This window comes from Vicia villosa, linkage group LG5, assembly GCF_029867415.1.
Source record: "Vicia villosa cultivar HV-30 ecotype Madison, WI linkage group LG5, Vvil1.0, whole genome shotgun sequence".
NCBI classification, from domain to species: Eukaryota; Viridiplantae; Streptophyta; class Magnoliopsida; order Fabales; family Fabaceae; genus Vicia; species Vicia villosa.
In genome coordinates this window covers 129361752-129433840 of record NC_081184.1, presented here as the reverse complement: position 1 = coordinate 129433840, position 72089 = coordinate 129361752, and the positions used below count along the sequence as shown (strand labels likewise).

General features: G+C 33.4%; 8 protein-coding genes across 10 annotated transcripts; 3 read left to right on the top strand and 5 right to left on the bottom strand.

The window, feature by feature from the left end:
* Nucleotides 1-13196: 13196 nt before the first annotated feature.
* On the bottom strand, nucleotides 13197-14304 carry LOC131607318 (uncharacterized). Its single transcript, XM_058879333.1, has one exon. It carries the CDS (start codon nucleotides 14176-14178, stop codon nucleotides 13333-13335), a length of 846 nt encoding a protein of 281 aa, XP_058735316.1. The 5' UTR covers nucleotides 14179-14304; the 3' UTR covers nucleotides 13197-13332.
* A 2402-nt stretch (nucleotides 14305-16706) lies between these two features.
* On the bottom strand, nucleotides 16707-22787 carry LOC131605421 (uncharacterized). The gene is made up of 2 exons (XM_058877778.1): nucleotides 22250-22787; nucleotides 16707-17024 (listed from the first exon to the last, which is right to left on the bottom strand). Exons 1-2 carry the CDS (start codon nucleotides 22784-22786, stop codon nucleotides 16707-16709), a joined length of 855 nt encoding a protein of 284 aa, XP_058733761.1. The 5' UTR covers nucleotide 22787.
* Nucleotides 22788-29564: 6777 nt separating this feature from the next.
* Nucleotides 29565-30804, bottom strand: LOC131607317 (uncharacterized). The gene has a single exon (XM_058879332.1). It carries the CDS (start codon nucleotides 30644-30646, stop codon nucleotides 29786-29788), a length of 861 nt encoding a protein of 286 aa, XP_058735315.1. The 5' UTR covers nucleotides 30647-30804; the 3' UTR covers nucleotides 29565-29785.
* Nucleotides 30805-38717: 7913 nt separating this feature from the next.
* Nucleotides 38718-40521, top strand: LOC131602465 (uncharacterized). The gene has a single exon (XM_058874586.1). The coding sequence runs from the start codon at nucleotides 39092-39094 to the stop codon at nucleotides 40169-40171; it is 1080 nt and encodes a 359-aa protein (XP_058730569.1). The 5' UTR covers nucleotides 38718-39091; the 3' UTR covers nucleotides 40172-40521.
* A 733-nt stretch (nucleotides 40522-41254) lies between these two features.
* On the bottom strand, nucleotides 41255-42226 carry LOC131605420 (ethylene-responsive transcription factor ERN1-like). Its single transcript, XM_058877777.1, has one exon. The coding sequence runs from the start codon at nucleotides 42224-42226 to the stop codon at nucleotides 41255-41257; it is 972 nt and encodes a 323-aa protein (XP_058733760.1).
* An 8030-nt stretch (nucleotides 42227-50256) lies between these two features.
* Nucleotides 50257-52486, top strand: LOC131602464 (polyubiquitin-like). The gene is made up of 2 exons (XM_058874585.1): nucleotides 50257-50404; nucleotides 50948-52486. The coding sequence occupies exon 2, from the start codon at nucleotides 50948-50950 to the stop codon at nucleotides 52319-52321; it is 1374 nt and encodes a 457-aa protein (XP_058730568.1). The 5' UTR covers nucleotides 50257-50404; the 3' UTR covers nucleotides 52322-52486.
* A 6960-nt stretch (nucleotides 52487-59446) lies between these two features.
* Nucleotides 59447-63324, bottom strand: LOC131602462 (CSC1-like protein At1g69450). Its single transcript, XM_058874584.1, has 10 exons — nucleotides 62827-63324; nucleotides 62586-62741; nucleotides 62411-62474; nucleotides 61917-62126; nucleotides 61607-61801; nucleotides 61178-61476; nucleotides 60803-61079; nucleotides 60422-60694; nucleotides 60072-60305; nucleotides 59447-59974 (listed from the first exon to the last, which is right to left on the bottom strand). The coding sequence occupies exons 1-10, from the start codon at nucleotides 63102-63104 to the stop codon at nucleotides 59825-59827; spliced, it is 2136 nt and encodes a 711-aa protein (XP_058730567.1). The 5' UTR covers nucleotides 63105-63324; the 3' UTR covers nucleotides 59447-59824.
* Nucleotides 63325-66143: 2819 nt separating this feature from the next.
* On the top strand, nucleotides 66144-70498 carry LOC131602461 (uncharacterized). 3 transcript variants are annotated; one of them, XM_058874582.1, is made up of 3 exons: nucleotides 66144-66639; nucleotides 67630-67700; nucleotides 67887-70207. In XM_058874582.1, the coding sequence occupies exons 1-3, from the start codon at nucleotides 66235-66237 to the stop codon at nucleotides 67909-67911; spliced, it is 501 nt and encodes a 166-aa protein (XP_058730565.1). In that variant the 5' UTR covers nucleotides 66144-66234; the 3' UTR covers nucleotides 67912-70207. The 3 variants fall into 3 exon arrangements, with proteins under 3 accessions (XP_058730565.1, XP_058730564.1, XP_058730566.1); XM_058874581.1 differs by lacking the exon at nucleotides 67630-67700; XM_058874583.1 differs by lacking the exons at nucleotides 67630-67700; nucleotides 67887-70207 and adding an exon at nucleotides 70214-70498 and having other exon boundaries at nucleotides 66151-66639.
* Nucleotides 70499-72089: the final 1591 nt, after the last annotated feature.

Below are 72089 nucleotides of genomic sequence, written 5' to 3'. Positions count from 1 at the left end.
GTCCCTATTAACTGAACTTCATATACCATTTCATACTCCAACCTTGCTATGCGACAATCTCAGTGCTGTTTTACTTTCTCACAATCCTGTTCTTCATGCCCGCACTAAGCATATTGAATTAGATATTCACTTTGTTCGTGAAAGAGTGGTTGCCCGTCAAATGCTAATCAAGCATGTTCCTGCTGCTTCTCAAATCGCGGACACTCTTACAAAGCCATTGGGCACAGCTGCATTTCAGGATTTGCGCACCAAACTTAAGGTTGTTACCTGCCCTTCAGTTTGAGGGGGGGTATTGGAGTATATTTTCCACATAGGCTTATCTATCTGTATCAGCATTTTACTTTGCTATTTCTGGTTGGTAGTTATAGTTTGTTATCCACGTGTCCTTTGCTTAATGGCTCTTTCAAGGCTATGGATAACATGTATATAAACTCTTGTATTGCTCTGTGGATAATTAATGAAAACTTTACTCTTACCTTCTTCTTCATTTTTCTGGTGTGAGATGAGATCAGAGATCTATCTCTAACATGTCTATACAACCTTTTGTAACTTTATGTTCCCGTTAATAATCAATATTTTGATCAGTAACTTCATGTTTCCGTCGTTAATTTTAAAATATTTAGATAATTAACTTCATGTTCCCGTTAATATTCAGTATTTTGATCAATAACTACATGTTCATGTTAACATTAAATATTTTAATCAATAACTTCATGTTCCCGTTAATATTCAATATTTTACTCAACAACTATAGGTTCCTGTTAATATTCAATATTGTGATTAGTAACTCTATTTTGATCAATAATTTCAAGTTCCCGTTAATAGTCAATATTTTAATCAGTAACTTCAGGTTCCCGTCAATATTCAATATTGTGATCAGTAACTTTATGTTCCCGTTAATATTCACTATTTTGATCACTAACTTCATGTTCACATTAATATTCAATATTTTAATTAATCAGTACCTCGAGGTTCCCGTTAATATTCAATATTGTGATCAGTAACTTCATGTTCTTGTTAATATTTACTATTTGAATCAGTAAATTCAGGTTTCCGTTAATTTTCAATACTGTGATCAGTAACTTCATATTTCCATAATATTCAATATTGTGATCAGTAACTTCATGTTCCCGTTAATATTCACTATTTTAAATAGTAATTTCAAGTTCCCATTAATATTCAATATTGTGATCAGTAACTTTATGTTCCCGTTAATATTCAATATTTTAATAGTTGATTAATCTTCATATTTAAATAATTGAATTAATAGTTTCATTGTTCTATTTTATATAATTTTCATATTAGATGAAAATAAATATATTAATATTTTGTTTCATTTATTTTTCTTTTGCCAAATAATAATTATCATCCATAAAATTATTAGCAAAATGATTGCATTCAATAGAATTTGACTATAAATAATAGTAGTATATTACAATTGAATAAGTAATACACTTTATATATATATTTATATATATATATATATATATATATATATATATATATATATATATATATATATATATATATATATATATATATATATATATATATATATATATATATATATATATATATATATATATATATATATATATATATATATATATATATATATATATATATATATATATATATATATATATATATATATAGGGCATATCATATGAGAATGCTTTTTTTATATGAGAATGTGAGAATGAATCTGAACCATCAGATTTTAAAATAAATGGTGGAGATTATGTGTGGATCTTTTTTTATCTCTCTTCAATCTCTTATATTAATGATGGAGGAGAGAGAAAAAAATATTCACACATAATCTCCACCATTTATTTTAAAATCCAATGGTTCAGATTCATTCTCACATTCTCATATAAAAAAGGCATTCTCATATGATATGCCCTATATATATATATATATATATATATATATATATATATATATATATATATATATATATATATATATATATATATATATATATATATATATATATATATATATATATATATATATATATATATATATATCATATGAGAATTTGAAAATGAATCTGAACCATTGAATTTTAAAATAAATGGTGGAGATTATGGGTGAATCTTTTTTCTCTCTCCTACATCATTTATTTCAAAATTTGTCCACTAGCTTCTGCTTGGTTTATTCCCGAACCACATCGTACTATGAGAGGTTTACTCTGATACCATTTGTAATGCCTTAGACTGTTATCTGGGCATTACACGATTCACATGTAATTTCAATCATACTATATAAAATACAGCATACAAGCTTTACTTCCACTTTACTATAAGGTATAATTGTGAAGTATCCTCCTGCCACAATTTTTCGTGCCAAAATCAGATTTCTGAGACTTAATCATGGTGGTTTCAAACATGTAATAGGTTACTAAAATGGTGTAACTGACTACAAGAAGCCACAATTTCATTTTACCTTTACTTATTCACCAAGCAACATACATATAGATTTTAATCATTTAAGTCCCTATCATATGCTAGAAAACTAAATTTCAAAAATCATCGATCCTTCATAAATGGAATCATAAGCAATTCAATTTGAGAAATTTACAAGGTGTGTAACTAGTTACCTAATGGGTGTAACCAATTACATGCCAGTTCTCATTCCTATAAGGGAAATTTCCCAGGGTGGTATTACACAAAATACGTAACAGGTTACATTTTAGATCAAAATTGCAATTTCCCATTTTTACGAGTGGTAACCATTTACTAGCAGACTGTAACCAGTTACACCCCTCAAAACAGCCAAAAACAGCTAAAAGTTTGAACACGTAACCGGTTACTGACAGACTAGAACCGATTACCACTTATTCAGATCCACTTTTCACATGTTTTCCCATCTTTTCTGGTCCATAATTAGCACAGACACATTGTAATACTTACAAGACCATAAAAACATATTAAACATGACATACAAGCAAGCATATACTCATATCCACAATCACACAGGCAATTTGCCATATAATATAAGCAAACAAGTATCAAAACATGAACTAAGCATGAAAGATCATTAAACCCCCAACATACAATGATTTAATAGGTTATCCCAATTCAAATCATATAGAATCCCACCTCTAATAGAACCTGAATTCGAAGGTGGAAGAGAAATGATGAGGATTGCTATTGATGATGATCCACCCAACTTAACATTGATTCTTCCTCTAGGAATCCAAGACTTCTTTAAGAGTTTATAAGATTAAGACTTGCACACACGATTTTTTTCTTCAAGGATGAATTAAAATTCTTCTTCTTCAAGATATGCAAAAGCATACATGCAAAGAGAGGCCTTCAAGATTTGACAAGAAACTCACTCTTCTCCTTCTCTTTCATACCAGACGCCATCTCCCTCTTCTCTCTCTCTCTCTCTCTCTCTCCCTCTCTCTCCCTCTATTTCTCTCTTTCTCTCTCTAGCCTTCATTCAAATCAGTTAGCACTGTGAATGAATATATTTTGTTCATGTGGATTGAGTAGAGGTATTTTCGTTCACAAGATTTTTTCTTCTTCAAGGATGAATTAAACTTATTCTTCTTCAAGATATTCAAAAGCTTACATGCAAAGAGAGGTCTTCAAGATTGGACAAGAATCTCCCTCTTCTCCTTCTCTTCCATACCACACGCCATCTCTCTAGCCTTCATTCAAATCAGTTAGCATTGTGAGTGAAGATATTTTGTTCACATGGACTGAGTAGAGGTATTTTCATTTGTGCACGATTTGTGATCACTCTCTGAATTCGACTTCAAAGGTTCATCGCTACAAAAGGTAATTATTTATGGGAGCTTCTATGGTGAAGTTGTAAAAATGAATGTTTTGAAAAAGTCATTCGGGGACCGATCCAGTGTAACATGAGGATGTGCAATTTTTATTTTTTGGATTAAAAATCACCAAAGCAACAGATTAAATCACAATTATATACCGTTGAAATCGTAATTTCACCATGATTTCAAATATGCATTCAAAATCACAAAACAAGCCATGAATTTGACAAATCGAAGCAAAAAAGTGATGTGAAACTCAAACACAACTCGAGTCGGCTTGGTTAAGAAGTTTTATAAAAAAAATAATTATAGAATCGTGCTCCTGGTAAAATTCCTCTTCTAATGATGTATTCATTTGCTTGAAACAGATAAGAATCATGATTCCGTCATTTTTGCGTTCTCAAGTTCCAGTGAGCTCTTAACAAAAAAAATTCTAAAACCACTAAATCAACGAATTAATTCACAAATTATAGACCGCTGGAACCGGAATTTCACCACAATTTCAAATATGTATTTTAAATTGCAAAATTAGTCGTGAATTTGACAAATTGAAGCAAATAAGTGGTGTGAAACTCTAACACAAACACGCTCGATCCTGCTTGGTAAATGTCGTTGCTAGAGATTGAACCCTGGACCAACAACTTCCTGACTAAGTCAATATTGGAGAATTCTAATTCAACACTGATTTCTGGTTGATCAAATTTATAACTTCACCGGAAAAAGTTAATTTTGTGACATCACCTTAGATTTTCCATTATTTATTACTAATTATACCATTCATAAGAATTCATTAAAAATATATTTTTTTTATTCGTTATGTATTGATAATGATCTTCCTTTAATTTTCATGCCTAAAATGACTTGATCGTTTATAACATAATTTTTAGATCTAATCAATATCCAGAGGTGCTTTTAAATTTTGCTTAGATAATCGCTATTAAAAGTTAGAGTTTGGAGATAGATCTCTATTTGATATTTAAAATAATGTTGAAGCTATAATATTGTTTATTATGCATAAAGATCATCAAATAAATACTATATGATTGATATCACAATGTTATTTGTGATATGAATAACGATGTTGAACAATAGGTAATAATATATATTACGATTATGTTGTACATTAATTCCAAGGAGAAAATAATTTAGAAGGGAAAATGACAGAGCTAGCTTGTCCCTAATTCCATAGTAGAAATGGTTGATTAATTCCTAGTCTATAATATTTTGTTTTTCTATAATCAATAAATGAGTTACATATCTACCTAATTTTAATATGCAAGAGCAAGATGATTCCTGTTAAGAGAAAAAAAAAAGCCATCTAAATACAAAATAATGACTTTTTCATACAAGTCAAACTAGTGAATGACTTTTTCATACCTAGTCCTATTTTATAAGAAAGATTTTATTTTTTAATACATTGAATGATTAATGTATTTTAAACATTATATTATACAGATACACTAATTATTTAATATATTAAAAAGTGATAATTGATAACCATAAACAAAAAAAATAAAAACCATCTAAATATCTACTACCTTGTTAATCCAATCAAATCCAATGGGTAGTGCCAACTTGTAAAGCTTATAAAATTCGTGACAAACGTGCTTAAATTGACCGGCTACTAGCTCAACTTGAGAAAATTGAGTTTTGGTCTTTGAGGTGCAGATTCAGATTCCTTGGCGTGTGGGGTACTGCAATTTTAGGCTTATTTCATAGTAATTGCTTAGTAATTGTATAGAATGAGAATCACGTTGTATTTCTCCACCACAACAAGTTAACTTTGATTGTCATCAACGATCCACTTTGTGTCATTGACATCGTCTAATGAAACATTTTCAACACTTTCAACCTCAAGCTCAAATCTATCATTATGAAATAGTCATGACTAAAAGTATTAGGATTTCTAAGAACAAAGATCAGAAGCGTGATTTTTGTCCTCCCCTATTTCAGTACAAGAGACATTAGATTGATCCTTTCACCGACTTAACCTTTATAGAGTGAAGGTAAAACTCTATTACAATTTATTGTCGCAAATAACAATAACAATAACTTCCTAAAAACTCCCCTCCCTTAGTCTAGAATTAATTAGAGACTATTCAAAAACAAATTTCTTTTTTAATTTATTAAAATATAAAATTATTAGTCATTTTATATTTATTAACCTAATGAACTATTTTCTTAAAACAATTAATAAAAAATATTTTTTTATTGATTTTAACAAACAAATTCAAAACACTAAATATTCATTTTAAGTACTTTAAACAAAAAAAAATCAATAATATTGTTAAGGACAACTTGATAACTTGCAGGAGACTTAGACCTTACGAAGACGGTGTTTCATTCGATGGTGTTTCATTCGAATGCCTTTGTTATAGTGGATTGCGTTAATGGTATTAGGACAGATGTGGATATTGTTCTACTTGTTGATTGTCGGAACCTATTTAGTTGTTTTATTGTTTTCTCTGTTGTTTTTATTGGTAGAGTCAAGAACTTCGAAGCTCACTCCCTTATAGAGATAGGTAAATATGTTGGCTCTAGATCTTGGTTGGGTTTAATCCCACGTGACTTTGTACCCCTTCCCGTGTTGTGTGATTAATGGAATAGGATTGGTTATATACATAAAAAAAAAACAACAAAAATTAAAAGGGTTATCATTCAAATCCCCTATCCCCATTCTCTCTTCTCGTGACATTTACTTCTACTATAATTTTAATTCTAAGGTTAGAGTATTTAACAGGGTACTCAAGGTCGGTCCTGAGTTTATAGAGGCTCGGGACAAATAATAAAATGGGCCATAATAAAAGAATGAACAATTAATCAAAATCTGAATCATCTCGTACAATTATTTTTCATAATTTTTTGTGTAAAATTATTTATTTATCGAGTTTTTATCATATATGTGTAACCCAAAGATTTTGACTTCCTATTTTTGAGCATGCCATTAAAATAGGGGAAAAGGAGGCTTGAAGTTTTTAGTCGAAGGTGTTCGACCCAGTATCATGGGTCATCGATTGGAAGAGCTTTCGAAATACTTAGTGAAATAAAATATTTAAGTTATTTCAGAAAGAAAACTGGGTTCGAAGTCGAAAGTCCTTTAGGTTCAAATTAGACGGTTTTGGGCTGCTTCTCGTTAGAAACACGTGGAGTTGTTCCGAAGAAAGGGCTGCATGGATGGGACACATGTCGACTTGTGATTAGTCGACTGTTAGGACAGTTTATTTTTAGAATTCCTATATAAGCAAGTTAATGTTAGTAGTTCAGGGGTCCGCATTTCTACATTACAAAAGACAAAACTCAATCTCTGCACACAAAATGAGAAACGAGGGTAATTTTCTGGGTATGTACGTATGCATACCAGATTAATTATTATGCAATTATTTTAACATTCTAGTTTGTCTTTTACATACATTTATTGCTCTCTTTTAGTGCCTTTATTTTCATTCAAGCTTTAAAATTATGTATTATTTCCCTCGTTTACTTTCAAGTTTTCTGCATTTAATACGAGTCAAAGTTACACGAAAACAAGAACATAGCAATAAGTCCTGGAATTTACTAGTTGATTCCGCAAAGCAACCTTTAAAAAGAAACTAGCGTTTGTTTACCAAATTTCTGGGTAAACAAATTGGCACGCCCAGTGGGACACGTTGGTTGCTAATTGTTTCTTGCTTTTTAATCATTGTCGAAAGTATGAATGAGATTAAGGAGTGGTAGACAATTAAATGAAATGTCTAATAATAATAAAAACACTTCTGATCCTTCTAGAAATTATGTAGATGTCGTTCCAACTAGAACACTATCACAGAGTACGACAATTTTGTCTTCAGTTGGGGCATCAAGTGCTGGGTCGACGGCAGCCATAGTGTCGTCGCCTGTAAATCCACCACGGTCGCCTATGAATCTGGCAAGACTGTTATTTCAAGGAGGAATAGTCCCTCCGCTTGGATTCCCTCAATATGGAATGCCCACATCGATGATGGTGAGTTTACATACAAATCCATCTATGTATTCCGACAGCATGATGGCTACAGGTACATCTTTGAATCCAAGAAGTCGACCAACAGGGGTAGGATAAATGCCTCAAGCGTCACCATCATTAAATACTACGTCTATGTTGTCTATTAGACAACAAATAGACGAAAGTAACCATGATATGGTAAATGCCCTGACACAACAAATTGGGACTATTTTTACTTCCATGATAAATAACACTAACCATAGTTATGAGATGTTGGAAGGTTAAATGGATAAAATAGCAGACTTTTTTGGGACACCACCTATTCCACTTCGACCCACTCCCCAAGTGTCGAATGTAAGAGTAGTTGAAACACCAGGAAATGGAGTTAGAATAGAAACTCAACGATAGGTCCTAGAATGAGACGAAGAGGAACACATTGATCAAAATATCCCAAGAGCAGTACAACAGAATCAAGATGCAGATCAAGTGTTAAGACATGTCTAGCAAAATGCTCATATTGGTCACAATAATATTTCAAATGTAGTGGAACAAATCTTAATTCAAAATGGGATAAATGTAGGACCTCATAGGCCTAATTTTGTGTCTCCTTTGTCAGAATATGTTAGGCAAATTGAGTTACCTAGGGGGTGGAAGGTCCCAAAATTTACTAAATTCTCTGGCGAAACTGGTGAGTCGACAGTTGAACATGTTGCCAGATTTCAGACTGAAGCTGGTGATCTTGCCAATAATAAGAACTTAAAAATGAAGTATTTCCCAAGTTCTTTGACAAAAAATTCTTTCACTTGGTTCACAACCTTACCTCCACAGTCCGTCTATTCTTGGAACCAATTAGAAAGATTGTTCCATGAACAATTTTATATGGGAAAGTCGAAAATTAGTTTGAAAGAGTTAGCAGGAGTAAGGCGAAAGGTGGCTGAGTCGATAGATGATTATTCAAATCGCTTTAGGTTATTAAAAGCTAGATGTTTCACCCGGGTCCCGGAACATGAGTTAGTCGATATGGCTGTTGGGGTTTAGATTACTCTATCAGGAAAAAGCTAGATACCCAGTATTTGAGAGATATGGCACAGTTGGCTGAAAGAGTTCGTCAGGGTAAATGTGGTTTCGAATCCGATGTCGATAGTAGTTGCGACGAAAGTGAGGTAAATGTGGTCGAATTAAAGTCAGGACCTCCATAAGTTTGCAAATTGCTTAAGCCTTCAAATGGGAAAAATCCCATTGAAAATAATAAGAATGAAAATTTTGCCAATAAAACTTATATGTTCGATATAACGAAATATGACAAGATATTTGATTTGTTACTTACTGATGGGCAAATCATTGTGCCTCCATGACTTAAAAATCGTCCTCTAGAACAAAAAAAGAAAAGAGGATTTTGTAAGTTTCATAATTTTTTGGGGCATAAAACATCTCAATGTGTACTTTTTAGGGATCTGGTGCAAAAGGCTTTGAAGGAAGGCAGGCAGAAATTTGGAGAGAAACCAAAATCGTTGATGCAGGTTGATGTTGATCCTTTGCTGGTCGGAGAAGCTAATTACACAGAGCTTTTTGATGTCATGATGGTCGAAACTACTGAAGGTTTTGACGAAAAGAAATTTTTTGCTGCTGATGGCAAGGTTTTGAGTTTGGTTTATCCCAAACCAAACGAGAGTCTTCTGAAGTTTCTTGAAAGATGTCATAGGAATAATTCTCAGGTAGGTCTTTGTCCAAGGTGTGATGTTGTGTTTGATGCAGATGATGCTAAGAAAGTGAGATTTGACCCTCGTCGAAATCAGAATCGAAAATTTGTCTTCGAAGGAGAAAGCAGTATTCGTAGGAATAAGAGTTATAGGAAGAGGTTTGAGAAACCCAGGACTTTCCATCCTCCTTCTGATGTGCCTCAAGGAAAATGGGTGAAGCCTATTAATTTTCAAGGGGGAAGGCGTCCAAAATGGAAGATTTAAGATTCTAGAGCAAGTGTTGAAGATTCCAAGCATGCTGATGGGTCGAAGAAAAGGGATTACGTGTCTCCAAATTACAAAGGGAAAAATCTCATGACAAGGACCCAATGGAGGCGTTACCAAAGAAACCAAAGGAGTAAGAGAGAGGGTTCGACCCCAGTTCAAATAAGCTTCGACAGGTATCAACCAAAACCTTTTTACAGGAAGTTGAATGAGGAGCAAAATAGGGTGGCGAATGAGCGTTTATCCTCAGGAGTGATCTTGGGAAAAAAGGCCATTCATAATACTGCAAGCAATAGTGCTGAGAAGGAACCTGAATATTCTCCACTTCCGGATAAAGAATTAGTTGATGATAATATCGAAGCTGAGTCAGATGAATTGTTGATCGACTGTGGAATTGTTTTAGTACTTCTTGCAGAGTACAATAGAATTTCAGAAGTATCAAAAACTGGAGACGATTTCGTCCAGAATGAGAACGTTGATTAAGTGCCAGTATGTTACTATGTAATGGAGATTTAAATTTGAATTAAATCAAATCTTTTTGGTGGTTGTTAAGAAATAAATTAAAATAAAATCTCCTATATTTCTAGACGAGATCGAATCTGCTTATGCCCATTGGAAAAAGCTCAGAAGAAGCATTTCTATTTAAGGAGACTCAAACCTAACGTTTGAGGTGTGAAAGTACTGAAGATTCCTTGTGTTAGAGTTTATCTTTTGAGTATCTGTTTGTGTTATCTATTACACCATGCTAGAGCCTACATTCATATCATAAGGCATAATAGTTGGTTTGTTTAGTTGAGTGGTAATTCAACATTCATCATTACGTTTATTGATGTTTATCACTAGGATTAGTGATTCAGAGAGAGTGAGAGGAGATTCTCATATTTTGAGGGAGTCCTAAATAAAAATACTCTAGGTTATAATTAAGAAGATGATCATTGAACAAGGGGCTTGTTCATCTAAGACATTTTGTACTAATTCTATTGGAGAGTGGATTTCCTTTCTTGAGGTGGATACCCCCCTGATGTAGGTGTGCTTTGCACTGAACTTGGTTAGCAATTTTGTGTGTTATTTTATTGCTTTATGATTTTATCATTTTGGTTTTCAATTATCTTTTAATTCTCATTTAAGATGTTGAACACAATGGCTTAGACATCTGGTCAAACATCTATTCCAATTTTGATTTAATTCTTATTTCTTATTTGCCTTGCAAACTGTTTGTTTTCTCGTATACGTTGTCTTAGACATTAGGTCTGAAAACTGTCCTTGTCTGAGCAGAATTTCATAAATTTTAGACATAAAGTTTGGGACAACGTGTACCAGAAAAACATAAACTATATATAAAATCATTAAGTAATAAAGAACACACAAGAATTGGCAACCTAGTTCGGTGCAACCTGACCTACGTCTGGGGGCTTCCAACCCAAGAAAGGAAATTCACTTTTTAATAGTATTAGTACAATTATTCCTATATGAACAACCCTAGTTCAATGTATCTTCCTAATAATACATGTCTTTCTATTTGGGACTAACCCTAAATATGAGAACCCCTCTCACTTTCTCTCAATCACTAACCCTAGTGATCAATACGTTAATTAGAATATTGAATATTTAATCAAAAATCAACTAGCAAACCAAACTTAATGTCTTAAGATATGAATGCAGGTGCTAGAGTAGTGCACAAACAATAACACAAACGAAAGACTCAAAATAGAAAACATAACATAAAGATTTTACAATACTTGCACATCTCAAACATTAGGTTTGAGTCTCCCAAAAAATTAATGCAACTTCTGAGCTTTTCTCCAATGGGCATAAGATTTGATCACATCTAGATTTGTAGAGGATTTTGTTTTGATTCGTTTTTCAAAAGCCTCCAACAAAAGGATTTGTTTTGTTTTGATTCAAATTTAAATTTCCAAATAATTATATTTGATCTTATTCAATTTTCCAAACAAATATAATTAACACATTTCTGAAAGAAAGCAACAAATCTGATTGACACACAACTAGAATTTTCGATCAGAACAACAACCACCATGGCCTACTGTTAAAGGTCAGATGTTGCACACATGCTAGAACATCGTGTCTCACATGTGTCCTTACTTCACAAAAATATATTGTACCATGCAATTTGTTTTGCATATCTAAATCTTTGAATAAACTAAATGTGAAACAAATCTTCCTTCAAAGCATATCCAATTAAATCTTTTTTGTCAATGCAAATCCAATTAAACCAAATCTCCTTACTTAAACCAAATCCAAATAATTTTATTATACAATATCTAATTAAATCTTCTTCAAACTTATGGATTAATAAAAATATTTTCCAAATCAATTTGGATTAACAAACTTTTTCCAAAAGTAATCTTCTGATCGTACCAGAATCAAAGTATAATCATATGACGTAGTCTATGCAGTACACGCACTCAGATGTCACATAACATGTTCCAGACATCTTGCACAACAAGTTTCTTACCACCAAATATTTATGTCAAGCAGCTTTAGCATTCTTGAATCAAACACAATCACACTCATATATACTCATTGAAACGGTATTCCATAATGAGTACAAATGTTGCACACATTCTGGAACATCTTGTTTCACATGTTGCATCTTCATAAAAACATCTTGTTGGATGTGTTGTTTTACCTAAAGCAGCCAACAAAAGTAACAACAGAAAACTTCTTTCTTTTTTGTTGGATTTGTAAATCCTAACCACAACCACGCGCACAGTTGCAAACCCCTGAAATCCTCAAAAATCTTCAAAGAAAATGTTAATTACAATAATGACCCTCCTCACAAATCTCAAACTCTAAGATGATAGTTAGATCCACACGATAGTGGATGATGCATGATGTTGAATATGAAGAGGTTTCACTTGAAAAACTCAAAACAATATTCTAAACTCTTTTGAAAATTGAAAGAACAAGCGTGTTGTGAATTCTAAATTAAAAGTGGATGTGTATGTTTTTCAATATTGTGTATGGGATTTTGAGAAAAAGGTTTATATATGTGTTGGAGATCTAGCACAAAAATGAGAGTAAATGCTATTTGATTCGAGTCATAAGCAAAAAGTACGAATCGAGTCAAGAAATTAAATAATTTAAATCATGATCCAAAAACTAATAAAAAATGATTCCATAATTCGAATCAAGCTTTCTGTGATGCTATTCATCTGATTCGAGTCAAAGAAATTTGTGATTCGGATCAGATCCACAGAAGAAGAAGAAGAAAAAACCCCAAAACTGTTATTTGTGTTTGATTCGAGCCAAGCACCACGTGATTCAAATCAAACCTCTCCTATTCGATCATGGAATCTTGTGATTCAAGTCACATAAACATAAGCAAATAATGGTTTTCAGAAATGTGTTTGGTTCGAATCCGGATATATGTGATTCGAATCATGACTTCGCAAAAGCAATTCCTAAATATTCTTTATCTTTGATTCAAATCATGTAATCTTTTGACTAAATCGAAATTGCTTTATCGTGATTTAATTGTATTAGTTTGAACAAGTATACAATCATTTTGTATATTACATCATGTAAATAACTGTAATCATTTATTGATCATACAATAAAAAACAGACAACTTTAGACAAAGAATTAATCAACCATTTCTATTATGCAATTAGTGGCAAGCTAGCTCCGTCCTTTTCCTTTCCAAATTCTTCATCTGCAAGCTCCCCATATTTCTCTTTGCAGTATATATACACCACCGTAATAACCGCAATATTGTAAAGCGAAAGCATAATAAGTATTGGAGAAGTCACTAATTTCAGTACCCAGCTATGACCAGTTATCCACGTCAACATCCATTCCAAGGACCCAAACAAGCAAAAGATTGAGAAGATCAACATCTTCATTCCTTTCACCAATCTCCAACTTCTTCTCAATGGCTCGAAACCCCAAACTGATTCCACCACCACAATATTTTTCACCAAGCTCAAGTTAATTGTCAAATACATCACAGGAGGAAGAACAACAAGCATTATTGAAGCCAGAACCAAGAAAGAGTGAGCTTGGAGGTCAACACCTCCTAGAATAGCAAGGAGAGACGAGATAACTATAACGACAAATGCAATTAGAAAAAGGCCGATGAAGAAGATGGTGAAGACGATGATGTCGGTGGCGAGTAACGGGAAGAAGGAAGTGTAGATGGATTTGATGGCTTCTTTGAGCTTGATGGGTTGATTAAAATAGGAATGATAGACGCTGTAAGTGATGGAGATAAAGGCACAGTTTGTGAAGATGGAAGAAATAAGGAGGGAGAAGGTAGACAAAAAGATGATGATGGTAGGGCTTGTGGGGGGTTGTTGTTGTTGAAGGTGTTCGAGAATGAGTTGGAAGACGAGGGAGAATAAAGAGAGAGGTAGGAGGAAGATGAGGGATAAAGTCATGTAGAGACGAGGTTGGATATATATTATGCGTTTAGATTCACATAGAACCTCCCAGATTTTTGGAGCCATAGTGATGGTAGTAAAAGCACGGTGGAGAAGAGATTATTGACGCAAAAGAAGTGGGATTTATGTGGATTTATATATAATCACTTTTCTTGACTTTTTCTCGTTTTATCTAGTTATTTTCATTTTCATACGGTAGTAATAAGAAAAATGTTATTATGACACTTAAAAGGAGTACAAGTCTTGCATGCCTCACTTTTCCAAGAGAAATGTGAAGACAAGTCTTGCATGCCTCACTTTTCCAAGGACTTGTATCTCTTCTTCCATCATTCTGGATCCTTATGTGTAGTCAACAAATCTCGCAAACACGCGTATATGTAAATTACATGTAAATTACTTGATTACATGCAAATGATGATTGCAGCAAATCAAATTTCCATCACTTCATCTCCTTACTAAAATAAGCTAAGGGAAGCAAAAAATAAATAAATAAATAAAAGAGAAAAATCGTGAGAGGGATGTAGATAGATTAGTGAAGACAAGAGATAGTTGTAATCTGATAATATTCTCATCCAATTAATTAAATATGGGTTAAATAAGATTTGGAAAATGCTTATTGTTAAGAAAATGTAAAAACAAGAAAGACAAGAACGATCTCAACCATATTCATTATCACCACCATCCCATGATTCCAATTAAATAGAAAATTAAATTTAAAATTATACTCTAAAATAATGACATGTGTACATTCTTGTTTTTCTTCTTCAATTTCTTTCGTATTAAATAGCACTACTCATAAGTTTTTAGTCCTTATAAATATTGCAGTTTTCATTTTTAGTCTCTCTGTCTTTAGGCAACGGTTTTTACAAAAAAAATCGTTGCCAAAACCAGCTAAAACTGTTGTCAAAATTCAGGAGGGACTAAAAATGAAACTGCAATATTTATAGGGACCAAAAAATTATTTAACCCATTAAATATTGTTAAAATATAAACTTTAAGTTTTTTTCTTCTTCAACTGAATATACTGTTAAGTATGGATGTGTGAATGATGAACTAAGACTAAGAAATGCATAAATTATAATAAAATATGTAAGATAAAATAATTTGAATGATTGATTCAATAATGTCTTGCAAAGACCGATGAGTTCCATAAATGATAGAGTGAATCGAGATTTGAAGGTGAACTTCAGTAGTGTATATGCACTATGATGCTCTGATTTGGTGGTGAGGTGCTTACATGCACTATGACGTCCAATTCAGTGATCAACGAAAATGAGAGGTATTTAGAGTTAAAGATGTGCGTACTTGAATTTGGGGCTTTCTATTGATCAATGCCTACAATAATAGATATGTAGTTGTGTCAACAAAAATCACAATATAGCGAGTAAAATTATTGTATCCACGTAGAATGGTGTGATAGTATGTCTAATATTTAATAATTACTCTAAGTAGAAAAGAATTTGGTTTTGTTCTAGTCCGGCCACATGCTCAAGAATCCGGCCCTACCTTTAAAGACTCGACTACCGCAAGAAAAGAACATTTCAAATTGATTTGATCCAAGAAGGTCCCATATCCAATCCGGACATATTCTTTGTATCTTGAGCTAACCTAGTACTCATTTAGATTGAATCTATTTCAATTTTTTTAGCGTGATCAAGTTGGTAAAAGTCAAAAATATGCGAGCCTCGTACCACAAGTTACAAAATGTAAAACAAAGGGTTTTTGAAGTTTGATTTGAGTCAACTCTTTAGGTGATTCGAATCAATTATTCAATTTGAAATATGGAATTTGACATTGTAGTAGTGATTTAAATCAAGGGTGTATATGATTCGAACCAAAGACCACCATGATGGGAATTACAACATGGGATGATGCAAATCATGATTAAACAACCTTTTGAAAATAAACTATGGTTGGAATAACATGTATCAAATCATTGTCGGAATTAAATAAGTCATTTCCAAATTTTATCAACTTGATTTAAATCATAAATGTATAATCTGATTTGAACCTATTGTTGATTTTCTCATTCATCCTGTGTCTCACCACTAGCACTTATATAAATCATTTTTTCATCCTCTAAAAAAAACTCTTTTTGAGTTCTCATGATGATTATTCATTCAGAATATAAAAAACAAATCTAAAAAAAAACCTTGAGTATTCTTTCTTTCATACCTTTTCTCCTAAGTCAAATCTATAGAAAGACTTTATAAGTCAAATTTATAGAAAAACTTCATAATGTGTTGATTGACGTAATCATGTTTAGGAGTTGTGTAAATTTCTTCAAGATAGCAAATTATCTCCAACTTTGAACCAATAAACCTCATTATTGTGGTACTTACAATCTAAAGATTTAGTGAGTGATAGATACAAAGTACATTATTAAGTATCTAATGTTTTTGTGATTTTTTTTATCAGATAAAATATTTGATATTGTAATTTTGGTTATGGAATAGTATAATTATCTATACATATTGGTATTATCTTATATTTAATTATTTATTAAATAGTATAATTATTTTTTGTTTTTAAAACATTTTACATAAAAGAAAACTTTAACTAGGAATTAGTCAACCATATCTGTTAGTATGAAATTAGAGACAAGCTAAGCTAGCTCCGTCCTTTCCCTTTCCAAATTCTCCATCTCCAAGCTCCCCGCGTTTCTCTTTGCAGTATATATACAACACCGTAAAAACTACGATATCGTAAAGCGAAAGCATAGCACGTATTGGAGAAATCGCTAAAATCAGTACCCAGCTATAACCAGTTATCGACACCAACATCCATTGCAAGAACTCAAACAAGCAAAAGATTGAGAAGATCAACATCTTCATTCCTTTCACCAATTTCCAACTTCTTCTCAATGGTTCTAAACCCCAAACTGATTCCACCACCACTACAACACGGAAGGGCTTTAAAAGCGCTTTTTATGGGCTTTAAAAGCGCTTAAAAGCGCTGTGAAAGGCAGCGCTGGCGTAGGTAACAAAAGCGCTTCAAAAAGCGCTCTGGTAGGCCCCCCTATAAGAGCGCTTTTCTGGAAAAAACGCTCTGGTAGGCCCCCCTATAAGAGCGCTTTCCTGGAAAAAGCGCTCTCGTAGCCCCCCCTTTAAGAGCGCTTTTTCCAGAAAAGCGCTCTAATAGCCCCCCCTGTGAGAGTAAAAAAAAAAAAACGCAACATACGAAAGCGCTTTTGGAAAAGCGCTCTTATAGGGTGGGCTTTAAGAGCGCTTTTTCTGGAAAAAGCGCTCTGATAGCCACCCCTATAAGAGCGATTTTCCAAAAGCGCTTTCGTATGTTGCGTTTTTTTTATTTTTTATGCTTTTTTATTAATCTTTGGCAGCGCTTTTACTAAGAAGCGCTTTAGTAGGTGGACCTTTAAGAGCGCTTTTTAAAAGCGCTGTCGTTGCTAAATGAGGTATTTTAATGTGCAGCATGTAATTTAATCCTCCCAGTCGACCTGTAATATTTTCGACCTGTAATATGTTAACCTGTAATATTTTCGACCTGTAATTTATTTTCGACGATATTATTTCAGCCATCAGTAAGACAATATATATACTAATATAATACCATTATAATATCCAAAATTATATATATACATCATTACAACATCAATAATATTATAGTTCAAATCGACACAAATCCTACATGAAAAAATGCTTAATATAAAATTGACACAAATCCTCTTTTATTTCTTCCAACTTAAGTCTCGGGTACCCAGCAGCACGGAATTCGTCAAGGTACTACAAAACAAAAACATAATATGAATGATATATTTAGTTAAATGTAATAAATTATATGAAATTATCTTAAGTTATAAATTCATACCGTGAGCGGAATCTCTAATTGATTTGCCTGAAGGATTTCTTTCATAAACCTCAATACAAAGTATCCGCAATCGTAACTGTTTCACTGTTGCGGACACTACATAGAAAAACAAATAAGATTCTATAGTTGTCTTGTTTTATCAAGTAGCATAAATATATTATAAGCAAAATTGTGAAAAATAATGTACCTGCACTTGGATCCAAGTAATGTTGTTAGATTTAGTTCGGGATACCTGTGCGTCCCGTTGACTTCGGAACACTTGTATTGATCTAATTAACAAATATATAAAAGCATATGTTTAGATCAATCCCACAAATAAGTAAATATATAAATATACACGAATATATATTTAGAACGATCCCACTTACAAATCAACGATGTCCTTCATAGCCGGATAATTGGTCCATTCACCATTTACCGAATTCAGATAATACACGACTTCCCTTATAGGGTTGATAGCAAGCAGCAACCAGTGTGCTCTATAAATTAAAACAATAGGTTATATGAAAATTTTTCTATACACAAAAGAAACAGAGATTAGATGAACAAAGAATGAGAAACTAACCCTACTGGTCGGGTATTATACGCCCAAAGATGCAGACTTTCTGTATTGCCGGTGGACATGAATCTATCGACTAAGCGCTGTCTAACTGATTCCGGTTCCGAAGCAATTGCCATTCCGCTGCAATGGGCGGAAGACACGAAACGGAATCTGTTAGACAATGGATTCCCGCGCAACACTCTGTCATACAACAACCTTAAATAAAAACATAATAAACATTAGATTATTTTCATTGAAATGTGTAAATAAATTATATTGTGGGACTAATTAAATAATATATCGGATGAGTGAATATTACCGGATGTATGAGTGCATGTTAGTGACGCCTAGTTGCTCATGCCTAAAAATCTCCTCCAAGTCATCAATTGTAATAAGTGACTTGAATTCAATACCGAAGACACTTTCATCCATATCGATTTCACATAAAGCACCATCTTTCAAATCGGACATATCAACCATTGTTGCGAGCGTCGACCGGTATCGAGGCACAAAAGCACCGCCTTTTTTTGCCGCTTGCTTCGGAGGAGCAGTGGGTGGTACGGTACGTACTTGCTGCGTCACTTGTTGTGACTCCCGAGCGGATGCCTAAAAATCATATAAGTTAGGTAAAATATAAAATCATGCAGATTTAGATTCAGATTAATTATTAACACTTTAAATGTACCTCTTTTAGTGATGCAACAGACTCCTCCTCCTGTAAAATCCCTTTACCCTTAATTGCGGGTTTTATAGGAGCAGTCTAAAATTAAAATGTAAAAAATAATTAATAAACGGTTTAGAATTGACATTCGAAAACTAAATGATTCATAATCGTTTTCAATATACCTCATCACTAATGGTAATGAGCTCCGAGGGCCATGCAACAAATGATCCTATTGCATCTCGCAGCAATGTCGTCTCTGAGACCATGTCAGGTACCGGTAGCATCGCATCATGATCTACTACAACATCCACCGATACTTTCAGGTGTCCATCCGGGAGCGGTCTATGGTGAAGTAAATCTCGGAATTATAGGAAAATACCATAAAACTTTAGCAGGAGACAACTTTTTCTTATATCGAGGGGCACCACATTTAGGACACTCATTCAACGCTGCATACTCGTTTCGAAACAAAACGCAATCGTTTGGACATGCATGTATCTTATCATAGCTCATGCCAATAGAGGACAACATCTTTTTGGCTTCATACGTTCGATTGGGAAGAACATTATCCTCTGGTAGCATATCTTTCATAAGGGCTAATAACTCTGTGAAACTTTTATCCGACCATCCATTATCCGCCTTTAAGTTGTACAACTTTAACACCGCAGACAATCTTGTGAATTTTGAACAACCATCATACAACGGTTTCTCTGCATCGCTTACCAACCTCTCAAACATTTTGGGACAATCCTCAAGATCTTCTTCAAGCGCTTATGCAATCTCTTCGACTCGATCGCAATCGTATGTGTCTGTGCAATCGTCGTTTGAAGCATACTTCCTATTACACCTCGACTCAGCATTCCCGTTACTTTTCTCACCATGCATTGTCCAACATGTATAACTTCTATCAATTCCAAACCGTAGTAAATGGGATCCCAACTGTTTCCCGTCAACCTTACCCCCATAACAGCAACCCAAGCAAGGACACGGCATTCGAAGCGGGTCTTCGGAGTGCGCAACCGCAAACTCAACGAATTCCCATACCCCTTTCTCGTACTGTTTCGACAATCGGTTTGAATTCATCCATGTCTTATCCATGTCTTATCCATGTCTTAATTAAGCTAAACAAAAACGGTCAAACTTTCACTCTTCACAAGTAACCCCTATGGCGAATTCAATTCACAAAGTTAATAAGTACATCACTTAACGATTAACGAAATTGACATCATGAATATTCCACATGTCGGAATAATGAGTATTACTTAATATAATCTAAAAGTTACAAAGTTAGTAAGTTCATCACTTCAAAATCAGAGAATATTCCACATGTCGGAATAATGAGTATTACACTCATGTCTTAATTAATTAAGCTAAACAAAAACAACTAATTATTAAGGAACAGAACGGTATAATGCGTTTCTGTCAATAAAACGCAATGAATCAGAAGCAATAAAACGCAACATATTACGGAATGAATCAGAAGCAATAAAACGCAACATATTACTTTGGCGAGAGAGAACAATATATTACCTGTATAGTAGTAAGCAACTTGTAGACCCACACAATGTAAGATTCTTGAATGAGATCAAACTTTCACTCTTCACAAGTAACCCCTATCTAGCAAAGATATTCCTAAAAAATATAAAATAAAAAACTTAATTGAAGAGTATAAAAATGAGGTCATAATCCATAGCTTAAAAAAATCAGCATTGTATCATTATGTCAAATGCATTCAAAATCAAATAACATCAATACAAAATATGACTTAATTCCACTTCAAAACATGAGATTAATTCCAACCACCTTTGAATCAATTAACTTAGAAACCGGGAAGCCACTACACCAAAAAGAACCACCAATAGTTATACTCAAACCCGACATATAATACTTGCAACGGAACCACAATAATACTTGCAATGGAAAATAAGTTGCACAAAATCTAATCTGATTGTTTTTATTAAACTAGGACAGCTAGTCACCAATGATGAAATTCAACAACTAACCTTCTTGAAAAATTAAGTCACGATTACAAAATAACCTTAGGAAATTAAAGTAATTCAAGCCAATATCATATCTAAATAATTATGTCCTACATTGCTTTGAAAATAGATTAGTTTATGATGAAAGGTAATATGATTGTGTTTCTAAATAATCTCTATCAACAATTGTTTGTCTCTCTCAGAAGTCATTAATAGTATTCTCCATCAATATTTTGTAATATATCACATTATAAGTACAAATTAAATTGTCAGGTTGTTCTTACTTATATTGGCTAATAAACCAAACATGAAACTATATTAATCAGAATGAAGAGTCTGTTCAGGCACAATAACACATGGCTCATTAATGTAAACCAGAAGTTTCAACTAATTTCAAATAGGAACTTATCATTAACAATAACCAGAAGTTTGTACAATGAACATGAACAATAACCAAACCAGAAGTTTCATTTGCAATTCTTATCATTAATGTAAAAAAACACATGGTTTACAAGTTCTACTAAATAGTGGGAAGATTTTACCTGAACAGAAGTGTTGATTTTGACCAAGAAAACCCTAAAATCCCACAGAACGGCGGCGGCGGCGGCGGCGGCGGCGGCGGTGGCGTGAGAGTGAGACGACGACGGAGGGACGGGGAGTGGTTGAGAACGGCGGAGGGAGTGAGAGGAGGAGTGGTTGAGAACTTGCGAGGAAGAAGAAGACTGTTTCTGAAAAAATAGCGTGTTTCTGGAAAAAATTAGCGTGTCTCTGTTTTATGAAAAATTTAATCAGGGCTACAAGAGCGCTTTTCAGAAGCGCTTTCATATCCACCCCCTATAAGACTCCTATAAGAGCGCTTTTGGAAAGCGCTGTCATACCCCACCCTATAAGAGCGCTTTTTGAAAGCGCTTTCATACCCACCCCCTATAAGAGCGCTTTTAGAAAGCGCTTTCATACCCACCCCCTATAAGAGCGCTTTTAAAAAGCGCTTTCATTACCCCCCCCTATAAGAGCGCTTTTCTAGCGTGATTTTTTATTTTGTTTTTGGACAAACCTACCAAAGCTCTTTTGGGCATAAGCGCTGTCGTAGGTGTGCTGTTAAAAGCCAATTTTGGCGTAGTGCACCACTATAACTTTCACCAAACTCAAGTTAATCATCAAATACGTCACATGAGGGAGAAAAACAAGCATTGATAAAACCACAGCCAAGTAAGGGTGAGCTTGGAGGTCATTATCTCCTAGATAAGCAAGGAGAAACGAAATAACTATAACAACAAGTGTACTTAGAGAAACGCTGATGAAGAATATGATGAAGATGACTATGTCGGTGGCGAGTAACGGGAAGAAGGAAGTGGAGATGGATTTGATGACTTCTTTGAGTTTGATGGGCTGATTAAAATAGTAGATGTAGACGCTTGAAGTGATGGAGATAAAGGCACTGTTTGTGAATATGGAAGAGATAAGGGTAGACAAGGAGATGATGTTGGTATGGCTTGTCAGGGGGTTGTTGCTGTAGAAAATGTTTGGTAATGAGTTGGAAAAATAGGGAGAAGAAAGAGAGAGACGTAGGAGGAAGATAAGGGAGAGAATGAGGTAGTGACGAGGTTGAGTATATATTATGCATTTAGATTCCCAGAGAAGATCCCAGATTTTTGGAGCCATGGTGATGGTCGTAAAAGGTAGGTGAAGAAGAGATTCCTAATGCAGATGAAGTTGGATTTTATGTGGACCTATATATAATGACTTTTGTAGACTTTTTCACCGTCTTATCTAGTTATTTTCATATGGTAATAAATATGTTGATAAGTCTTGCATGCCCAAGTTTTCCAACGACTTCCATTATTCTGGATGCTAATTTGTAGTAGTCAACTAATCTTGCAATCACGCGTATGTAACTGCTAGATTAATATCAAACAATTTTGATTTATGTTTTGTAGTTTTAAAATTATTTATCTAAAACTAAAGTTATTTTTTCTTATATATTTAGTCAAATTGGGACAGCTAAAAATATCTTAACTTTGTAATTGCATGGAAATGGTGATTGCAGCAAATCAAGTTTCCATCACTCCATCTACTTGCTAAAACAACCTAAGAGAAGCCAAAAATATAAATAAAGGAAATTAATGAGAGAAATTGTGAGAGAGAGAGAGATAGATTAGTGAAGAGATAGTTGGAATGACATAGTTTTCCCTTCCAAGTAATAAAACACTCAATTGCTTCCTACAATGAAGTGTAATAACTTAGAGTGATTTGCAAAATTATCTTCTGTGAATGAGCATGAGCAAAAATAATAATAATTGATTGTTGTCACAAGTTCATATTTTAAGTAAACAATGATAGAGTTAAGTTTGGTTTAAATAAGTGAATCAGTAATGAAGAATGTGTTGGCGTGTCACTGTCCGGGTTGTGTTTCTGGTGTTTGTGCTTCGTAGTCTAGATATAACTTGTTTCCGGTGTTTGTGATTGTTTGCAGACTGTAATTATAAACAAATTATTATGTCATAAACTTTGCTTGACCATTTCTTAAGAATAAATGTTCAGCTTAATTTTGGTGTTTTTGTGCATGAATCATTTTGTACTTGACAATTAAGTAAAACTCATACAAGAAGGTTTCTTTTGGAGTTAGTTTACAAAAAATTTCATTCTGAATAATACAACAGGGAGCTTGTACAAATTTTAATCCCCACAAATTTTCTTGCAGGAACTGAAACACAATAATATTTTGAAAGAACACAAGAATGTTCAGGTAGTTGAACTTGTTAATTGTGTTTTAACTTATTTTATGACCTCATTTCATGAGGATACAGTTTTTTGCAACTTTTAGGAACAATTTTTATGGTTTTGAACATGGTTTTAAATTGCGGTTGCGGCTGCGGTTGCGGCTGCGGATGCGGTTGCGATTGCGGATGTTGCGATTGCGGTCATTGCGCTTGTTGCGATGCGCATTGCGGCCGTTGCGACGTGAATTTTTAAAAAGAAGTGTTTGAAATATTATATTAAAAACTACTTAATGTTATGTTTTTTCATTATATAAGAAGTAAATTGAGTTTTAGAATTCTAATATATTGATTTTTAATGAAAATACTTAAAAAAAACATGATTAAAATTGTCCAATGGAGTTCCTAATGCATCCGGAAGTGAAACTTTAAAATCACACAGTAATTGCGGTCCGATGCGGTTGCGGAGGCAACCGCATCCGCAATATTGCGGGTGCAATTGCGGTTGCGGACCGCAATTTAAAACCATAGTTTTGAATATGAAATAAACGAAAGATATCCTAAATATTTGATGTAAGAGTTTGTATCCAGAGCTACTTTATGATAATTAATTTTTCTTATGATGATTTACCAATTTGCTGAAGTGGCATTGTCTATATACTAGATTTGTCCTAGTACGAATATCAGATTGGTCCTTGTAAGTTGAAAACCAACATTCTTAGTAGTTTGATATATTAGCTTTATTTAGAGTATTTTGTATTTCTTTTGTAGTACTTTTTTGGAGTCCTTCTATGTATTAAGGATATTTTCATTCGTCTTCAGATGCAAATGTATTATAAAAGTAGCTGTGATCTTTACTTGGTTCAGGATTTACATCTCTTGCAGGATGATTTGTAGTTGATTTACTATCTCTAATGGGAGTGTTCCAGGTAATATTGGATGTTCTACACTTCAACTTTTTATAATGGAATTGGGATGTACAAAAATAATTGAAGCGGAAAATATTCTCCTTATCTTTTAGGACTAGAAGTAACGTAAATAATAGAGATATATAACTCATTGTGCATTTATCTATAAAAATTTATAAGGACTTTGTTCATGAATTTTAGAGTTGTCTTTATAAGCAGCAGCTTTGTTCATAAATATTATGTAGATAAATGCATCCTAAATAACGAATGCAATTAGAGATCATTTTATTTATGTATTCGTGCATCATTTGAACAAAAACGATAACACATATTTCTCTAACAACTTCAATGGTTTTAGGTCAGCTAGAAATGAACCGATTTAACAAAAACAATTGTTAAGTTGGGTCTAAAATACTACTTAACAAGTTATGACTTGTATAACGCCTACTTTTAAGTCAGTTACGAAATCGACCTAACAACTCAATTTTAACAAATTTAACAAGCATATTTTGTACTAGTGGATCCGTCAATATAACTTATCAATTGTGTAAATATGATGTAATATGTCGTGTCATATGAGGTTGGAAGTCATCTTATGGTGTACTTTTACAACATCAAAAGCATATGCAAGAAAATAAGGGAACTAATTTTTAAGTCTCTTTTAAACTTTAGCGCGTGTCTAGTTTCTTTCCAAATTCTCCATATGATTATAGATATTTATGCTGAAAGTAGTTATTCTAGTGAATATGTCTATCCTACTATTGTCAATCATATTTATCATGAGTCCACTTGTTAATAGATTCCTCACATCAACAACATTTTATTTTATTTTTTAAGATGATCAGCCAAAAAATCAGATTTATAACAGTAAATGCATGATAAAACCAGTCACTAATATCACATTAAATAAAATAAAAGATTAATTCATATTAACTTCATATTATGAAAATAAGTTAGCTCGTGATGAGCTCAGTACATAAATCAACACATTTTCTTAAACTAAACATTCTTAAACACATAATGAAAAAGAAATGAAAATGTAAGAGTAACTTCTTTGTGTTCTTGCAATCTTCAATTAGCAAGAGATGTGTTCTATCATTGCTAGATATTAGTGTCTTATATTTGAGAAAAAGAGAAGAAGGATTCTCCAAACTTGATTCAGCTTACATTTACACATGTTTCTTTCAATTGTTTTCTCAGCGATTATGAACTTCTTTTATTTCTTTCAAGGGATTATTTTATAGCCACCCTCCTATAAGGTTTCGTGAGATATTGGATCATGAGCTTCTTGATTATTCATCACTTTTTGCCCATGAGAATCAACATATTTCCTCCATTTCCTATTCTTTGTACTAGTACTATAAAAGGTACATATCACATGCAAGGGACAAAGTGTCTGGTTACATACTTGCTATGCAGAGGGGACAAATTGCACACTGTAGAAGTTGTACTATTTGTTGGAACAAGTTTATTATGCAACTATCCTTGAATTTTGTTGATAACAAGGTATACGAAGTATAGAAAAATACTGTACTTTAATTATTTTGTTAAGTGTGCATATTCTAAAAACAGACTCTAGGCTCTAGACTAATAAGTTTTGGACTATGGATCAAGTAAACTCCGGACTCTGGAAAAGTGAACTATGGACTATGGATATCAAATACGCTCTTAACCAAAGAAACATACAAGGATGTGTTTACAACGAAAGTAAAGCATTTGGGTTACCAAGTCAATGCTTCTGAAAGATATTCATCCAGAATGACTCTGATCAAGACTCTCATAATTCAAGCCTCTTTAATCTCATGCCTTTGTACTCAAGACTCTGAAGTCTCATTTTAACTAGGCAATCCAAGATTTTGCACGGGTTGATCTTGAACTTGAGAGAGTTTTTAACACCGAGCTGAGCTCACGAATCAAATTGTGGTTTTATACATGGCTAACCAATAACATATGAGATTTATACTGGGCTGATATCCAACCTTAATAAGCTTTTAATATCGAGATGAGCTTGAAACGAATGAAGACTTTTGAACGGGAAAAGTCTTCGAACCGAAATGACGACTTAGTAACTAAATCCTCAAAACCAGGCTTTTAACAAGTGTAGATTTGAACCCAAAAAATAATCCCTAAATGGATAAATTGTTCAACCAAGGTAAAAACAAAATTTCCTTGATAAACTTATAAATCTACCCCTCCAGAATTACTTTCTCGAAAGCGCTACGGTTAAACGTTAGTCAGAGAAAGTAAACATACATATTTTTAGAAAGAGAGTGAGGAGTGAAAAATGAAAGCTCGCGTTCTTGGATGTGAAAATATGTGGTAATGGACCTCTATTTATAGGCTAGAGGTTGGCAGAAAAAAAGAGAATATTTTGTGGCTAAAATTGATGAGTCACTCAATTGGAAAAATATCTTCACCGTGTGATTACATGCAAATGGTGATTGCAGCAAATCAAGTTTCCATCACTCCATCTCCTTGCTAAAACAAGGTGAGGGGTTAAATATCCGTTACCTCTCTATCACAAGGTGAGATTCAATTTATCCCCTTTAAAATTTTTGTTTTGGATTACTTCTTGAAATCTGAAAATTTAATGTCTTTTGTCCATATGGGTACAAATTACTCCCTTATAAAATACTTTTTACTTATCTCTAAATTTTTACACGCTTAGAAAATACTCAAAAATTATAGGAAATAATTCAAAAAAATATTAAGGGAGTAAACTGAATCTCATCTATATGGCAGAAAGATATATGAAACCCAAAATATAAATAAAGGAAACTAATGAGAAAAATTATGAGAGAGATAGAGATAGATTAACCAAGAGATAGTTGGAATGAAATAATTTTCCCATCCAAGTAATAAAACACCCCAATTGCTTAATAACTTATATTGATTTGCAAAATTATCTTCAGAGTGAATGAGCATGAGCAAAAATAACAATAATTGATGGTTGTCACAAGTTCATATTTTAAGTAAACAATAATAGAGGTAAGTTTGGTTTAAATAAGTGAATCAGTAATGAAGAATGTGTTGACGTGTCACTATGAGTATTGTGTTTCTGGTGTCTGTATTTCATAGCCTAGATTAACTAGTTGTTTTCGGTGTTTGTGGTTACAATAGTAAATCATTTTTAGTTCACCTTGGTAGTCCAATTAATCTAATATCTTCTTACTATTACTATTAGATTGATCAAACAGACTAAATTGTTGTTCACTCCAAAATTATTTACAAACAAAAAAGGGCAATTATATAATCTTACTATTACTATTAGATTGACCAAACAGACTAAATTCTCCTTCACTCCAAAATCGTTTACAAAAAAAAAAAAAAGCAATTATGGAACTAACAATATAATATACCACTTTTCTACTTTTCAATAACCATAAACCTATTGTTGGTCTCTCATTGGTCCAATTTAATTTTTTCCTCTTTCCTTTCATAACATCCTTAGATATTTCTCATTACTTTCTACAATTTTCTCTCTCTAACACAATTTTCTCATTGCAATTAATAAAAATTAACATCTAAAATTTTACAAATAAGATAACCATTTCAAATTTTGCATTAATATCTAAAATTTTACATTTGTATCCGTTAAATTTGATTTTTTTTTTCCAACTAACATGTTTTTTATATATAATTATTTAATATAGTTGAATTTTTATGATTATTATTCATTTATAATTAAATAATTCATTTTAAATTTACATGTTTCTAAATATATTTTATACAATATTAAATAAATTTACATGTTATTAGGCTGTATTTTACGGGTCACTATCAATATAATACATATTTTATTTACTTTTTCAAAAGTTAAAATTCTTTTTATTCTGTTTCCGTCTCATGGTCAATTTTTTCTTTGTATAATTAGTTAATAATTAAATAATTCATTTCAAATTTATTTTGTATTTAAATAATTTTATACCATATCAATTGCATAATAGTATAATGTCTTTTTTAATTTTAATAATATTAAAAATGTATTTATCTCATAGATCACTAACAAGACAATATTTATTTTAATTTAATCAATCATTATTTTAATTTAACAGACAAAATCTTTATTTTTAAATATTAATTTTTTCTTCTTCTCACAATTATATCTTTTCTTTGTGTATGATTTTTTAATATAATTAAATCTATATGATTACTGTTTATTTTAAAAAAATAAATCATTTTAAATTTTGCATTTATATCTAAAATTTTACATTTGTATTTGATATTATCTAAGACGTTAAGACTCATTCATGTGTTATCACATTAACAAATATTTTGTTGTTATTTTTTTTTATTTCATAATTATTATTTGAAGATTCTAAATTTCTACATTTTTTTAATTGTTTATACAATATCATAATTAAATTTTCCGTGCAAGGGCACGAGTCTCTTACTAGTTTCATTCTCTATGTTAACCATCACCTGAATTTGATTGGAGTGAATTTGATTGGATTAACTAGTTACTACTTAGATAACTTTTTTTTTATGGTTGATATAAATCATATTGAGAAAAAATGTCATGCACTCACAATGTAAAATAGTTTTATACTGTGAACCAATCACAACCATATATTCTATTACACTCCACTTTCATTTTAAAATTTTTTTAATGATATGACATTTTATTAATTTTTTATTAGTTGATTGTGTTAAATAACTTTACACTAACATTATACGACTATTATTCTCTAACTCAATAATCAATTTATTGAACTTAGGTCAGTTATAAGATCAATTATTGAAAAAGTCATTATAAAAAGAGTCATTATAAAAAAGTCATTATAAAATGATAAATAAAGGCATAGAAAAGTCATTCACTAGTTTAACTTGTATAATTTCGCCCACCATAATTGATCAAATAATTCGTGACTTTTCCTACACTATTAACACGAATTATTCTGAATATATTAAATCATGTAACTATAATCATTTTATTTATAGTAGATAACAATAATCATTTTTTATAGTAGATAACTATAATCATTTATTCATATAAAGAAACAGCAAATTTTAGACTAGGAATTAATCAACCATTTCTATAAGGGGATTAAGGACAAGCTAGCCCCTTCCTTGTCCTTCCCAAATTCTTCACCTGCAAGCTCTCCATGTTTCTCCTTGCAGTAAATGTACAACACCGTAAGAACCACAATATTGCAAAGCGAAAGCATAGCAAGTATTGGAGAAATCACTAAAATCAGTACCATGCTATAACGAGTTATCAACCCCAACACCAATTGCAAGAACCCAAACATGAAAAAGATTGACAAGATCAACATCTTCATTCCTTTCACTAGTTTCCAACTTCTTCTCAATGGTTCTAAACCCCAAACTGATTCCACCACCACTATAACTTTCACCAAACTCAAGTTAATCATCAAATACGTCACAAGAGGGAGAAAAACAAGCATAAGAACCATGGAAAATAGCATAATAAAGTAAGGATGAGTTGTGAGGTTGATATCTCCAAGATAAACTATAAGAAACAAGACAACTCCAAGTAGAAATGTGAGGAGAAAAAAGATGAAGAATAAAATGACGAATGTAACGATGTCTGTGGCGAGTAACGGGAAGAAGGAAGTGGAGATGGATTTGATGGCTTCTTTGAGTTTGATGGGTTGATTAAAGAAGGCGTGATAGACGCTGCGAGAGATGGTGATGAAGGCACCGTATGAGAAGATTGAAGAGAAAAGGAAGAAGAGGAGATACAAAGAGATGATGTTGGTCTGGCTTGTGGGGGGTGGTTGCTGTTGTTGAAGGTGTTTGCGAATGAGTTGGAAGATGAGGGAGAAGAAAGAGAGAGGTAGGAGGAAGATGAGGGAGAGAGTGAGGTAGTGACGAGGTTGAGTATATATTATGCGTTTGGATTTAGAGAGAACATCCAAGATTTTTGGAGCCATGGTTATTGTAGTAAAAGCTAGATGGAGCAGAGATTATTGATGCAGGTGGGATTGTTGTGGATCTATAATATAATGACTTTTGTGGACTTTTTCATCGTCTTATCTAGTTATTTTCATTTTCAGATCATAGTAATAGTACTAATAAAAATGATGACATTGACAAGGACTTCTTCATGCCCTGCTAATTCAAGGACCTCTTTTTCCATCATTCGGATCCTTATTTATAGTAGTCAATAAATCTCGCAAACACGCGCATGTGACTGTTGGATTAATTAAGATTTAATGATCTTGACTTAAGTTTAGTTTTTTTAATATTATTATTAACTAATTTTTTTTAATCTACACAATAAAATCCAGGGTATCTTAATTAAAACGGAGACTGCAGCAAATCAAGTTTCCATCATTCCCTCTCCTTATTTTTTTTTTTTTTTAACAGCCAAATAAATATAAATCAATGCGCCAGAAGTACAGATAGTTCAATTATACAAAACAAGTGCAGCATGGGAACAAAGCCATGACAGCCAATAAACAATACCACAGCCCCTGTGCAGGAACAACTCTAAAGTTTGAAAAATAACAGAGTCTGTGCAATATACTTGCAGAGAAACCAGAAACAGAACCAGACATAACGCCCAAACTAAAATATGCTAAAACAACTGGCTGGTATCAAGGCGGCAAAAACAATCCGCAATAAAATACCACACAACTCTGATCTGATACATCAAAGACTTCAACGCAGAGCAAACCAGACAGAAACTTCACGACATTTGAGCGTCGAGAATTATGCTCAAAGAATATGGAGGTCTTCATCCACTGTATCGATCTGAACTAGTCTGAAACCCTAACCACCAAACCCCAAACCCTGTCTTGGACTGCATAACCACTGACCGAGAGAGTAGTTGAATCCCGTCACCTTGCTCCTCAACCATTTTTATGACAGTATTTTTGCTTCTTCAACTAGGTGCTCAGCCGATATATCTTTTTCTTTGAAAATTTTCTCGTTACGCCCTTTCCAAATTAACCAAATACACGCATACCAAATAACATTGAATTTTTCAGTCTTCATTCTGCCTGCTCCGCACATCCCGCTAATTTGTTGAAAGTTTGGAATAATTGAATTGTGTAGTGCAGTAGAGATGTTTAACCATCGGATGATCGTCATCCATTGATCGAGACTTTATAGGTCTATCGGGATATTGACTGCAAGTATATAGTCTAGCCGTTTTAGTTTTAAAAGATATCGAATCCACAGAGACTGAGGATCAATATAGTACGATTTTGTATTACTATGTTTAGCTAAAGGATGATTGTTTGGTTTTAGGGGAAACAAAAATTAAATAAAGTTTTGATAGAATAAGCAGATATTAAGACACCGGTATGTGATAGTCGGACTTCGGGAATTCAATAAGTCATTTGCAAAATTTGTAATTATAAAAATATCTTTCAGTAGAAACCATTTACTTAAAAATCTTTGTCTAGCATTCTCATGTCCATAGAACGGGTAATATTACTAGACCTAGTGGATGCACTTAAAATCCAATAATATTCTTTGAAAACAAATAGGATCTAATTAGATTCTTAAAGCACTCTCGCGTATTTAAAAACTAATGTTCGATTACCACTATCCGGATCGATCCCCACGCTCTCGCGTGTGGGCTATAGCCTTAGTTAATTTCCCACTATCGTAGCAAAATCGTGATAATTATCCTCTCACTCTCGTGACAAGGGTAGTTAAATTAAGTTTAGAAATCAAAAACCGGAAAAGTATTTTATTAAGAGTATATGCCGAATTATTACCGAATTCCCTCGGTGCTATGACTTACATACCAGTATTAATTAGTTTAGCCTGACATATTATAAATTTCAATCACACAGAATAAATGGTACGGAGATAACAATAATAGCATGGCAATCAGATTACAGAACAAATTAAGCATATAAATAAGAACCTGTAAATTAGCTCAATATTGAGTAAACTTCAAGTGCCAAATTGCAACAGTAAAGTAATCTTCGGTACAAAATTGAAACTTGCAAAAATATAAACTAACCTAAAGTGCAATAATCCCTCAATGCAAAGGATTATTGCTTTGGATGGTGAAATAAAAGCTGGAAATAAAAGGTGCAAAGGGAATGAAAATAACAGTAAACTTTTGCAGAGAAAACAAAAACAATCAAAACTGACGGAAGCGAAGCGAGAGACCAATTTTGCAATTGTCCAACTATATATAATGCTCCTCTAAGTGACCTAAGTCTTCCTCAAAAATAGGGAGACTTCAAACGTGCTTGAGACTTGTTCAATCGTGGGAGACTGGGCCTTCTATGAGTCTGTTTGTGGGCTTTACGTTTCAATAGAAATTAGCATGTGTCGTTCGTAATATTGTGTGTCGAGGGGCACACATTTCGCACCTTTGCCGTTCGCAAATCATCTTGTTACGGTCGTAACTGCTCTTTTGCTTGCAATTTTGACAGACACTTCTGCTTCATAGCAGAAGTGTATATTTTTGGGATGTTTCTTCTTTTATTCATTGTGTAGCTTCATCCTGGCTTGAGAGATCATAAATACCTGAAAGCACAACGAAATACCAACGTGAAGCAATATATTCGATAAAAATGGATAAATAATTCATGTAATTTAAGCCTAAAATGCGATACAATTTCGCGTTAGCAAACTCCCCTACACTTGAACCTTTGCTTGTCCTCAAGCAAATAAATAAATATGACAATTTGTAAAGCCGTGGATTAAACGCAAGTGACACCATATCGAGTTGCATGTTGTTGTTTCGTAATTTTACTAGAACGAAATAAACTCAATTCTTCATAAAGGATACGGTAATGACACTAGATGACTCCACTTATGCAAACCATTCTGAATCATGCCATTATAGCTTAAATCTAGTTTTTTAGGCTAAATTTCACCCGTTTTCATTCGAGCGCAATCACATTAAACCCTTTATCTTTACACGCACATAGTAGAGTAACCGGTTAGTGACTATGATCCATATAAGCACGAGGTTCTGTCACGTATTCGCAGTAACCTCTTTTTAGCTTAATTGCAGGTTGTGGGGGATCGAATCATAGTCCGCCCTACCAAGTTCGGTACCAGACACTTCTGAACCAACCGACAATAAGTTTCATTATATTTTTGCGATATATGCATCCTTTGGATTAAATGACCGGGTGAGGGTCACCTAACTTAGTCAGGGCATTATATGATAAAGTATGTAGCATTGTTAATTTTTTGGGATCATTCACTTATATTCATCGGTTCTCTATGTTGTTTGTGTTTAAGACGGTGCATATTGCTAAATAAACTATTAGGGGTTAAATTAAAGCTAAAGTTTAAGGTTTTCAGTATAATAGGTACTCAAATTGGTCTTGCATAAACGAGAGTCCTAAAGTGTCAAGACCGTAACGATTTTGTTAAATTTTTGTTTCAAGTCCTAGCATATTTTAAAGTTTGGCAACCAAGAAGCAATTCGAGTGTGTCGGTTTATGCGATAATAAAAAATTTTCGTTATGGGTCAAGAATTTTAAAGAAAATGGGGAAATTCAATAATGAATGAAAGAGTTGAATTCAAGGACTTAAAAGTACAAGTACATGAATCTCTTTATTGAAGGGAAATAACAAAAGGGAAAAACAGGAATTTAAATCTACTTAGAAAGCAATAAAGATTAAAAACGATAAATTTTCCTCCCCCACACTTAAATTTAACATTGTCCTCAATGTTTTGAAATAAGGTGAGAAAAGAAAGTGAAGATAGCAGGGGCTCTATTCTTGTCCTCGTCCACGTGCATGGCCACGAGCTCTTCCATGTCCTTCATATCCGGGTACACTGACATGGCGAATAATCTCGTGAAAGTCATGTATGCGAACACTTAATTTACCCATCTCCTTAGTTAGGCTAGCGATTCTCCTTGTGTTCCTCTCGCCATACTCTTGTTGTTGTTGCTGCATTTGTTGCATAAGTTGCATCATTGCACTTTATTGATTTCCATCTCCAGCATTCTTGCGCCTTGTTGCAAAATGGCTTCGCCTTGTAGCATGATGGTTTCATAGATGTCATCATCAGTGACACCTCTTCTATGGCGTCTAGAGGATGAGCTTGCCACAAAAGGAGGTTGGTTTACATGTGCAGCTTGCTCCATACATGCGGAGCCACATGCTCCCCAAAGCATATCAATAAAGAAGTGTCAATGGGCCTTCCTAAGAAAGGGTCTGCAAGTGGGACATCCTCAACAACTGGGACATGCGATGCAATTAGGGCATCCTCGTCATGGTGCGCACGACTCTGGGATCCCGACCTCCGTGATAGTCGACACCTAGAGTCTGATGCCTCTGTATCGTAAGGCAGAGGGGGACGACTCTAGCTTGTTCATGATGACGAGCCCTCTCGCACCGAGAAGACACGGTTATGGTGGGTCTTCCGAGTCTCGACCTTTCGTTGTTTTCAATCATAGCCATGAAAAAAATTAACAAACGAGATTAGTAGGAAGGAAAGAGTTCGAAGATGTATCTCCGAAAACCTGAAACAGAACACTTCAGAGCAGTGTTTTTAAAATCAGATCGGACATCAAACCGGTGAGGGTACTGGGTCACTGGTTTATTGGTCGAACCACTGGGTCACTGGTCGAACCGCATGACTAAATCGGGTTAAACCGGATAACTTGGTTGAATAGACTGGTCGTTATAACAAAATTATATAGGTATAAAATCTGTCGAACCGGATGATTCAGTCTCTACAAAATATAACTAACATTTAAATTTTTTGAAAATATCATATTATAAAAAAATTCACAAGTTCATAATTTAAATTCAAATTTTACACATAGGTATCACTAGGGGTGGCAAAACGGGTCCGCCCCGCGGGGAAAGTCCGTTTTACCCGCACTTTTTCGCGGGGCGGGGCAAGGTTTTAGACCCGCTCTCTTTAATCTGCTCGCCCCGCCCCGCCCCATTTTTTGTGGGCTTTTGTGGGCATTTGCTTTTTCATAGAATTTTACTATTTTTAGGCCTAAAAAGGCAAATGCCCACGGACTTTCCCCGCCCCGCCCTCACTTTTGTGCGGGGCGGGGCAAGGTTTTAGACTCGCACTCTTAAAAAAGCCCGCTCCGCCCCACCCCGTTTTTTCGTGGACTTTTGCGGGGCGGGCCTAAACGGGGTGGGCATGCCCGTTTGCCACCCCTAGGTATCACACACAATTAAATAATACATAATTATAAAATATAATTGCAAACAAAAGTTTAATCCGAACATAATCTAATTGAATAATTTATAACAAAATAATTTCATTGTCTACTAAATTTAATTTTAATAAAAGAAAAATTGCTTCAATATCAAAATTATCGATAACAAAATCAACCGCATCTGCAACAACTTTTTTATCATTATTTTTTATTTTAATTTTTAATTAAAATAGTCAAAACGACGTTGTTTTAATTTTTTAAAATTAAAAAAATTAAAAAAAAATTAAAAATGCATTTAAACCGCGAATAAAAAATTTAAATAACAATGTTTAAAAAAAAATTACCAAAAAAACAAGTTTTTCAGAAAATTTACCAAAGTGTCTAGGTTTTGCAGGACCACTAGAGTATGCGCCAAACCATTTGGCGCATTAGTGTAAATTTTCTTGAATTAGTCAATTCATTTGGCGTATAAGTGTTTGTAAAAAGTAAAAAAAAATTAAATAAAAAAGAAACATACACATTGGCGCCAAACCATTTGGCGCATACACCTAATTTTTGTACAAATGCGCCAATTCATTTGGCGCATACTCCAGAGGGTCTTGCAAAACCTAGACACTTTGGTAAATTTTCTAAAAAACTTGTTTTTTTGGTATATTTTTTTTAAACCTTGTTATTTAATTTTTTTTCTTAAACCGCCGGTTCACAAAAATCGCCGGTTTTCCGATTTTAGCGGTTTAAACCGGTTTTGACCAGTTCACACCGGTTCAATGACATTCTCGATCCAGCTATTGAACCAGACCGGTTACCTGGCCGGTTCCCGGTTCGACCGGTCCGACCGGCCAGTCCGGTCCGGTTTTTAAAACACTACTTCAGAGATACATATCCAGAAAAAAGCTTCGTTCAACTTCAATGACATTAGTGCTTCTGCAACTGTCCTAGCCATCTAAACTCATCAAAATCATATAAACATAGTCTATACATCAACTATTTGAAATGCTAATGATATCTAATGCATTAAAACTAACATATTTGAGCTAATACATTAATCAAAATTTAAAATAAGCAAAATTAGAAACTCACTTAAAAATATGTTGATGATGGTGTAAAGTGCTCTGATGTAGAATGCAGTAGTTAGAGGAGTTGAGAATGACAAGATATAAGTAAATGTTGCTTCAAAACTTGACCTTAAATGAAAACTGAAAATTGGTATAGTGAGGCAGAGAGAAATTTTTGATTTTATGAAAAATGAAGAAGGAGAAAGGAGGGTGTTATGGTGTGAGCTTTAAATATGTTTACCGAATTCGGAGATACATATAAAATTAATTTTTTGAAATTAAAAAAAAAATTATGTATTTTCCAACACACCCTTAAAGAAACTTAGAGATGTGTCTCTAAATTTTATTTTAAACAACGAAAATTTAATGTGTCTAAAAATACATCTCTAAATACTATGAGACATTTTAAAAATTTTGTGCAGGAGGATCGAAAGAAAGAGCAAGGTTGAATGAAAAATTGCGTATTGATTTTTTATGAGCATAATAATGATGGTTGTTACTTGTTTTTATTTGGGTGCCTAAATAAATCTAATGTACAACATTATTCACTCATAATTTTAATATCTTATAGATACTCATTAACCTAAAACTTTGACAGAGAAAACTAAATAGGTTTTACAATAAAAACTTTATATTACTATATTTAAACAAATTCCTTTATTTTATACTACTAATTTATTAAGGGTCTATTTGATTCAATCGATAGGAGGAGAAATGAGGAATTTTTATTAAAGAGAAGGGAAGTGAGGAAAAGGGAGAGGAAGGGTTTTAATTGCATATATATTTGGTTCAAAATATGAAAGGGAGGGAGGGAAGAAATTTTATTTACAAATTTACATTTTTAACCTTGTAATTTTACCATAAGATTCACGATATTTATCATTTATAATTTAAATGCAATTGATGAAAAAAATTTATAAAAACGTAACAGTTATAATATATAGTTTTAAAAAAATTATTGAATACAATAAAATCGAAACAAAAATATTACAATAATTAAAAATTAACATAAAAATATATAAAATAAAATAATTTTTTTAATTATAATTATAATAAGAGAAAATATGTAAATTTAATTATAATTAATATGGAGTACCTCCCCTCCAAATTCCCCAAATCGGGGGAAGTAAAAAGTGACTCAGGAGGGAATTTTGTCCCTTCCATCTACCTCCCCTCCCTTTTTAAAATTTGAACCAAACGCATTAACTATTAAAAATCTCTTCCCCTCCATTTACCTCAAACGAAACAGACCATAAGATTATGTTTGGATAGACTAAATTGAACATAGCGGAATATAGTGGAGTATAATGGAGCGGAACGGAATGGAATAAAGATGGTGTTCCATTGTTTGGGTTTTTCATGACGGAATATAAATATTTTGTTATTCCGCCCAAATCGAAGGATATAAAAAATGATACAAAGTGATGGAATGTGATAAAATGCATTTCATCCGATTCCGCTTCATTTCATCCGTTTTTAATCAATTCAAACAATAAAACATAAGTTTATATCATTCCGCTTCATTTCATTCCACTCTCTTCCATGAATCTCCATCAATCCCATCAATCTAAAGATACCTGAGTGTAACCCATAAAGAAACAAAGAGAGGGAGCATGTTCATCTACTCCTTCTTAATAGTTCCCATATTATTTTCTTCTCTAAAATATGTATCTAATAAATAGAGAATAGAGATCCTTAATAGGTTAAAAAAAACTTTCTCTATAAAAGATCTATCATTTTTTATTCTTAGCACTCTCTTCACCTTTAATATATTTATACTTAAGATGTTACCAAAAGAAAAATAGTTCATATCATGGTAGGGTAATTTAAAGTGGTTATAAACATATTACTACTATATTCTCTTTCCTAAAAACGAAAGTGAAAATTATTCTTGAGCTGGAAACAGCTCCAATGTAACCCAAATCTGAATAATTTCCTTTTTCCTACACATTCCTTTCTTCTTCTTCTCTCACACAATCTCACTCTTTAGCGTCCATCTTCGACGCTGCACTTTGCTCCTTTTCTCTCTCTGGTACTGTATATCCTCAATTCCCTTCTATTCAATGTTCATTGCCGACAACAATGCCTTCCACTTTGTGATTCACGTCATGTTAGTTTAATCCACCTGTTTCAGATCTTGGCTTTCACGTTCAATTTGCAATGAAATAATCGATTTTTCTTGTTAATTTTCTGTTTTCATCCGAAAATGGAGATTTCCAGTGGAGGCTGTTCTCCTCGGATTAGGTCTGATCATTTGAAAAGAGAGGGATCAGATGAAGCACGTTTACGCCAAGCTTTTGAATTGCAATTCTCCGATGATCACAATTACGAAATCAAATCAATGAATGCTTTGGATATTCTCAGAGAGACTATAAGGATTCTTAGGTTTAATTCATGGGGTTTCATGATAATCACTGTTTTGCTTATTTGTCCTGTTTCTGCTGTGCTTTTGTCTAATGTGTTAGTGGATGAATCCATTGTTAAGAATCTCACTATTAGGCTTATGTTGGTTGCTGAAACTAGTGGTCTTCCTTTGAGACCTATGATTAAGCAGTCTTGTCAGAGGTTCGCCGAGACTGTTATCTCGTCGGCGATGTGTTTTCCTTTGTATGCCACTTTGTTGTTGCTGTCGAAAACTGCTGTGGTGTATTCTGTTGATTGTAGTAATTCGAAAAAGAAGTTTGATTCTTCTAAGTTTTGTGTGATTGTTGCTAAGTTTTGGAGGAAGATACTTTCGACTTATATGTGGGCTTGTACGATTATAGTTGGCTGCGTTACTATGTTCTGTGTTTTTCTTGTTGCGTTCTGTAGTGCGTTGGCTGTTCTTGGGTTTTCTCCTAATGTTGTTGTGTATGCTGCATTGACGGTTGGGCTAGTTTTCTCTGTTGTCTTTGCTAATGCTATAATCATTTGCAACATTGCGTTGGTGATCTCGGTGCTTGATGATGTTTCGGGGGCGCAGGCGATGCTGCGGTCTAGTATTTTGATAAAGGGTCAGACTCAGGTGGGTCTGCTGATATATCTTGGGTCAACAATTGGGATGGCCTTTGTGGAGGGGCTTTTTGAGCACAGAGTAAAGACACTGAGTTATGGTGATGGATCTTCGAGAATGTGGGAAGGGCCGCTCTTGGTGATAATGTATTCGTTTGTGGTGCTTGTAGATTCCATGATGAGTGCAGTTTTCTATTTCAGTTGTAGATCTTCTAGCATGGAAAACTCAAATGGTGAAGGCGTATCAATTTTAGAAACTATGGCCATTTCTGCTGAAACAATAGGCATGCAATGACAATTCCCAGTGTGATATTGAGTATATCAATTGAATTAATAAGAAGAAGCAGAAGCGGTATAGATTGTTCCCAGCAAATTGTGTTGCCATTGAGGAACCTTGCATCAATACCTCTTCAGAACATTGGATATGACAGCTATATGGAGTGGATGGCTTTAAATGGCTTTCGCCTTGATGAGGTAGCTCTCAGTACATGGATAAGGCTTCTTTTAGTTACTTTACAAACACAGAAACTTAAAATCAGGGTACTTGATGTTTTTAGTTTCTTGTTATGTCAGTGGCAAAGGTAATACTTTTGTAAACAAACGGAAGAAATCAATTCAAATCAAAGCATATGTTTATTGTTCATAGGTGAGATATATTGCAGTTACTTCCCTTGTTTTTGAATCTTCTATCATAATGCTGTGTTGGGGAACCTGCGGAGATTTATGTTAAATCGATCTTTAATTTCAAACATTAATGAGTTCTATTAAATTTTTAGACTAACACATTCATTACTAATGGTCTGGACTAATTGAGAGAGGTGTTAAAGGTTAAGGTTTAATTGTCTTACTATGGTCAAGCACGGTTGAACTGATCTAATGCTACTCCATTTTGAGTATTTTCACCCTATTGAACATGGGCGAGCTCTAGTCTTGCAAGGTTCATTTATATATGGATCTCTGCACTAATAAATATTTGATGGTATTGGGCATATATTATATGCACTTGGACTTTGTTCTGTGGCAGTAGAAGATCCACTGTCTTATATTTTTCTCTCACTTTATACTCATAGAGATGTTTATTTTTCAGGGAGTTCATATCGTATAGAACATATTGTTTTTCACTTTATTTCAGAAAATGGGATAACATGCAATCCATAATTTATAAAGAATAACCTATGCTATTTCAATTTTATTTTCTGACTTCACAGAATATATATCATGAATAGAGCGCCAAATGAATGGACGCAAATTCCCTTCTTCCTGTTAGTAAGTCTAAGCCTTTCCATTTGATATGCTTTTATGCTTCTTCATTTTATTCCTATTCTGGGGTATTGTTATTCTGGTAATTGCTAGTTCATTGTCTCTGTCCTCGAAAATATTATATTTCATTTCCATTTTCTTCTCCAACTTGTAGTCTCAAACACTCAGACACCCCAATCAAGGTGTAAAGACAAGCTGAGAATTTGCGTTCATACTTCATTCTAAAAGTCTCTCTAAGTAACAGTGAATCATCCACGTCAAATTTTTCCTCTGCCATTGGGCCCACCATCTCCTCTGCTATCTCAAATGGAGAAGAGTAAGAGTGGCTTAATGATCCAACAGTATCCAGAAACTGGAAGTCAATGACGCCAACATCACAGTCTTCAAATTCTTCATTACACCCCACAATCTGGTTGTTTCCACCATCATCAACACTGTTAGCACAATGATACTCCGATCTGAAATCCTCTCGGCCACCCTTTCGGTTAAAATCTTCTTCACTAGTTCCACTGCCACAGTCAAAAGTAGTTATGTCAGAAGAACCATAACTAGCACCGTCGTAACTTTCTAGAAAGTTTTCTTCTATTTGGTGAAAATGAAGAGGTTCAGGTGCTGCTTTGGTTTCTTGCTCATCATACTCATCATAGTGGTTAGTATGAAAAGTAGTATTACTAGTAGGAACACAAGAAGAGGCAATGTTTCTGACTTTGAGCCTAAGAAGCAGGAGTTTGACAATCTTTGGAGGAAGAGCAGGAACATAATGAGAAGATTGACAAAGAAAGAAATTTGTGCGGGTGTTTGCACCGCGAAGCAAACGTGCAGCCTCATCATAAGCTCTAGCAGCTTCTTCACCAGTATCGTAAGTCCCTAACCATAGTCTTATATTCTGTATGGTGTCTTTGATCTCAGCTACCCATCTTCCTGAAGGTCTCTGCCTCACCCCAATGAAACTGTTTTTCGCTCTTCGAACTCTTAGTAGAGCAGCAGCTTCTGATGCCGCGTCCTCTCTTATCTGTTTCAATTCAGTGTTTTGTTCCTCACTGTTCTCTTCTCTTCCTTCATACTCTCTTGCTTTTCTCTTGTTCACCATCTTTCACTTCATAAGGTGTGATTTTTTGCTTTTGGTATAGTGCATTGCAGCATGGGAGAGCTTGCACATTTATATGATTGGTGAGTAGAAGCTCTTTAGTTCTGAGAGTGAGATCTTCTGTGTTGGATTTGGATTTCCTCTATTTTATTTTATTTTCGTAATAAACAACTTCAGAACTGTCCAAAACTTCCTTGTCAATCTAGTGGAGATATCGAGGTGGAAATGTCTTTTTTTGTGTTGTATTGCTCTTACATTACTGATGCACTGCAAGTCATTGATTTCATTCAACGGTTAAGATTATCGTCGTTGCAGTGATGCACCACTAAAATACAGGTACATGGTAAGTGTTCCCTTATGTTTCCACAAGCATTATAGATGGACATGGATTGCCTGAGGTTGCGATCCTCTGCAGTCACGCAGTCAGGTGAATCACTGTCATTTTTACAATATTGAAAGACTTGAAATATAAATTTCACAAATCAGTATCAACTAGATTACTATCAACCTACAGTTACTTTTTGACGGCACATAATCCATTTCCGATCGAAGATCTCGTCCTCTTTCTCCACTCATATTCTTACCATAATATTTGTCAATAATTTGAAGTTTTGTTCTTGTAACAGACTTTTGTTTTGGCTGGATTTGGATAGTAAGTAAATTTAGATTAATTTCCGGCAAATGAAAACCATTTGTCGAAGTGTCACAAACCTTGTAGAAATCACCTTATCAGTATTCTTTTACCGTTAAGCTTTTAGAATAAGAACCACTAAACTCTGTTGGGAGCATTGTTTATGTTCATATCTTACACTTTGTCATATGTTATGATTTTTTTTCTTTTCTTATCCTTTAAATTCTGTTAGAAATTTCAGAAATTGAAAAAAATGTTCTCTAGATTCTAGAATCTGGAGTGTTTATGAGGCACCCGGATTCTAGAATTTGAAATTGATGAATTTGTGGATAAACATAATGAATCAAAATACTCCATTAAATTAGATGGAATTTCACATGTTGCATGTCAAACATCAACAATAAGTTGAAGATAATTAGAAACTTCTATTAAATACAAACAAGATCATAGATCGAACAAATTAATTACTTCTAAATCAATTCAACCATGCATGTTATGATTTCATCAAAAGTTTTGAGACAAATTAGACTTGAACAAATCATAAAAACATATCTCATAAAAACATATCTCACTAAGATAGCATCTAACTCAATTGGTTATTGGTTCTGATCTACTCAACTATGCATGTTCACATCTCATCAAAAGTTTTGAGATAAATTAGACTTGAACAAATCATAAGAACAAATTTGACTAAGATAGCATCTAACTCAATTGGTTTTGATCTGACTATTGAAAAAGACTTACAAGTGTGAGTAGTGTGGAAAAGTTTCACATTGGTTAGGAATGTGAAGACTTTAGCAATTATAAGTGGAAAAACTCACACACCTATCACCTTAAGATTTTTGGTGAGTATGTGACGTGTCTCTCACAAAGGTGTGTTACTCCAAACGAAAGTCTCAAAAGTTAAAAATGCTCCTCGTGCTGACCCCATCGAATTGCCCCAACAAATGTTATCATGAGCCTTTGGTTTCGAGTGAAGGGACCGATTTACTTGTATCGAAATTCTTTACTGGATAGGAGGTGTGGGGAAGTCCCACATTGGTTAGGAATGCGATAAAATATCCATTTGAGGAGGAGCATTGTGAATAGACTCACACTTAAGGGAGAGTGTTGAAAAAGAATTACAAGTGTAGGTAGTGTGGGTAAATCCCACATTGGTTAGGAATGTGGTCTGTAGAGAATAGAGCAATTATAAGTGGGAGAATTCATACACCTACCATCTTAAGGTTTTGGGTGAGTATGTGGTATGTCTCTCACAAAGGTGTGTTGTTCAAAAGAAAAGTTTCCAAAGTTAAAAATGTTCCTCCAGTCCATCGAAGGTACCAAGACTAGAGACAGTTCTTGGATTCCAGTTGTTATAATTTGTCCTTGACGCTCAAGGCGCAAACGAACGGTTAAATAGCATGTATAACATAGTTCAACAAAAAAACTCGCATGCAGTGGAGGAGAGGTTGCATCGTCGTGAAGAAATTCTACATAATGCAAATCCAAGAGGAAACACTTTGCAAGAAATCGCCTCACATAGAAGTTGTACCATTATCCCTTAGGCAACCACATCTCACTGAGATGCCTTTGCAAGATCTTTAAATCATCAAAGAAAATCAGATTCAACATCCATTTGATAAAGCTTAAAATCTAGGCAGCAAGCGAATGCCAAAAGGAGTCAAATAGCTTCTAAACGAGCTACCAGAGCATAAGTTTCCTCGTAGTCTATTTCTTCAGCTTGACTAAACCATTTTCCCACTAATCTTGCTTTATTTATAGTAATTGCACAATTTTCATCCATATTGTTTCTAAATACCCTTCTAGTGCCAATGACAGTTTTATCAACTCGACGCGAAACAAGATCCCAAATGCTGCTACGTTTAAATTGGATAAGTTCTTCTTGCATAGAAAGTAACTATCCCTTATCAAGTAAAACATTATATATCGATTTAGGTTCAATCTGAAAAATGAAAGCAGTGTACTTACATAAATTATTAACCTGAGATCTAGTACTTACACCTTTTTTTATATATTCCAGTATTTGATCCAACAAATGATCTTTTACTATTGTCTAATCTTGAGGCAGCTAGTTCAAGGTCTCTTGATTTTCATCCCTATGTAAGCTTTCCTCTTTATCTTCTTTAATGTCCCCATCCTTTTGTGAAGGAGGAGGATCCTCTTTGGGACTTTCATCGTTTATCAACTTCTCTGTTATCATACCTGAAACATCAGAACAAATACCTTTCACTGTCTTTTGGTGTGAGGACTCGTCAAATACAACATGAATAGATTTTTCTACTAAAGTTGTTCTATGATTGTAAACTCTATAAGCTTTACTCGTAGATGAGTACCCTAAGAATACCCATTCATCAAATTTAGCATCAAATGTATCAAGATTGTCATTTCCGTTATTTAAAATGAAACATTTGCAATCGAAAATGCAAACTAAGAAATGTTTGGCTTTCTATCTTTAAGAAACTCATAGGATGTCTTCTCTAGGATGGATCGAATGACCACTCTGTTTAAGACATGGCATGCGGTATAATCGCATTTACTCAAAAGTACTTAGGTAAGCTCATTTCACTTGTCATGGTCAGAGCCAATTATTCTAAAACACGATTTTTATGCTTAACAACACCATTTTATCATGGAGTTCTCGGACATGAAAAGTTATAGGCAATTTCATTTTTCGTTACAAAAGTTTTGAAATTGGTGGTTAACAAATTCACTACCACCGTGATCAATACGGAGTGTGATAATTTTCAAACTAAACATTCTGGATAAGCTTAGCAAAATTAACGAAAGCTTCAAAAGTTTCATCCTTATGGGTTAGAAATAATGTCCAAGTGAATATAAAGTAGTTATTAACAATCACAAACCTGTAATAATTGCCTCATAAACTTCGTGTCCGCGAAAGGACAAACAAGTCTAGGCGGAGAAGCTCGAGAGGTTTTGATGTCAAAACAATTTTTTCCGATTTAAACGACACTCTCGTTTTCTTTACCATTTGACAAACATCACATACATTGTCTTTTAAAAAATTAATCTTAGGAAGACCAATCACTAGATTCATGGAAGTTATTATATTGATTAAGTCGAAATGCACGTGACTTAAGCGTCTATGCCATAACTAAGAATCTTCACCCTTGGCGACTAAGCACTTAGTTCCATGCATTGACACATCATCTAGATCAAGTATATAGACTCTATCAATCCTAGAACCATTAAAAACAAGGTTCTTACTTGCCTTATGTTCAATCAAACAACATAGAATATCAAAAACCACTGAGTATCCTTGCGCATAATTGGCTAATGCTAAGTAGGTTGTGTTTAAGCTCTTTAACTAAAAGCACTTTTTCAATGGTGATTTTGGAGGGATTTCCCACAATACCTTCACCTAGAATTTACATCTTGTTTTGCCTCCATATGTGACGTTACCGCTTTATTTGTCATTGAACTTGATAAACATGAAAGCATCTCCCGTCATGTGTCTTGAACATCGCTATCTAGGAACCATAACCTTTTTGCAGAGACAAGACCTTCCTGCAGACAATCAAATAAGAAATTTAGGTACCTAACTAGTGGGTCATTTGGGGTTAGTTGAGGAGCACTTAGGCACCCATGTCATTATACCACTAAGAACTTGAACATTTCTAATATGACAAAGAGGCATAATGTGACCCTTATCACCACAATAATGACATAGATTTTAATGAAATATTTTTCTATTTATCCTAGTTACATGAGGGTTTTTCTTAAAATCGGCGCCTCTATCATTTGAACAATTAGTAGAAGATAGCGAAATAGAATGAGTTAGTTGTCCTTTAAAAGTTTCAAATTTAAGTTTTAAAGTTGGACAAGTAACTCACTCTACTTTTTTTTTATATTTTCAACTAAAGTGTGAGAAACATTAAAACGCTCATCAACTAGATATGTATGCACTTTCCTAAGAGAATCCAAATCGTTATTACGATCATTTATCTCCTTTTCGAGTTTTAAAATTGTTTCGTTTTGGAGAAGAGTTTTCTTAAATAATTTATAGAATCCGAATACATATCATTAAATGCTTTGGAAAACTCACTATATGAATATTCATCATCAGGATCAGAAGTATATACCTGTGAGCTTTCACCTTTCTTACGTGCCATGAAACATAGGTTGACACACTCATCATATGAACTTGAGCAAGAATCTGAGGATGAGCTCTCATCCTCTTCTTCCTACACGATATAGACTCTACGACCTTTGGCGCCTTTGCCTTTCATCTTGTAGACTTCCTTATCTTTATTTTTATGATGCTTTGTGAGACTTGGACAAGTAGTTATATAATGTCTCGATTTTCTGCACTCATAATACGTAATATCATCATCCTTTTTCTTGTGTTCTCTTTTAGGAGGGTGACTATTTTTTAAATTTACCAAACCTTTGCCGCAATGCTTGAGCTTGTTTCTTTTCAAGTATCTATTGAAGTGTCTAATGAATAAACACATATCATATTCTTTAGGAGCTTCTTCGTCAGAGTTATCAAGTTATTCCTTTGACTTATTCACTTTAGATGACAAAGCTTTCAAAGAAAAATCCCTTTTCTCTTTCTTTTTCGAATTTACTTCGCTATCCGTTAGTCATTTCAGTTTATTTTCATGCTTAACTAGTTTCTCAAATAACTTTGTAATGTACAAAGTACTAAGATCGTTAGATTCCTTTATAGCGGTAACCTTTGGTTGCCACTCCCTATACATAGATCTTAATATTTTGTTAGTACAATCTTTGTTAGAAAAGGTTTTTCTCAAGTTGATAGTTAGTTGATTAAGTGTAGGAATCTAGTCTGCATGGAATTAATGGATTCTTCGGGTTTCATATGGAATAATTCGAACTCTTTTGTAAACATGTTGATCTTAGAATCCTTAACGTCATTTATTCCATCATAAAGTATTTGGATAGCATCCCACATGCCTTTAGTACTCTTCTTATATTAAAATGAGTATAATACTTTCACGCTTAAAGCGAATATAAGTATATTCCTCGATTTCAGATCATATGAAGTTTTTTTGGTTTCATCATCTGTCCAAACCTTTGGGTGTTTAATAACATCATCGTCGCCCTTAGGGATAAAAGGCCCTTTGGTGGCGGCTACCCATATATTTTTCCAACTGATAGTAAATGTACATACATGTTCTCTTTTCAATAGGCATAATTCTCGCCTTTATAAAACAAGTGATCTATTCAACACTCCCTTTGGATCGTCATCGTCAGCCATATTCTCAAACTTTTGAGTTGCATAGACCTAATCAAAAGACCATCTCTGAGGCCAATTATTGGGTGAGAATATGAAGTAGAGAAACACTTTAGAAGGGGTGAATAGACCCTAATTAAAAATTCAACCGATTTCCAAAAATAGAATATTAGAGGTTTTTCAAAATGCGCGGAAGTCTTCAAGCGAAAATAGAGATCATATGCTTGTATTAAAATTCAACCACGTTAACAAATACGCAATTCACAATTCTCACAGATTTTTCAAAGACAATGATTAATTAAGTGATTTCAGATTACACGAGATGTATCATGCACAATAATTCAATTAATACCGTATTCTATTAGCACTATTTTTCTAGAGTTTAATCAGCAGTAAAGCTCAATTAGGTATCAATTCTAAAAAAACTAACCTTACGTAATAAATCACTACCCACTCAATTGAACGATAAAATACGCTAAGAATTGATAACCTAAGCATGCAATATCCTGTGAAATTTAAAATTGCAAGAGTGAATGAAAGAGAGAGAAAGATATATATATATATATATATATATATATATATATATATATATATATATATATATATATATATATATATATATATATATATATATATATATATATATATATATATATATATATATATATATATATATATATATATATATATATATATATATATATACAGAGAGAGAGGATATATAGTGGTTCAACTCTACCATCCTCGCAGGAGCCTACTCCACGTCTCCACTCTTCAATGGTTTCCCAGTGGAACATGTTTTCTTCCTGTATGTTTTGACAAGTATTACAAGAGTTCATACAGTCATCGATCCCTAATAATGCTAAGAAAAGTAAATCTCATATTTGGATCTTGACTTATATATAACTTAATTCCTACCTCTTCTAGGAAATCTTTACTCGATTCTTGCTTCTTGAATCTTCAAGCTTCACCAATTTGCTCACAGTCCTCGTGTATGGCAATCACCCTTTGATCTTACTGATTTCTTGAGCGGTGAATTATCTGAAGATTTGAAAATAACTCCACCTTATTTGTAGCCTTCCACACAATTACTACCAAGGTCAGATGGAGAGAAGAGCCTCCTTTTTTTCACTAGAATATGTCACTTCCAATGACGACAACTCAATCTTGCAAGCTTCTTGAAATTTTTTACCAAACCTTCAAGAATGGATAGGTTCAAAACATGTCTCCCACAACAATTACAAATCTCCACAATCAACATATGAAATCAAACTAAAGGTTGGAGATGAAAAAAAATTGTTTGCAAGAGTTTTTTAGTTTTAAAAAATGAAAGGGTGTTGATTTCACAAAATCCCAATGTAGATTATGAAATTGCTTACTGAAAATAAAGTGACAAAATAAATTTATATGTGCTTGAGATTAAACACAAAAATGGATGAAAAAAGTTAGTTAGATTCGAGACAAGAACATCTATTGATTTGAGTCAAATGAGCAAGTGAAGTGAAATAAGAAAACATAAATAAGCAAGTTAAGCACAAAAATGAGAAATGTTCTGATTCAAGTCAAGTAGAAAGTCAGATTCGAATCAAATGAGGTAGACGCTAACCATATCTATCTGATTTGAAGTATAACATGTGATTCGAGTCACATGGTTGCCTGATTTGAATCAAGATAAAAGTGTGATTTGAGTCACAGGTTTTGAAAAAACACTTGTTTTATTTTTAATTTGAATCTGAGACCTTGAGAAGAGCATACCTTCAAAATCTAAGCTTTTACTACTAAGCCACTCATACATAAAATTTATATTGTTAACATCACATCTATGTTGTAAAATTATATTTAAACATTAATTAACTATATTGAATATAAAACTGTTGTTTTTAATGAAAGAATTTATATGCAGTTGTCCAACCTATTTTAACTATCTAAAATTTGAACTGAAAATAAATTTATTCAAATAGATGCAAAATGAATTGAATAATTTATAAGGCAGAAATTTCTAACTAGTTTAAATAAAGAAGTTACTTTTGAAAACTTCAACTCGAAGGAAAAGAAAATCACAAACCAGATTGGTATAGAATCTACTAGATTATTGCAGAAGGTTATCGTCCATAGGAAAATCAAACTGGGTGTATTTGGGCAGCTTAACATTACACGTAGCAAATATTTATTAGTAAGTCAAAGGACATTTTGGTCATTTAGTTGGCACAACCTATATATAAAACCACTCCTCCAAACCCTATTCTTCATTCACTTTTCATACATCTCTAATCTCTATTCGATAAAATTCTCAACACTCTTCTTTTCTTCTTCGAAAAATCTACGATTCAAGGTTTGTCACCGTTTTCTCTCTACCCCTTCCAATTCAGAGCATTCTTTTTCTTATTGAATATCTGTGCGATTCAATATTGTAATTCTTTTCAACAATTTTTCATGTACTGTGAATGAATTTGATATTTGATCGATTCGGTTTTTTCACATGATCGTGTTTCTGATTTGCGATTAGTCACAAACATGAAGCTTTTACCCTAATTTTCAAGTTAATTTTCTATTTCTGTTGAACTAATTTGTCGGATAATGATTGATTAGGGTTTGTGTTGTTATTTGTTCTTATTTTGGTTTATTAGGGTTTGTGTTGTTATTTGTTCTTATTTTGATTGATTAGGGTTTGTGTTGCAATTTGTTCTAATTTCGGTTTATTAGTGTTTGTGTTGCGATTTGTTCTAATTTCGGTTTATTAGGGTTTGTATTGTGGCTTGTAGTATTGTTTTCGGTTTATTAGGGTTTGTATTGTGATTTGTAGTATTGTTTTCGGTTTATTAGGGTTTGTATTGTGATTTGTAGTTTATGATGTTTACTATGTTGAATTTTACAGATGCAAATCTTTGTGAAAACATTGACCGGCAAAACTATCACCCTTGAGGTGGAGAGTTCTGATACCATAGACAACGTGAAAGCTAAGATCCAAGATAAGGAAGGGATTCCACCCGATCAGCAAAGGCTTATCTTTGCAGGGAAACAATTGGAAGATGGTCGCACACTTGCTGATTACAACATTCAGAAGGAGTCTACACTTCACCTTGTGCTTAGATTGAGAGGTGGAATGCAAATCTTTGTCAAGACCTTGACAGGGAAGACCATCACCCTTGAGGTTGAATCCTCAGATACCATTGATAATGTCAAGACCAAGATCCAGGATAAGGAAGGTATCCCTCCTGATCAGCAGAGGCTTATCTTTGCAGGGAAACAACTTGAGGATGGAAGGACTCTAGCCGATTACAACATACAGAAGGAATCTACCCTTCATTTGGTGCTTAGATTGAGAGGTGGAATGCAAATCTTTGTGAAGACTTTGACAGGAAAAACTATCACTTTGGAGGTTGAGAGTTCAGATACTATTGATAATGTGAAAACTAAGATTCAGGATAAGGAGGGTATCCCACCAGATCAACAAAGGCTTATCTTTGCAGGGAAACAACTTGAAGATGGAAGGACCCTTGCGGATTACAACATCCAAAAGGAGTCTACCCTTCATCTGGTTCTTAGATTGAGAGGTGGAATGCAAATTTTTGTGAAAACTTTGACTGGGAAAACTATTACTTTGGAGGTTGAGAGTTCAGATACTATTGATAATGTCAAGACCAAGATTCAGGATAAGGAGGGTATCCCACCAGATCAACAAAGGCTTATCTTTGCAGGGAAACAACTTGAAGATGGAAGGACTCTGGCTGATTATAACATCCAGAAGGAATCCACTCTCCATTTGGTATTGAGACTTCGTGGAGGTATGCAAATTTTTGTTAAGACCCTCACTGGAAAGACTATAACTTTGGAGGTTGAAAGTTCTGATACAATTGATAATGTCAAAACCAAAATTCAAGACAAAGAGGGAATTCCTCCAGATCAGCAGAGGCTAATTTTTGCCGGTAAGCAATTGGAGGATGGTCGTACTCTGGCTGATTATAATATCCAGAAGGAATCCACTCTGCACTTGGTTTTGAGGCTTCGTGGTGGGATGCAAATATTTGTGAAGACACTTACTGGGAAGACTATTACCTTGGAGGTGGAAAGCTCTGACACTATTGATAATGTGAAAACAAAAATACAGGATAAGGAGGGTATTCCACCAGACCAGCAGAGGCTTATTTTTGCAGGCAAGCAGTTGGAGGATGGTCGTACCTTGGCAGATTACAATATTCAGAAAGAATCTACCTTGCACCTTGTTCTTCGTCTCCGTGGTGGATTCTAAGTGTCTCTTTAGTATGTTTGTTTGCATTTGTGTGTTCCTTTTGTCTCTGTTGCTGTGTTAAAATTGCTGTATTCTCGAAACATTTTTGATGTGATAACATCTTTATTTTCTCCTTGAATAGATGAAAGTGCTTTTGCCATTTTAAATAAATTGTAATTTTGTTAATCTCTCTAATATTTTTCATGATTTGTGGATCTGTTTTTTTTGTGTGGCTTAGTTTGATCATCATATATGAAAGTGCTTTTGCCACTTTGAATAAAATCGCAATTTTGCCATAGTAATTTATTTAGTATTGTTTATGATTTGTGGATATGTTTTTTTATGGCTTATTGTGTAGAACCTTGATGGATAATGGAGACTATTTCCCCGATGATGGGGATACTAAATCCTATCATATTCCTATGTCATTTAAATATTGATTTAGGCCTCTAAATTTAAGTAAATTTTAAGTTTTGAAATAATTTATATAATTATTGTTTATTAATAATATTGATAAGAGAAAATTAAAGAATACTACAAAGTAATAAATAGTTTAAATTGTAGAATAATAATTTCTTTTTATAAACAAGAAGGCCTAAACCCAACTACAAAAAAGGAAATGAAGAGAATTTTTTTTATCAAGATCAAGAGAATCTTTTTGAGGAAGATTCTTAAGAAACTCATCTTTTGAAGAAGATTATTAAGAAATTTAGGAGCTTCTTCAAAAAAATTTATAATTATTTCTCAATAACTGTTCTGTCCAATTTTTGCTATCCAATTTTTGCTAGCTCATCTATAACCCAGTTAGCTTCTCGAAAAGAATGATCTAATAACAAACGATTGGAGATCATTTATTGTTATTTTTTAAAAATGATTTATAAGTTATTTTCAAAAGATTTTTAAGAAATTCATAAGATTCTTAAGAAATTCAGGAGTTTCTTCAAAGAATTTATAATCATTTTTCAGTCCAACCTTTACTAACTCATCTACAACTGTTAGTTTCTCGAAAAAACATCTAACATCACAACATGACTATTAACAGACGAATTTGACGAAATTGTAAAACAGATGAATTTGACGAAATTGTAAAATAAAAATAAGTGGAGATAATTTTTTGTTATTTTTTCAAAATGATTTATAAGTTATGACTTAGAGATATCAATGGGTCTAGGTGATGGGGGAGATAATTCCTGATACGGAAAAAACTTTCACCTTGTTTTAGATCTTTATCATGGAAAAAATATTCATCCTAGTTGCCGGTTTCTGCAGTAAACAGTTTAAAATTTTAAACGAACGTTTGTTTTTCTTACATAAAATTTTAAGGAAGAAGAGAAAATACACTTAGACTTTGGGCGACAAACTTTCGATTCAATCTCCTATGGGCGACAAACTTTCGATTCAATCTCCTATAAGTTTTTTTTTTATCAATCTTTATTGACATAAAAACTTTCGTTTTTCATTCTCTTCATGCAATGTCATAAACCATCTCCTAGACTATATTAAAAGAATTTTTCATTCCGCATCTACACCTTTAGGCATCTCTGGCGAAATTTTATTTTTACCTTCAAAATTTGAAAATATTCAAACGCACAATATTTTATTTTTTGAGGTATTTTTAAAGATGCATCTCCGAGCACATCACATTTTATTTTTTTAGAGGTGTTTTCGGAGATATATCTCTTAAACATTTCTTGATTGTTTTTTTAAACAATTCGAAAATACATTACCAAATTATGCAGAATCAGAAACATAAATTAATTTGGCAGAATCAGAAACATTAATTAATTTGACAGAATCAGCATCTTTGAAAGTTAAAACCAATTAAATCGGTGAAAGTAAGCAGCTGTAAAATGTTGAATATATGTATTAATGTATTGAATCGTATGAAATTTACATTACGCACGACAATATATACAAAAAATGGTTCTATTACATTCTAAAATATACCAAATAAATTGTCACCCCTTAAATCTAAAATCGACTCTTTCTTAGACTTCTCCCTATTTGATTCTTTTGTTAATCTTCGTCAACTTCGTAAATTGTTCCATTCTTTCCAAAAAGTAATATGGCCAACTTTCCGCCTCTTACTCAGAATAGGACACTATGATTTCAAATAAACCTGAACAAAATGGAGCGATCTAAGATACCCGATATAAATAATGTTGTCGGATGGGTCTTGAGGTGGGCGACTCCGAAGTGGGAAAAATGTCTAAGAAAAATTATATCTCGTCAAATCGATACACAGCCTATCATATGCACTTGCTATAAGATGACTCATTTCAGGGAAACACATCCATTTTTCAGGTGATGCGGAACCGGTTCCACTTGGAACAAGAGCATTGTGAGTTATATCGAATCCTTCCTTATTCCCATATAGTCGTGTGTAAGATTTTCTATGCGTCATCAACTCCGAAATAAGTGTTAGTCGCACAAGATTGTGGTTTTCTTCTCCTTTATTAAGTAATATGGACACGGTCCAAAATCCACAATTACCATCACCCCCACATCTACAATCCTTTCAATGTGTTTGTGCATAAAACCGACATCTCATCAATGTGAATAATCGGTGGTCGAATTGGTTCTATTTTACTCTGAGGTGTACGAGGTGGTTTGAAAATGCGAGCTCCCTTGAAAATACTTTTTTGGAATTTTGGGGTTGGAGAATCCAGGAAATATGAATCAACAACATGGTAAGACGGAGTCCACTTTGTTGAACTGTCATCTTGTGTAGTTTTCACTTTCTTTGGGGCACCCTTGATTTTTACCGATTGCGAATGAGGTTTCAAATCAGTGGTTTCTGGAAAGGTGATTTTCCAGAGTTGTTCTTTAATGTGCAATATCATAGTGTCATCCGCTTTCGAAAATCTATCCATGATCACTTCCAACTCGGTTGCGATGGTTATACTCGATGTACCGTCCTTAGTCGAACCGTAGTCATCAAATCAGAGTCTTTTTCAATTAGTGTAGACCTCGTCCATAAGTATGGGATATTAAGCTTCATTTTTTTAGACACGGTGTTTTTCGGAGATGCATCTCTGAAAAGCCTTAAAATTTGGTATGAAGTGCATTCGAAGATGCATCTCTGAAGGGTATTTTGAGATTTTCAGGGGTGATTTTCACCATCCCAAGGTATAATGAGAAATTCCCCTATATTAATATTACAATGATGGATGTTTCTTCCAAAAATAAAACCCAATGCGGCAAAATAATATTATTTAATAGAGACTTCGTACGATTCACCACAATTTTAATAAAAAACTTATATATTGCTACATTACAAAAGGCGGGTGAAATTGTGTAAGAAAATCTGGTTGGTGGTTGGTAGATTTTATAACAAAAGGCTATAAGGTGAAATTGTGTAAGAAACTCTGGTTGGTGGTTGGTCGATTTTAGGAGGTGAATTTCTTTGTAGACCTCCATGTCTTTTTAAATACCTCTCGCGAAAATCCTAAAATACCGCCAGAATTCGGAGATACATATCCGAACGAACCACATCACAAATACTTTTAAGTGTTTTCGAAGATGCACTTTGAAACAATTTTTTTAAAGATCAGGAGTATTCGGATGTGCATCTTCGAATAAATTCCATAATTTACGTTTAGGGGGTTTTCAAAGTTGCATATCTGAATCGTTAAAAATATGAATCTTAATTATTTTCATTCCATACAATTAATAAGTTATTACTCCCTCCGTCTCAAAATAAGTGTCGCATTTGAGTATTTCACACAGATTACGAAAGTGTGATAAATGAAAGAGAGAAAATATCAATTTTACCATGTTATCCTTGTTATCTATAGGTGTATTCTAATGATCATAAATGCTAAGTGAGAGAATAGTGATGAAAGGAGTATTAATTGAAGGATATAATTGAAAGGAAAAAAAAGAAAATTGCATTGGAAACCAAAAGTGACACTTATTTTAAGACAAATATATTGTTATAGTCTGATATTTATTTTGGGACATACGGATTAATATAATCATTAATTTTACATTTATGAAAATTAATATATTAGATTGAAATTATTTTCAAAAGTTTGTAACTCATATAATCAATAAAACTCATTTATTATTTATTTTTAAGAAAAAATATATAATTTTAGTCAAGAAAATATTAATAAAATCTTATATAATATTAAAAATCTTATATTAATAAAAATCATTAATAATATTAAAATAATCATATATAATTTTAATTAAGAAAATAATTATTATAAAAAATAATAATAAAATATATATTTGTCAAGAAAATAATTATTATAGAAAATAATAATTAAAGTAAATAATAATAATAAAATAAAGTGGGAACAATATTAACTACAATAATATCTTAGTTAGGAATAATATTAAAATAATTATTATAGAAAATAAGAATAATTATAGTAATAATAATCATTTTAAAAAATTATTATTATTATTATAGTAATAATTATTATTATAGAAAATAATAATATTAATATTTATAAGATTAATAAAACAAAATTCTATTTTAAGAAATTTTTATTTCAATTTATTTAATTTTGTTGAGAAATTGATGACAGCGGGAACAAATGGTATTTTTGAAGATACATCTCCGAATTCAGCCAAAAAAAATCTTAAAAATGATATCTTTGGAGAAACATCTCCGAACTCACCCAAAAGAATCTCAAAAAATAGTTCTTTCCGAGATGCATCTTCAAATGACATTTTAAAATTTTCAGATGTGAAATTAAACCCCTTAGAGGTATGCAAAGAAATTCCTTTTAAGAATTTGAATAAGAAGAGTATTCTTTGCCGAACCATGAAAAGGTCACCCTAAATCTTAGTAACATACTACTCCGTAACAATTTATAAGAAAAAATAATATTTCACACTTATTAAGAAATTTTAAATTTTGTGTCTATTTTAAAGTATGTTTTATGAGAAAGGTGTCAAAACAATTTTGATTGATTGATGTTTATAAAAAAAAATAAGAGATAAACCAAATTTAATACGATTTATTTTATCTTAAAAAATATTTTTTGTAAAATAAAATGCTTAAATGAAATAAAAGTGATATTTTTTTTCTTATAATTTATTATAAGAAAAATGAGTGTTCTTTTGCTTATAAAGAGGGAATAATGATTAAGGTCGGCGCCACAGTATCTCAAGTATACTAATAAGATATTGGTAAAAAAAGACAATTTCTTAATCCACCCCTTAATAATCTTAGACACATAGCACAATTCTATTTATATCCTCTGTTTCCGAAGATGCTTATCCAGACGCACCTTTTTGGCCAAATTTTGATTTTTTTCGGAGCTACATATACGAAAGTATTTTAAATTGGTAAACATTGAGAAAAAAATTCAAAATATGTATCTACCGAAGGTTTTTAAGTTTGGAGTTCCAAGGAATGTTCCGGAGAGATACTTTCGAAACCAATAAATATGGGGTCTTTCCGTGGATGTATTTACGGAAGGTTCTTAAGTTTGCAGTTCCAGGAAATGTTCCTGAGAGATACCTTATGGAAAGAAGTGTGACAGAAAATGGTTGGCCCATATTCACATAGCATTTCTATAAATTTGGGGTTTCTTATGTTGTGTTTCACACAAACACAAAAATGTCTCATTGTATGATATAAATATCCGTTGGTATGTCGCAAGTATTTCCTACTCCGATGGAAAAACACCTTGGCGAACATTCAAACTCAACGATTACACCTTGCTCAACGATATCATAGACGAAATCCACTATCGCCTACCTTACGGAGACAAACAAATGGTTGTAAAGCTCGAGTATTGTTCACATTCAGTTGACAACGAAGGAAACGTCGTTTATAGCAACTTTGAGCTCAAGAACCGAGAGGATGTTTTGGTGATGTGGCGAATGTATTTCAGTTTCGAAGAGAAAATCTCGCTCGAGTTGGTAGCAACGGTACGAAGAACGGTCGAATAAATTGGAGATGTGCAAGCGTCCACCAGACTATTGAAATGTAATATTTAATTTTTTGTTGAAATCATTAATGTAATGTCGATTTTATTTTATGAATGTTGACTTTATCGTTGCAATGTTAATTTTATGTTATTCTGTTTTTAGTTTTCTTCCGTAAAAATGCATACACACATACTCCGTAAATGTAACTCCAAAATATTTTAATGTTGAATAAAAAAATGCGTCCAAAAATACATCTCCGAAAATAAAGAGGTATTTTTGGAAGCGCACGTAAAAACGCAATGAATGAGGTAAGAAAAAAAAAATCTTCACCGGAAATCTTGTACAAGTTCATATTAAAAAGCGCCTTCTTAATCTAAAAAAAAGAAAATATTGCTAAAAGTACTGCCACATTGCAAAGATTTTATGAGATGAAAAAAATTGTAAGTGAATTTTATTGGTAGCTGAATAGTTAATCGATTCACTTTCTTTAATTTTAATTATGTTTTTCAATTGCATTCAGCTGTAGGACTGAATTTGTTTGTTCAGAATCAAATGTTCTATTTTCATTCTGTTTTTTTTTTTCAAGATTTTGTATAAAAAAAATTAATTTGAGTATTGTTTTATATTATAGTAGTAATTTGAAGTTCAATTGAAAAATAAATAAAATCACTAACTTTTTTTTTTAATCTAAGGGACAAAGTCCACCACAAAATATATTAAAAAAAGAAGAGAGTGGTGTTTGAGAGCAAGAAATAAAGAAGTGGGGACCAAACCAAAACCCTTTAATGAGTAACTCTATAATTAGGAAGACCAATAGAGTTTTTAGCAAACTCCATTAGAATCTCCCTATGAACGCCATCCCAAAATCTTGTACATATAATCCTATGTTAGCAAGCCTATCCGCACAATGATTTACTTCCCTATAAATATGAGTGACCAAAAAATTAATGGATCTATATGATGAAGAACATTCTCCCATCTGTTCCGGAGAGCCCAAGGGACAATATGGAGTTTGGAGAAAGCGAGAACCACAAGCTTTGAATCAGTTTCAAGCCATAAATTAACCCAATTTAATTTATTCTAGTCAAAAGTTAGAATTCAATGATTGATTTAACTTAACAGAAATTTATTAAATATTTCAATCCTTGATCTTCCATTTCTTATATAAATTCATAAAAATTAAAACATGATAAAATTACATGATAGTTTTAAAATTAATAATGAAATCATAAAACTCAATAAAAAAACATCATCTCAAACCAAAACCAAACAATCAATCTTGCCTTTGTACTATCATTATTTCTTCTACTTTTAAAGCAATTGAAGAACTAATGAAGTGAATTCTAATTACAACATCTCATAATGAATAAAATCTTTGTGATGTTTGCTTTCTATACCAAAATTGTTTGCTACTTGTAGTTTCTACCATTATAATTTACAAACAATTCCAAATCCCTCTCCACTATAATAAATCCTAATGACTTAATTGCTGCATATTCTAACTAAACATGACAATAATTAAGCACTCTAATCTCTATGGCCACTATACTCTCACTTATCGCACTCAAAATATACAGAAATAGCAATCTTACATTACATATTGTAGAATATTGTGATCACTGGGTATTGAGCTTAAGATAGAAGTGGACTAACAAGACTATCAGTACTTGATGAGTGTTGAATTGGAAACAAAGCAGGATCTTTATATACAGATAACAATTCGTTGTAAAATTCAGTCATTGCGGTATCGCTTTCGTCTTCCCTATCCTTTTTTATTAAACACTACAAACACAAACAAGTTAAATCAGTGCTGAGGTGCTCAATAGCAGAAGCAGATATTCAGTAACTTAAAGACAATCATAGTTACTAGAGACTTTACCTCTGCGGAGTATGCAGTAAATATAGGCAAGAATCGTCTTCGACAGTAATAATTAAAGATTAGAGTGAGTACTGGTAGAGGAAGCGTCCAAGTCGAAGCTGGAGAAAGTTTTTTCAAAGCAAAACTTCCCACTGCAATGAGTTGCATAAGAATTAGAGAAAATATCATTGAATCGTGTACGATAGGCCAGAATCTCCCCGCAGTTTCATACTTTGCCGTATATACATTTATGAACTGCGTAATAAAAATCATCGCATCAGTGCAAGCCGTGTAATAACCAATTTCTTCGAGTCAAACACACTCACATCGATAAAATGACTCTGCAAGATAAGCATACAAAGATATCTGACCTGGTTTCGGTAAATGATGTATGCAAGACAGAGATAGACCAAGAGGAACGGTAAGATTAGCGGAGCTAAGAAGAAATATGAAATACCAAGAAGTCCAAAGAAAAGGATCCTTGGAAGATCTCTGTGGTAAACCATAGACGGAGCTTCGAATTCACTTTCTTGTTTTGTGAAGGGCCTTTTTATCAAACTGACAATGAGAGGAATTATCTGAAATAGTTCCGATGAAACGCTTGTCCATCCCGTAGTGGCAACGTAAGTTATGAAAAACGATGCCTACAGTAAAATCAAAATAAATTGCATTAAAAAGACATTGAAATAGAAGATTGTATCATGATTATTGGTCATTAAGTATTCCATCTTAGACTTGAATATCATGTATACCTGCGCTGGGACTGCAACGGCTAGTTGTCCAGTAATTTCCCTCAGATCAAGGATGATATAAAGCTGATGGAAAACCGAGCCAGAAAATACAGTTGCGAAAAAAACATTCCATACTGTGAACCATTGTACTTTTTTAGATGCGCTCATTTCTATATCACTGTTTGAAATGTATCCTTGAATGGAGGAAAGAAACCCCATAACAGGAGGCACCAACTTCAAAGACATCTGAAGAATAAGACTCGGAAGGTATCCTGTAATCAATTGAGTAACAAATTTTCTGCAGAAAGATAGTTAGGAACATAATATGAGTTTGACTAGAAAGAGAAAATCACATAAGCGGATTAATTGATTCTACGGAAAGCGACTTTTACTTACACGGCTAAAAGATTTTTTAAGAAAGGAAACAAAACTTCGAGTTGTTTCAGATTGGTAAGCCCTTGTACGATTACGACTGGTATAAGGAACAAGATTGTGAAAAGAATACACACAACTATAACCACCAACTTAGAAATCCATTGTTTCATGAAAGATTCAGAAAAGAAAGGCCAATAAACATCATGAGGTTGCGGAGCTGGCTCAGTAATCCACTGAGTTGGATTGATTGATGGTTGCAAATGGAAAGCAGATGCAGCAGCGTAACGCGTCTTGAAGAACACAAACGCAGCTCGAGCCTCCTTCAACATTGAACAACAGTTTACATTAATAAAATACGACGCATTTTATAGAAATTAATATAAAGAAAGACTGATATAGTTACAAAATCTCTTCTTTTTGGGAAAAAAAGTTGGAGAAATGAAAACATACTTCTGCTATCAATGATGCCTCTGCTTGCTTCAATCTTACATCCTCCTCAATGTCCTCCAACTTCTTTCCATAATGATCGATAAGACTATCTTTAGATTCAAACAGTCCAAGGACACCACCACCATGCTTATACTTTTGCTGAGCACGATTTGCACGTAATTGAGCAACCCTTTTATACAAATTCTTCGACTTATTCTAGATTTAAAAGAAAGACGTGCCTATGAATTTCATAACTATCAAAAGAAAATAGAAATGTATCATACCAAAGTATTTAAATGTAATCAACATTAATGTTAAGGAGAATGCTTACCATGAGAGTTTGGATTTTGTTTGTACGGCGAATAACGACGTGCGAGAGATACGTAGACGGATATAACTCTTTAAAAAACCTCTCAACACTGTCACTGATACTGCAACTTACAGAAGTAGGAATACTGTGAACTAAAACGGTGAACTGATGCGGCTGAGGTTTGGATGAATAAAAATATGAAATTCTTTTGGAAGCAATGTATTTATATTCCTGAGAGTCCAAATAATTTTGAATCATAAGTATGCATCTAATCAACAATTGTATGGTAAATAAACCAAATTAAGAAAAAAACAAAGAGGAAATCCTTTACGAAATTAATATCAGTATCATAAAAGTTTGATGCGTGATCTGCGGAGCATCGACACATCTACAAAAAGGCGTGTCAGTATCCGGATCCGTGTCAAACACCAAAATTATTCTTTTCTTTTTTCTAATTATTACTAGTGTCAGTGTCGTGTCCGTGTCCACGTGCTTGATAGTGTGTGATTACTTACATGATGAAGTTGAAAGCATGTGAATACAGAAACAGCATATACAGCAAAAAAATGAACCCACAACCTGAAACAAAAAACCATAATTCATAAAGAATAACAACATTCCTATTCTGAGAACAGCAGAATCAAAACAAAACCAAAAAAAAAACTTAAGAAAAAGTGAAAAATTATTCACCAGTTAGAGCCACTGTTTACATTTGATATAGTAAACACATCCAAAGAATTTCCAGCAAAATCAAGAATATCAATATCTTGTAGCTGATTCCCCCAACAGTTGACAGGAAGAAGCACAAAGATCCCAATAACCCCCGCAAAAGCAAATATTTTCAAACTGTATACACAACTCAGTCAAAATAAGTGCTTCTGATCATACCTAATAAGTGCTTATAGTTTGTTAGAGTGAAAACAAAAAGTACCTAAACGTTATGAGACGCATGAAAACGAGAGCATCTAAACCTGACGACGAAAACAATTCCTGTTCAGAAATGGACCAAGCTTTTGCAACCCAATCAGGGGAAGGAATAAGCAGTTTCAAATTGAAACGCCTTGTTCGTGAAGCTCCTTCAGCTAACAATCTTGGTATATAAACTTTATAATTACTAGGTTGTTTTCTCAATATAGAGTAAAGTGTGAAGAACAAAACACACAGAGCAGTGTTTATTCCGACAGAAGTTAAAAGAGCAGAAACAATCATGTTTTCGAATCAAGAAAAAAAAACATGAAGGAAAAAATTGAGATTGTTTGTTGAAATGGTTTGAAATGATCGATAGATTGTTTACAAGTTTTGTGCCGACGTAAACAACATTGACATGTTCGCAGATTGTGACTCGTGTCGTTTAGTAGTTGGTTGGATTTGAAAGAATGGAAACATTGTTTAAACTTGAATTGATCGGAAGCGTGCCGACGCGGGTTCCACGTGGTAGGAAAGTCTACTGGAGAAGAGAAACATTTAAAAAAAAAATTAATCGTGTTCAGATTTTTATTAATTAATAATTGTATTTCAGTTGCATGGAGTGTAGCAGATATTTTGCTAGTTAGATTAAATGTGTGCAAGCTGTTGTTCGGAGTTCAATTTGTGATAGCCAATTAATTTTTATTTTTGAAATTAATATTCATATTTATATCATTTATTAAAATAATTAAATCAATTTTTTTTAAAGGTAAGTTAATTTAATTATATTTTTTCTTTCTTTTTTTGTTTTTCTTACACTTTAATTTTTGTTATCTTTTATTTTTGTACTTATCTTCTACCTTGCTTCTTTTTATAAAAATTATTACTAAACTTTTTAGTACATTGAATTTGGTTTGGTATTGAAATCCATTAGTAAAAAAAAAAATTGAAATTGAAACTTATTTCTTATTATATAAGAAAATGATATGACAATTAATGATTATATGCTCAATCAAAATTAAACTTATTTGTCTTGTGGTTTGTGGTTGCTTATATAAAGCGTTTAGCGAAACTTCTTGTTGATAGATTGAAGAGGGTTTTGGGCTCTATCGTTTCTAGTTGCCAAAGTCCTTTCATTTCCGATAGAAATTTACTCGATGTGGTGCTTGTTGCAAATGAAGTGGTGGATTATGCAAAGAAGGCGAAGAAGAGTTGTTTGTTGTTCAAAGTGGACTTCGATAAAGCGTGCGACAATGTCAGTTAGGACTATCTAAGGTATGTGACGAGGGAGATGGGGTTCGGTGATCGTTGGTTGAACTAGATGGAAGCAACAGTTTTTAGTAGTTGGATGTCGATTTTGGTTAACGGTAGTGCAACCAATGAGTTTGAAGTGGGAAAAGGGCTTCAATAGGGGAATCCTCTGTCACCTTTTCTGTCTGTGCTAACTGCTGAAGGGATATCGTGTCTGGTGAGGAAAGCTACGGCAATCAGAGAGTTTTTGGGTTTTTTGGTGGGGAAAGAGTTTCTTGTGGATATCTTGCAATTTGCGACTGATACTTTGCTTATGGGACAGGGTAATTGGAGGTAGGTGTGGGCGATTAAAGCGGTGCTTAGGAGGTTTGAAGTTGCATCAGGTTTAGGGGTGAATTTTCACAAAAGCAGATTGATTGGTATTAACATGAGTGACCATTTCATTGGGGGCAACAACAAACTTTATGGCTTGCAAAATTGAGAAGAGTTCCTTCAATTTTCTCGGTTTGCCTATAGGCTGCAACCCAAAGAGGATAGCTACGTAGAAGTCGTTGATTGGGAAGCTGAAGGCTCGTTTGGGCAAAATTGGAAAGGGAGTTTTTAAGTTTTGGAGGGAGAATGACATTGTTAAGATCTGCCCTTTCTAGCTTATCTAGTTTTCTGTTGTCGTTTCACAAAGCCCCGGTGTCGGTTTGCAAATATTAGGAGGATTCAATCCAATTTTCTTTGGGGAGATAAGGATCATAAGAAGAAAATTCATTGAGTGGGGTGGAAAAATATTTGTACTCCTTTGGAAAAAGATTGAGTTTAATGTCGCGTTACTTCTTAAATGGAAATGGAGAATTGTTCAAGGGGATAGTTTTCTATGGCTGGAAATTTTGAAGTCCAGGTAAGGTAAAGTTAGGAATCAAATGACTTTTAAATTATTTGTTAGATCGAGAACTTCTAGTTCGGCGTGGTGGAACGATTTAGTGAAGCTTGAGACTCATAATTCTGGTTTGGTTTTTGCTGACAATTTGACGTTCGACATGGGAACTGGCAGTTCTATTTTATTTTGGGAAGATTGTTGGAACATGTTGTTTTGCTTGAAAGAGTTTTTTCCGTCCCTTCATCTACAGTGCTCGTCGAATGGGTTTGAAGTGGCAAGGATGGGTTGCTGGGAGGGAGATGTTTGGTCGTGGGGAGATTTTGGGTTGGGATCTGGTTTGAGCTTTGATGCTACAACCGAAGTGCTGAATCTGCGTAGCATGCTGGGTTTGGCTGAATCGGTTAGGGACAGGGCTATGATATGTACACCATCATCTTACTCTAGATGTGTGGGAAGTTGGAAAGTCCCTTTAGTCGACATTTTGGTGAAATGATGAGAATTAAATGCACATATTTCCAATGCCATTCACTCTTACTCAACGTCACAACAAATCTCTTCATCTTTCCAATGACATCTTCTCAACGAATTTCTCAACTAGCTAAAGGCCCAACAAAAACAGCCTAATCTCAAAAAATTTATGGTTAAATTGATAAAATATGACTTTATAATAAATTTTTCACAATTAAACTATAACTAAATAGAATTCTTAATTATATGTCAGGGTTAAATGATGATCTAACCTACATGAAACTTTTAAAAAATTTAAGCAACTCAGTTTTAAATATAAATTTAAAATTAAATTAGTATTATTATGGTGCAATTCCAAAGATAAAAGTTTAAAAATACAATATATCTAGATAGACACATATCTACTATGTTTAACCGTAAATATTGGTATGTTAGATGTAAATTCCATATTTATTGTATTTTATTTTTATTATATTTTTTTCTTTCTACTTTCTTTCCTTTAATTCTTTCCCCTTATCTATCTCCCATAAATCAAACAATGCCAACCTTAATAGTGATAAAACTTAGTATAAATGATAAAAAAAGTGTATCTTTTTTATTTAATGTGATCATATATAAATAAAACTTAAATGAAATCATATTTTAATATATACTTACAAAACTTTATTTTTAAAAATAGGTGATAATTCTTGGCCCACCATATCCTCTAAATATCATTAGACTCTTCTACTATAATTGAAGCCATCCATCCAATAAAGGAAAAATGAAACACATTATAAAACTTTTATAAGTAACATATTTTAGACATGCTTAATACCGTTTTTTAGTGTAGAAAAAAGTTGTAACATGGAAGAAATTAACGAGTGGCAACAAATCGAACAACACACAGTTCTCGAATCCTCTGGAGTTGACGATGGTGGTGACCGATCATCATCTTCTTCTTCCACTCCCACCCATCACGAAGAGGATGGAAGTTCCGTTAGTGATAGGGAGGCTGCTACGCCGTTAGATTGGGCCAATGAAGGGAAGAAGCTGCTGAAGCTGCGGCTCGAGGCTATGAGAGTGAAGATTGTGAGAGTAGCTTCCAAGGTTCGTAGTTGTGCAATGTGTGCTGGGGCGTTTTGGTCAATTACGTGTGTGGCCGGAGGTATAGCAGCGACGGTGGTGTTGGTGTGGTGGATTTATTTCGGGATTCAAAGGCGTCGCCGGAAGGTGGATGGTTTGAATGATCTTCTTAGACAGAAAGATGAGGTGAGTATATGCCTAAACATCTTTCGTTAACATGAAAATAACATATTTTTCTTAAAAATTAAAATTTGCAAGGATATTATTATTTCTATAAAAGTTGTTATTTAGACAAAAAATTTAGGACATTATTATTTGTATAAAAGTCGTTATTTAGACACAAATTTTGGACAAGTATTTTGTTCCGTTGGAGAATTCAAATGTTGGGGTAACAATGAGATGAAATCTTGAATTGGAGGAGAATTTTTCACTGTTAGGGAGGAGTTGACCTATAAAGTTATCATTCTAATGTTTATGTCAGTGAGAGAATAAGAAATAACGTGAGAGTAACAATAAATTTGAATACTTGAAATGACATACTTCACCCTTGTATATTAAGAGCGGTTGAGAACATTCACATGTGATGCAACACATTGTACAAATAGTCATATGATCAAATTGGGCGATGATTGATGCGCTGGAGAGTGATATCATCTATTTTTGGCCTAGCAAAAGCTCAATGTTCTGTCATTATTCCAGTATAGGTCCGCTCTTGGGCCTTTTGTTATGGGCCTTGTAAATGGCCCAAAACAGATGTCCTCCAAACCCTTATTCATATTCCGTAGAGTGGGGGCTTTGTCTTGTATAACATTAAGTCGGTTGTTGATGTAAGTGTTTGAAGGGTCTCGATGTGACATTGACTAGCCTTGGGAACAAACACATTAAAAGTATTTATCTTGATCAACGACATTTTGTTGGAAGGTCGTGACGCATGTCCTAATGTCTGACAGTAATGATGTACTTTCTGTCTTAGGATACTCGAGTACTACAGACAATTCTTGATGTGATCTTGACCATTGATGGTGTGATTCACACCTCCCAATGTGGTAGGCATACAATTCAATTTTAGTGAAACACATATAAGAGGTTCCTAGACTACCAATCTTCCCTTTTTTGCCGCTTGTGGGCTTGAGTAACTCTTCTTCTTCATTTGTTACTTTCATCTTTCTTGCATAGGTATTCATCCTTGACCAATTTGTGTCTTATCTTATTCAATGTGCGGGCTTCTCAAATTTGCTTCTTGTAAGGTAACGCCCAAATCTCCCATTTTTTCAATCTTGCTTTCTTTATTGAGATTTTTGGGGGGTAAATCACATAGTTTGATAGAGGAGATTGTTGCTGATTTAATGGCTTATTTCGCATTCATTTTAGCATGAACAATATACTTGGCTTTGAACTTGCTAGTTGTATTTACTTCTTTCATATGCTAATAGGATCCATTATCATGGAAGACATTAAACCTAAAGTTCGAAAGACCGTGGGGGATAACTCATCAGTATGGGTGGACAATGAGACACTGGATGCTGCCTTTGCTTTTGAATACAAGGGTGGCCTAGGGACCTTTTGAAAGGGGGGTGATTCTCCCTGAAGAAGATAAGAAGATTTGCAGCAAATGTGACATGTGCGTCGTTCCGATTCGTGAGTGCTTGTTCTCTTTGATAGGATTTTGGCTTCCCTTAAATGATTTTGAGGTTGACATGTTTAATCATTTAATAATCCCCCCATCAAAACTACATCGAGTGAGATAAACCTACATCAAGGTCTTCTAACATTTTTGTGAATATAAGAAGGATGTGCCGACCATTCCACTCTTCTTTCATATCTTTAAAGCCCAACGCAACTTTGCTGATTCGACGTGGGGTCAAGGTCTTATATCTCTCAGGTTATGCACCAAGTTATTTTAACTCTACTCAAAGAATGTGAAATACTTCAAAGATTGTTACTTCTTGGCCACTCCCTTTAACGAGACGGTTCATGCCGACCTGTGTACCATAGAACTTGAGTCGCCGAACCAATGTTTGGATAAGTTCTTTAGGTTCTTGTGTTAGGTTAATTTCTTGGCAGATTGTGGTTAATATATTTACAAGATGGACAACTTGTCTCAAGAGGAAGTCTTCTTAAAAAGGAAATTGGTTTATTCTTCAGAGGATATGGGCTACTTTGACAGTGTAGTTCCTTATGATGTGAGGGTGAAGAAACAAGAGAATTGGTGCATAGAGAGGCGCTTGTTGGTGGACGTCGTGCCTCTTTCGAGTGGTATAACCAATACTTCAACTATTGGGGAGGTCTAAACCATGGGGGCCTTGTTGGATTGGTCACCCTTTGCTCACCTTCTCCGACACAATAAGAGGTTTGTGATTCTCATATGAGGATCATAGTGGAAGATGTTTTGTGCTCGTCGCCGCTTCTATAGTGGGAAGCCCCGATTGTGAGTCTTGATTTTGAGGGGTCTGAGGAGGAACGATCGCTTATCTGCCGACAACAAACAATTAAGCAAGACTTGGGGGAATCTGGATCTATAGAAGGGACTACGCTAACCCTTCCCCCCTTCATTCCTTGTTTGTACTGGTCCAAGCATAGTTGACGAGATCCGAGCCTTTATTCCTGAAGACAACTACACATAATTTTCAAGCAAAGATGAGGTTGTATGCCAGATGGAATTAGTGGATCTGGCTTATTACACTTGTTATATGTCAGTTATCTTGGAGTTTAGTATTGTCGAGAGGGGATATGTCTTCTCACTCGGCCTTCTTTGAAGGGAAAAAGAAGTTCTTAAAAAACATGCAAATGCTTTTATAATTGAGCAAGGTTGGTACTTGAAAGAGCTTCAAGAGGAGTCTAGTATGCTTTTAGGCATAGGGGCCGCTGCAAAACCTTTTGAGTACCCTAGCATGCTGGCTAATAATCCACTGTCACTTGTACATGTTTTGATGGGGGAAACCAAAGCTCTAGCTCTCAATCAAGAGACACTTACCAGTTCGAGTCCGCTCTCGGTGGGGAAAATAAGGCATAAGATTTTTCCCAGAAGACGTTCGAGGTGCTGAAAGAATCTATGAGAGAGGCTCATGAAGGTTGGAAGAAGACTCAGGAGGACCTTAGGGAGATGCATCTTGAGAATCATTCTTTAGCTGAGTATGTGAAGGCTACGAAGGACAATTACTCTGGTGGGTATGTGTCTTTCGAGAATGCATTGCAGCAAATGAAACATTTTTATCCTATGTTTTGCAAGAGCTAGTTCGCCCTGACAATGAAATAGTGAACGACTTACTGATATCTATTATTGACGAGTCGGATACGTAATCATTATCTTTAAACTTTATTGTTCTTGCTTGGGAGTGTGCATTTCAATTTCTTTTACTTGTCATTATTTTATATGTTTTACAACATTACTTAAACTCCCGAATTTATTTCTATGGAAGATAGTTTTTTGGAAATTTGGTTAAACATTTCTAAAAATTGCGTTCGGCCAAAGGTCTATATTCCTCCCTTAAAAATATTCAATAATATTTATTTTTAATCAACATAAATATCTCTATTGAATACTTAAACAATGAGAAATTGCAAAAAAGTAGTAACATGTTACATTTCGGCTAAAATATCTTAATATTATATTACTAAAAAGAATTAATTTAACCAATATTTAAAAAATGTGAAGATAAATTCAACACATTTTATTTTCCAATAATCAAGTGTGTATTGTTATTCCTTGAATATCATCAATTTGGACCATTATTTTATTTAACACATTTTGTTGGTGCAGAAAATTAGCAAACTCTTACTTCATATTGCTCATCTGAATGAAGCCTTATCATCACGTCGTAGGGTTCATGTGCTTCGAATTGGTGGCTAATGATATTGCCGAGTTAATCAACGTTGTGAGATTTGCTACGGAATCGTTTTGAATATTTTTTACTACGTATATTGTAATGTGTATACGAGTTTGGTACTTTATACTGCATATTATAGCGTAAACAAAATCTCAATAAATAAATAAATAAATAAAAGGATTTAATTGATAGAGTAAATAATTTGTATATTACTATTAGTCAATGATCGTTAAAAGATATTTGACTTTTATCTAATTATTTTATCAGTCATGACCATAATTAATTGTTATGTATTGACAATATTTATAAAAGAGATGTGCTATTTATATACCGAGTTTTTTACACTATATTTTTACACCGTATACCTTTATCAAATGAAAAATATTTTTCACAAAAATCAAAGAAAAAATAAATTATTAAAAAATAAAACTTATGCATAGTATGTATTGAAATACGATGATAGTGTAAACAATGGTGTACACTTAGGGTCTGTTTGATAAAAATAGCAGTTGACTAATAAACTAGCAGATAGCTTATAACTTATGATTGATGGCTGATGACTTATAAAACATAAAACATAAACTATAAACTCGAAAACATGTCTTACCAAACAGAGCCTTAGCATTTCTATTATAAAATATTGTAATCTAAAACATTTAACAATCCATAGCAATTAAACTTTTAATAAAGTTATATCACTATTATAAATTTACAAATTAGAAGGAAACCTAAGCATGTACAAAAAAAATAAAACCCCAAATGAATAAATGAACTTAGGTACAAAAGAAAAAACTCAAAACCCAAATTTTGGGCACCCTTCTTATTAATTGGTGCTTTCATTTTAATCTCATTCTTATTAAATGAGATTTGTGTGGAACTTTTATGGAGTAGAAGAATCATATTGGTGAATCATTTCAATTGAATAATATTTTTGAGTCAAAAATATTGTGGAGGATGAGGAGAAGATGAAGGTAGTTGTAATGACGATGAGAGATTATGCTCTTAAATGGTGGCTATAGAGGATTCAACTTCATCCTATCTTAGAATACTTTCACAGAAATATTTCTTTAGTATTTTAAACCCAAATAAAGACACTCTTTTTTGGAAATAGACAAGAAAATATATTCAACTTATGAATCGACTAACTCATGTGAAGAAAATTCCTTCCACGGAGATTCTCTGTTGTTGATACAATCCCTGAAAGTGTTGAGGAAGACATAGAAGAATCTTCAGATATGAGTAAAATGCAGTCGGAACAACCTAATTTGTATGAAACTTAACTGCCACCGTTTCGGAGGAGTTAGATTCGGACTTGAAGTCTTGTTCCATGAAATCTCTCGAGAAGTGTTCCTTGTCGAATATTCTGTTATGTATATTGTCCTTAATGTTGGTGACCAAAGAACTTTAAATCTTTCATCCATTGTGAAGCAGAAACAGATTCAAGTTCGTTCTTCATTTTCACTCTGTGCAAAAATTACAAATTATGTATATGTACTAATTCCTATTGTTGAGTTTGATTTCAATGATGGAGATTTTCACAATGATGCTAATTTCACAATTCCTCCGAAACCACCTAATCTTATTTTTTTGTTCTGAACAATTTCATCATGTCTCCACCACTTCTTTCTATGGTAAACATTTCTCGTGACTCTAAAAATCTTTTGTTGAACAACTTAGTTAAAAACTCATCTTTGAAATGGCTTAGTCAATGTTACTTTAACTTTTAAAATTTTAAAGCCGGATACTAAGATTAAAAATAAAATAAAAACTTTTAAAATTTTGAATGATTTTATGTTATCATGTTTAAAA

Excerpts from the sequence above, each read along its gene's own strand:
- LOC131605421 (XM_058877778.1), bottom strand. The coding sequence starts at position 22,786 with ATGGCTCCAAAAATCTGGGATCTTCTCTGGGAATCTAAATGCATAATA. Across the intron at positions 17,025-22,249 it reads GTTTGGTGAAAGTTATAGTG|CCCTTCCGTGTTGTAGTGGT; the intron begins GTGCACTACGCC and ends GCGCTTTTAAAG.
- LOC131602465 (XM_058874586.1), top strand. The coding sequence starts at position 39,092 with ATGGAGATTTCCAGTGGAGGCTGTTCTCCTCGGATTAGGTCTGATCAT.
- LOC131602464 (XM_058874585.1), top strand. The coding sequence starts at position 50,948 with ATGCAAATCTTTGTGAAAACATTGACCGGCAAAACTATCACCCTTGAG.
- LOC131607318 (XM_058879333.1), bottom strand. The coding sequence starts at position 14,178 with ATGGCTCCAAAAATCTGGGAGGTTCTATGTGAATCTAAACGCATAATA.
- LOC131605420 (XM_058877777.1), bottom strand. The coding sequence starts at position 42,226 with ATGGTGAACAAGAGAAAAGCAAGAGAGTATGAAGGAAGAGAAGAGAAC.
- LOC131607317 (XM_058879332.1), bottom strand. The coding sequence starts at position 30,646 with ATGGCTCCAAAAATCTTGGATGTTCTCTCTAAATCCAAACGCATAATA.
- LOC131602461 (XM_058874581.1), top strand. The coding sequence starts at position 66,235 with ATGGAAGAAATTAACGAGTGGCAACAAATCGAACAACACACAGTTCTC. Across the intron at positions 66,640-67,886 it reads TTCTTAGACAGAAAGATGAG|GATCCATTATCATGGAAGAC; the intron begins GTGAGTATATGC and ends ATATGCTAATAG.
- LOC131602462 (XM_058874584.1), bottom strand. The coding sequence starts at position 63,104 with ATGATTGTTTCTGCTCTTTTAACTTCTGTCGGAATAAACACTGCTCTG. Across the intron at positions 62,475-62,585 it reads GTAAACAGTGGCTCTAACTG|GTTGTGGGTTCATTTTTTTG; the intron begins GTGAATAATTTT and ends TTTTTGTTTCAG. Across the intron at positions 59,975-60,071 it reads TTACTGCATACTCCGCAGAG|TGTTTAATAAAAAAGGATAG; the intron begins GTAAAGTCTCTA and ends TTGTGTTTGTAG.